Source organism: Pagrus major, chromosome 3 (genome assembly GCF_040436345.1).
Source record: "Pagrus major chromosome 3, Pma_NU_1.0".
NCBI lineage: Eukaryota > Metazoa > Chordata > Actinopteri > Spariformes > Sparidae > Pagrus > Pagrus major.
The window spans coordinates 18188748-18260836 of record NC_133217.1 but is presented as its reverse complement, the minus strand read 5'-3'; the positions used below and the strand labels follow the sequence as shown (position 1 = coordinate 18260836).

General features: G+C 40.5%; 1 protein-coding gene across 5 annotated transcripts; it reads left to right on the top strand.

The window, feature by feature from the left end:
• The first annotated feature begins 34354 nt into the window (after positions 1-34354).
• phactr4a (phosphatase and actin regulator 4a) lies at positions 34355-69103 on the top strand. 5 transcript variants are annotated; one of them, XM_073462916.1, is made up of 15 exons: positions 34355-34673; positions 39941-40055; positions 43605-43648; positions 54449-54610; positions 54702-54782; positions 54884-56062; positions 57825-58196; positions 62275-62845; positions 64805-65037; positions 65260-65422; positions 65675-65730; positions 66914-66975; positions 67099-67236; positions 67693-67769; positions 67943-69103. In XM_073462916.1, the coding sequence occupies exons 3-15, from the start codon at positions 43636-43638 to the stop codon at positions 67956-67958; spliced, it is 3123 nt and encodes a 1040-aa protein (XP_073319017.1). In that variant the 5' UTR covers positions 34355-34673; positions 39941-40055; positions 43605-43635; the 3' UTR covers positions 67959-69103. The 5 variants fall into 5 exon arrangements, with proteins under 5 accessions (XP_073319017.1, XP_073319019.1, XP_073319018.1 ...); XM_073462918.1 differs by having other exon boundaries at positions 39941-40059; XM_073462917.1 differs by lacking the exon at positions 34355-34673 and adding an exon at positions 38441-38484.
• Positions 69104-72089: the final 2986 nt, after the last annotated feature.

Sequence of the window (72089 nt, the reverse complement as noted above, 5' to 3'; positions counted from 1 at the left end):
CTACAGCTGCAACAAATCACTTGAAACTGTTGTGAATCACGCTTGCATCGTTGCAACATTGCGACTGGCTGATATTTTTCCCGGTTCAGCTGCTGTAAAGCACATGATTGGCTTTTGGGGGGAAAAGGGCGAGATATGTATCACACATCCGCCACCTCTGGAGTTAGGGACTTTTCTCTATTCAAAATGCCTCAAGTGGTCTGTCTCTTACTATAATGTCTGATGACGTTGGTATTATCAGCTTGATAATAAAATATTTAGTTAAGTGATATGCTGGAAGATGACAAAAAAGCACAGGAAAGAGGATAAACGTAACAGAACTGCTTTGGATTGTCCTACGCTTCCTCTCCGGTCTTGAGACAGCGTTTCTCTGACATTAAGGTCATCAAGTTTCTACTTTGATCACAAATGAGTCATTTTCTATTGCTCTCCCTTTTTCTCCTGAAATGTTTTCGATTCCAGTTTAGTTGCTATGATAATATTTAGTGTCTAGTTGCCATTTGAACACGATGTGAGGCCGCCTGTCTTGCGAGGCCATGCCTACTTCCACAGCAATGACTCAGCTAAAGTTCATGGGAATATCACAGTTCTTACTGTTGGGCTAAATACAGATTGATGTCTCCCTCTGAGAGAGCTTTGTCCTGTTTCATTTAAATAGTATAATGTATAATAATAATATTTTGTTTTTCTGCAATCTCTTCAGTTTGAAACAGTTTAATGCTGTTTTGGATCACACATGTATCTTTTATTATGATGAATATATGTTACTGGCTGTAATAAACCAATGAAACATCAGGGAAATATATGAAATATGAAAATACCTGGAGAGACTAGATATATGACATTTTAAGGCATTTTAAGACGTTTCCTCTTGTAAGAGCACAAAAACACAGGACTACCGACTCAAAATGTCCTGCAGATAAAAACAAATAATTACATTTCTAGAAACCCACTTTTAATTTTCAACGACTTTAAACATTCCTGAGCATATAGATTACTTTGTTTTGTGGACCTCACTGTTAAGCTTTTCTCTTAATGTCTTCTTTTTGACACCCAGTTTAAGGCTGTGTGGAGCCACACTGAACACTTCAGGTTCAAACACGTCCAACATCAGGGGGTCAAAATCTTCTGTTTAAATGACATTTTTATCTTTTAAATGACACATCAGTCACCTCATAATGTGTTTTGCTAAGTATATGACACTTTACACACAGTAGATTGTTGTTATCTGAGCAATGTGAGGAAAATAAGATGGGTAACATGCTGCACATTATGTGTAATAAAATATTCTAAACTCAAGGTTTACTTTTTTCCCGAGCTTTTGACCGTATGTCTTCAATCAGTCAATGGCACTTGCTCAGCTGTCATCACAAGGCTGAATAATATGGCATATATATGAAGATCACATGGCCATATATGGAGGATCATAACCCGTTTGCTGTGAGGGACATGGAGCTGACTCCTGTGGACAAAAGATGACCTTGGCTGCCTCATGCTATAATTTCAGCTAATTTTATTTTTAGTGTTAGATTCACATGAAAAATGACCGTTAACGTTACATATTACTTAGTCATCATACCGATGAAGAGATATGACTCGTGACTCAGAGCGTCTAGCAGCGATGTTCTTGTTTCCATTGGGTTAACTGGTTTGCATCAGAAGCTGACTGGTCACTGCAGACAGAGGTGGCAGACACCCTCCTCACTAATGTCAGTCATCATCTCACTAGTTTCAGTTTGTGTAACTGACATGCTGGCAGTGATGCTGCTATCAAAGCCTCTATCTACTTCCTCTATCTACTCATATTAGGGGAGTGACTGTGTGTGTATGTGTGTGTGTGAGTCACTCTTCATGCTGCTCTCTTACCTTAAACTCCATCAGCTGTTCCCAAGTTTTGCTTCCTGTTTTCTACACATTTTTTCTCCTCATAAGGGTAAAGGATGACGTGTCGGCTTCGTTCTCTGATGTGCAGTCACATTCCTGACGGTAGTAATGATTAAACAGAGCCCAGATGAGCTGGGGAGTCCTGCTGATGTCATGTAGAAAGTGTTGAAGTTTAATCGACCGTTTGCTAAACGCTACCCTTCTTACGCTGCAGTCACACCTGCTGGGAGAATGGAAAATAAATAGGAAAACCTGGCTAGCAGCCTGACGCTTTGGGATGGCGGCCGACTTGTCCTATAATCCCAGCGTGTCAGTTTATGATGAGTTGGGAGTCAGACTCAAAAATCAACTTCTCTTACATTGAGGACCTTTAATGTCCCCGACAACCTCTGTAGTCTCATTTAGCCACTTGTTAGCAACCACCTTTTTTGAGACACGTAGAGGCTGTGTAATTCAAACGCGGGGTATTTACTGACATGTTGTATGTCATAAAACAAAACATGAAAGTATCTCAAAGCTAGGGAACTCAATTCTGGAGAAAGACGGTTGGTTGTTAAGTCTCATTCCCAGCTTTGGGTTAGAGTTTTAGGCTGAATATCGACCCAGAGTGTGAGTATTGGACGACCTTGGAAAGAGACTCAACAATCAACTATCTTTCTCCAGAGCCTGGAGCCTAGCCTCCCCTACCTTTAAGCCTGTGTTAAACACACACCTCGATTAAGGCATATAACCAAAAACCTATTCAAATAACACATGGAACTGGAATCGTGTCATGACTTCTGAATTTTCCATTGCATAATGTCCTCAGAACACACCTTTATAACCTTTTTCATTAAATGCTTGTACCCGTTTGTGTGTTATTGTGTCACAGCCCGTACGTTTAACCTCATCCTAGAGGAATTTCAAAGGATGGGTTAGGTATTTTGCAATCATGGCTCCGCTATTTGTTTGTCATCGTGCCGCTTCACATTCCTCCGTCGCCCTCAGCAGCAGCAGCCGGAAGTGGGAAATAGATAAGGGCGCATTTTTTTCACTGCGGCTGCACAGTCACTGTGTTCCTGTGCTGCCTTGTCTGGAGAGAGCAGCAGTGGAAAGGGACGAGGGGAAGGGGAAATGAAGGGGAGGGGGCTCTGTCAGATTGAGCCCATTCCTCCAGTCTGCACCACTGCACAAATATTTGCTCTAGATGAGCTTCACTGTAATAAATAGTTGGTCAAATGCCAGTCTCTCTTCAGTGTGACATCCTTTGGTCATTCCTCCCCACCCATTAACCCCGACAAACTATGACCACACACACACATTCACAGATATGCAGTGTTTTTTCCGGTTTCTGTAGGTGTCTCTGTGCGTCTGCTGGGTTTCCACACTCAAAGCTCTTCAATGACCTAAACAATGGTACTCCTTCCTGTTTTTTGTTTTTTGTTCTGGCTGCCACTTTGATTGGATTACAACCATTTATGGTCGTGGAGCGTGTTGAACAAATTCATTCATTCGTTACAGTTGTGTAACTGAGCAGCCATATACAATTAAGAGAAACTCCTTTTCTCACAAAGATAATATCTTAATGAACTGACTTTTTCTGTATGTAACACCCACACACACCCACACACACACACGCACACAGCCTAGAGAATACCACCGTGTGTTTGCATGACACACTGTAACTGTTTAGACTGTGAGGGGGTGGCCAGGCTGTGGTCAAACCATGATGTCTGTTGTTGCCACTGGAAAGAGATAGGCAGTGTAAACTCACAGCCAGTGTGTCTGTGTGTGTTTCCATATACATGCATGATGGCATGTGTGGGGCTCGCAGAAAGCTGATGTGGCAGTCGGCTGCATATCTCTTTACAAAGGTCAAAGCATGTTCAAAATCTGGGATGTCGTTTGGCGGCGTGTGGGACGATCGTGCCATGACCTCACTTTCCTGCGGGGGGTGCTGACAGCTCTCCTTGACTTCATCATCATCATATCAGCCTGTGTGGCACACGCACACCCTCTGTCTGATTTTACTGCCGCTGCTCATCTCTTCGACGTGCCGCCTCCGGCCTCCTCCTGCATGCCTGACGCGCCTGGAAAAAAAAAAAGAAAGAAAGGAAAACACAAGGCTCGTCACGGCCTCACATGACCTCCAGTCTCAGTGACAATCATCTGCTGCCACTCCATTCTCACTGCTTAATTAAAGTGTTCTTATTATTCTTTTTGACTGCAGCGTGCTGTTTTAACAAGTCATTTTATCAACCAAGAGAGCCAGCTCTGTGATTTCACATTTACAATTCATGAGCTGTATAAACAAAGAAGAAGTGATAAACATGGTGTGATGCATTTGCAAGCAGATGAGGACATTTCTAAGAGGAATGAATTATTGATGATATAATACAATACTGTTGTAACTATATAAAACATGTCCTTATATTTTTATCAACATACTGTATGTTATCATATGTATTATTTGGACAACTGGGAAAACACCGATGGCTGGTGAAGGCCATGAGATGCAGCTGAGAGCACAAGATGAACTCAAGAAACAAGCAGTTAAGTTCAAGATGTCTTCATTTATAAACAGTATTCATCTGCCTATGAATGATTTAACATAGAAATAGTTTATTATATTTCTTTACACACATTTGTTTGTGTGTGTTTGTTCATATATGATAAATGAGGAGGAGACGTTGAATTATTTATCCAGGGTTTATACTGATATCTCTGACATGTTGTTTCAGCTTGCACCTAATGCATATCTATAATCACTTTTAAAATTTTACTCATCAGTGTTAAAGCTTGAATGGTCTTGACACTAATTACATTTAAAGATTAATGTGCCTGGATGGTAAGATCGGTTGTTGCAGCTCTGCTGGTTGTTCCAAAATCCAGGCTGGTAACTAAAGGTGATCGGGCCTGTTGGGACCTGTTGAAACCAGACACACTAAATCATTAGCATCTTTTAAAAATTCTCTAAATTTCATCAGGCATTTATGATTTTTTTAACAAGTTCTGGCTCTGGCTTCATTTGTGTTGTTTTTTATCTGCTGCTGTTATTATCATTATTGTTAATATTATAAATATTTAAAGTCCTGATGATCAGACTTTGGCACGTAATAATTAGCTGTTCCAGCAAAACATCACTTTCCATTAAACGCCCACTTCCAGACAGGCTGTACTTTGACAGTGAAAATGTAAATTCAAACTATTTTTTGATCAGATTCAAGAGAGAGAACTCTTGTGGTTAGATTTTACTCAGCAGTCTCAGCCTTGACTTAAGGTCTAAGGTCCAGCCCCACTGGAGAGTGGCACAGAGACATGGTGGGCTATATGTGGTTATAGCAGCTTGGTGATGTAGTGAAGTTTCACACTGCTAAATGTTTAAACTGCAGTAGCTGGAGAGCTTTCCGCTAACACATCTTTCTATTTCATGTGAAACATCAAATAAATCTGTCTGCAAAATGCTGCTTATTGAAATGCAGGTCAGCTCCTGTTCGCCTCATTTGTTCACAGTTTGTCTCAGGCAGTCTTTCTCTCACATATCCACACATCGCCAGATTGAAACACAAACTCATATACCCACCTGATTAAAGCAATTTAAATCCTCATTTCTGTTTCATTTCATTTTCACATAACCACGGTTGTTAGTGCACTCGGATTCCACTGTGAACTGTCTGGGAGTTTTGTTTTGGTTTGTTCATCTGATCTACCTAAATTCCAACCTTCTGAAAAATGACACGCCACAAACTATTTCCAGTTGGGTGTCAGGCTCAGTCAGTCAGTCATTCTTAGTTGAGGATGTTATGTCCAGTGATGATCTATCTGTTTTAAAGCCAAGTTTGCACTCCAGGGAGAAAAACTCTGCGCCAGTCGATCCATTACATTGTTCTGTCTTCCCATCTTGGCCTGCTGAGGGCGCTCACAGTACTGTTGCTTAGGTCACTGCTGGAATGCGAGGAGGGCAGGTGGAGTATGTGTGTGTTGTGTAACAACACTGTTCTGCATAGACAGGGGAGTACACAGAGGTGGGAGGGGCCACCATGTTATCACCCACGGGCTGGGTATAAGTAGACGTCCTGGCAGGGACTTGAACCCAAAGCACCTGTTGCTGCTCTCCAACCTCAAGTGGGAAAGACTCATCTGTACCTCTTGGAGTGTGTACACTGACCGCTGCTGCTTCTACACATCAGAACATCAGAAACAAGATGATCATGGCTTCTTTTATGTGCAAGACGCTGACTTTGTTCATCATCTGCATGGCTCTGCAGGAGGGTGAGTAACTTTTCTTTGGTTTCTTGGGATTTTAGGTTTTTATTGAAATAGTTGGAACAGATTTTGTACAAGTTTGTGAGTGAAATCCAGTTTTAAAAAAAATTTAAATTATAAAATTGCTTTCATAATATAATGCTTTTTGCTGCAATGAACTATCAGTGCATTTACCTGATTTGAATAAAAAATTTAAGCAGAGTTGCCCAAATTTTGATGCAAAATGGTCATATATGGAAGCCCAGAGAGGCACAAGAGAGAAGAAAACTGGTGATTTATCTGAATTTGTATCTCTCCTGTGTTTAAAACGTACTTAATAATTTAATAAAAGGTGAAAAAAGTTTTTATTTTTCCAGATTCCAGGTTCTTGCACAAAGTGTCATTCACTTTATCATGCAAAATAACTATCAATCAGGGACCCTACATATTTAAAGAGCATTTTACCTTACAAAAAATATGGCAGCATAAATAGTGATTCATATTATATATATATATAATCTTAATTTTTTTGTAATAACTCTGATCTGGCAGTCCAAATCAAACCTTATGGTGTGCCTACTTTGGCGACCCTGTGAAAGGATGAGCACCTGTGGGATGGATGGCTGTTTGGGTTTGAGGGTTACCAAAATTAGCAATTTTACAAAATAGTAAAAACCAAACAAATTAGCACATTAATGTCAGCTGCTCAACTAACTTGTGGGTATGATTCACACTCAACAATGTAATGCTTCTGACCTACTGCCATTCACAAAACAGAAAGCGCAATACAAGAGCTGGGTTCGGTCTTCTAGAGAATATTTTCCCCTGATAAGTAAACACTTCTTCGACAGCTCGCAGGATTGTTTGACTCGGATTAATTACCTTGACTAATAATATAATAAATATGTTCCTCCATTCAATCACAATCACTAATATTTAACCACAGCAGTGGGTGTTAGCCCGCCAAGAGTTTTCTTTATATTTACATGTGATAATCACTGACTGCACAGTCATACTGCAAAGGCTTAGTCTGCGTTTTTTAATCTCGGCATCCTTTGTGTTATTCTAGGTTGTGGACTCCCCTTATCAGAGCGGGCAGAGCTGCCAGCTCAGGCTCCACATCCTCACCGCGTCAGGACCAAACGCTGCTCCTGTAACAGCTGGGATGATAAAGAATGCATCTACTTCTGCCACCTGGATATTATCTGGGTCAACACTCCAAGGTGAGGCTGCAGAGTAACTCAGACATACACTCAGAAATTGTGTAAAAACCCTGTCTAACCCTAGACGGCACTCAGGGACGACCTCTAAGCAGATCTCAGTTTCCCACATGCTTTCACCAACACAAGTTTTGCTTTTCCTTTCCAGTAAACTCCTTCCTTACGGGCTGGGAAGTCCCCTGTCTCGCCGTCGCCGTTCAGCTGACCGTTGCGAGTGCCACAACCCAGCCGATAAAACCTGCTCCGGCTTCTGCCATAAAAGGTGAGCGCCGTCCTTCCTTCTTCCATCTACCCACCTCAAAACAAGACCTTCCCATCACGTAGTCCCGTAGACTCTAGATAGCATCAAAGTAGATTCTGTGTCTCCTTCCAGTGTCAGTCATGTACGACAAGCCTGAACAGTATGTTGATGCAGAGGACGAGTCAGAGAGTCTGAAGAGATTCAGTCTGTGATAATGAAACTGCAGTATAGGGGAAGTCGTCATCATGCAGAGGATGGCCCGCATGTCCTCAGTTGCCTTAAAAGAAATCGCTAAGGTTTATTAGCAGTGGTGCTATTTTTGGAAAGTTCAGATTTCTTCTGCTCAAAGGAATGTTTGTTGCGTCTTCGGGTTATGCGGTCAGGGAACTACCAGTATGAATTAATCACTATCTCTAGATGTTATCCTAGGTGGTGTTTTGTGAGGCGCGCCCTTGCATTCTTGCCCATAAGGCATCTGAAAATATATTAGTTTGGAATTCCAAGGAAATGACTTAGTCGTCCCTGAACTTTTGCTTCAAGTAGCTTAATAATACAAGGTGAAAGCCTCAGTTTGTGCATGTCTGATTGCCTCAGGCAGGGTTATGTGCTTGTTTTAATGCTGTTTTCTTTATCTGTCCACAGCTCAAAGAGTCCAAGGATGAATGTTGCGGGCCCATTGGAAGAAACTGCAAACACAAACAGCAACAAACTGCTGGCATCTTTCAGGTAAATGATGAGGACTTTAACGGTTGACCTATAAATCTACATTGTGCTGTGTTTGATGCTCATTTCTTAGACGTATGAAGCATCTCTCACCTGTTTCCTTATGCTTCTCCTGCAGATCTGTGGTCGAGTCCAACGTGGCGATCGCGAAAAAGATTCTGTCAACAAACAAGAACCCGGGTGGAGTCAACAGGTTCAGGAGCAGAACGAGGAGGTAGAGGACTGAGCGAAGGCCAGAAGTGGTTCAACCTCCATGAGTCTCCTCCAGCTGCCTTCAATGCCAGCACCAGGGTTTTGAAACGTAAAGTCTGACCCACTCTGGGGATGTGAAGGTGGAAAGATTCAAGACACAAGAGGCAGTGGATCAAGCAATTTGATAAATAAAGCAGAGCTTCGGAAGACTGGCAGCTCAACAAGACAGAAGCCCTGTGCAAGAGCAATGTTGGGTGGAGATGTTTGAAGAGGGTTAGGGTTAACCCTCTCTGAACGTTTATGAACTTAACAACAGTCTACACATGTCAAGGAAGGATTAATTAAAGCTAAGGACGTGGAAACTGATGTCCATCCGTCCGTCATTCTTTGGTTTCTATGGACACTGCACTCCTGTGACTCGTCTGAACGGACAGTTATGAATCCAAAACTCTATGACAAGATCTTAGGGATCATTACATATTGCAGAGTCACATGAGCTCTGTGTTTAGTGAGGAACTGTTTGTCAATGTTTACTCAAATGTCCTTGAAACTCTTCTGTAATTTCTGACCTTTGGTGTGGTTGAATTTCCTCTGTATCAGAGCTGGAATCTGCTGTCCTGCCTAATGTTTAGGGCAAATTAGCAAATAGCGTTTTCATTATCAGGCAGTACTTGAACATGGCAGCTCGTTCACTCTTGGCACTCACTGCCTCATTGAGAAATGAAGGTCGTCGCTTTGGGATTTATCTAACAAACAATCAGCTTTACACAAGATCCATTGTCAGCTCCCCTATGCACACATATACAGCAGACTTTCTGCTAGCATAACAACTACAGTGGGTCTATTGTGTTGGCTCCACTGTTTATTGCATAGCTCCTGTTTAATGTTTTGATTGAAGATAAGCCAGAAGGTTTCAATGGCGTGCAGCTTGCCAGAAAAATGCAACTATTGTTTTTGTCCCCTGACAAATGTTCACTTAATTCCTCTGTTATTAGCCGCTGGGAAATCATGACTCTCTACTTGTGTTATGCACTTCAGAAACTATTCATCATCAGCGGCCTGCACTCGGACACATGGAAACATAAACCTTCACTGTAACTCAGATATCTCTATGCTGTATATGATGGGTAGTTTCCCAGCTTAGTTTACTGTCCAATGCTGAATGAGAGCAATTATTGTAAAAAAAGACCAATTTATTTATTCTCTAACTTATTCAGATTTGTATTTATATTTGTTTTTACACTGAACTGTGTATGAGAAAATAAAAATGTAAGAAAATATTCTGTATGGTGATTTCATTATTTGACCTACAGTATTGCACACTGTTGCTGCGTCATTCACTGGGTCCTTCACCTGCAATTTGCACAATCCAGCAAACGCTTCCAATTATCTGAACTACTGATAGGACAGTTTACACTAACATTAAAAAAAGCATTTTTTGATAAAAATGTTAATTTACACTATTAGTTCATGGTTACTTTTCCACACACGCTAACAATTTAGTCACTTATGGAAGAAGTACATATAGCTGTCAAGTGAGACATTGATTGTCTTTAGAGGACTGGATTTTTAAAAAAGACCCAATAGTGACTTGACCCACAGCAACAGGTTTTCAGTGTGTAAATGATATCAAACCTTTTCCTGTTCTTTAATCTAATAAGACATTAAAAATGAGGGAAATTGGGTTTTCAAAGAGTCCATTGCAAGTCCTATTGCTCATATATACTTGCTGTCTATATTTATTTAATGTTGGTCAAGGTTTCATATGAAGGCTAATTAAATGTATTCATATGTTACTGTGGCAATAATCATGAATATCAGATGACAACCACAAAGCCTCACACTATTCTGGATTCACACCTAACCTGTTTGGTCCAGTTAAAACAACCACACCCTGACCACATGAAAGGTTGGGTCTCCTCCACCTCGCCCCTAGTGCGGCTTATTTGTGGTTTGAAAGCAAACTAGACCAACCGCAGGATTTTGTGACAGTGATATGTTATTTAGGCGTTATTCAAAAGCTAAATTGCTATTAATTAATCTACTGATTGACCAAAAGGTGTTTCATATCCAAAAGTTTCTGGGGGAGGTCACTGGGGAAGTTTGTAAGAACTAGCGCAAGTATTATAATAACTGATGCACTGGCGGCAGTTTCAGGGCTTTAGAAGCGTTACCTAAGTGGGCTAATAACCTAAATCTTCATGAATGAATAAGCTTTACCATTTGCACTAACAGTGAGAGGACTGGCATTCTGTTACCACGGCAAACACCTGTTCCGGTTTAGTGGCAGGACGTGCCGGAAGTCACGCCTGTAATTTGCACAAGGTGTCATGGGGGCTAGGGATAAGGTGGATAGGTAACGTGCATTATTTACAACATGGCGTCAAATTTCTACGTGAGCTTCTTGTGAAAGAACTGGAGCCCCTGGTGAGTTCTGAGTTTAGTCAGAGGCTGCAGCTGACCACACAGACACATCCATTGCTAGCTATCTTACAGCTAATGTACAGTTGGTACCTATAAAACCTGCACGATTGTGTGTCTGTCACCGGAACTTGACAGACATTTGACAGAGGCAAAAACTGTCCAAACAATGAGTTACTATTCATCCGTATGACTTTATGTTTACATCTTATGGTTCTTTGTAAGAAGTCAGTGTGAACAGGAACTGAACCAAATAAACCAAACAAAGCACTCTGCAACAATTTATCCGTGTGTCAACAAGACCTGAGGGTGCAGTCTTGTTTTTCTCTTCCTCCTCACGCTGCAAGCTGGTGCAAAGCTTCTTTGGACAGTTGTTTTATAATGGATTTTACAAATTATTTATTAAGTGACAAGTAACTCATGTTTTGGCTCATCCCTCCACATTCTTTGTCACTTAAAGTTTATAATATCACAACTGCTGAAAAAAATTGATTTTAATGTATTATTGGTCATTAGTCATTATCACTGGGCAGCTGTAGCTGAGGAGGTACAGCAGGTCATCCACTAACTGGAAGGTCAGTGGTTCGAGCCCAGGATCCACTGGCTGCATGTGTAAGTATCCTCGGGCAAGATATTGAATACCAAATCCCTCCTGATGAGCAGGTCAGCACCTTGCACAGCAGCCTCCACCATCAGTGTATGAATGTGGGTGTGAATGGGTGAATGTGACAAGTGTTGTTTTGGTTAAGAGTGGTCAGTAGACTGCAAAAGCGCATATAAATGCATGTCCACCCATTTACAATCACTGAATGAATGTTGCTGCTGAAACACACAACACTATACGATATAAAATGGGCTGATAGTGGTGATTTAGATGTATGTAGTTGAACTTGAGAATATATAAAGCATCTTGCTGAAACTTCTGTAAATGTGTAACTTCAAATGTGTTGTAACATATATGTATATATATATACATATATATATATATATATATATATATATATATATATATATATATATATATATATATATATATATATAAATATGTATATATGAAATGATACTTAAGTGTATGTATATACTGGACTCTATGGGTCACCCAGTTATCTGCTTGGCTGATTATCTAAATCAGTGTTCATTTGTTTTTAGCAAATTTCTGATAAAATAAATGAATTTAAAAATATGCAGCACACATTCTGCAAAGCAACTCAAAGCTTACATTATCAAATAAATGCAGTGGAGTAAAAATACAATATTTGTCTCTAAAATGTAGAGGAGTGGAAGTATATTAAAGCTTTAGTACTTTAGTAAAGTACCTTAATATTGTCATTAAGTTAAGTCCTTGCAACGTAGTTACACTCTATTACTGAACTTCTGTATGAAGTGAGATTCTATGCAGAACCATACGTCCAGCTTCGTCTATAGGTTTAACCATGTATGTTTAGAGAGGTTGGGGTAATATAAGACCACGGCCGCCTCCTGTATGTTGCTGTCAATCAAACACTTGAACCATCTTTAGCCTTCACTTCTGGGTGACTGTGCAGGAAAAATAAGGCAGGTTGGAGCTGAAGTTTAACGTTTAACTACAGCAGAGGTACACAGTGAACCTGCTGCAGGGCAGAGACAGCAACAAAAAAAAAAAAAAAAATGGAGTATGACTGCTGCTCATAATGAAACGTGCTGTGGTTATCTCCTCCCGGGGACGCTGTCTTCTTGTTGCTCCACACGCTGATGTTTTCTTTAGATAGGCTGGCCTGCGAGAAGGACGTGAGCTCAGAAAGTGTTTATTGGAGAGGATGTTGGGGACTTTTGGCCTCCAATTATCTACAGGACGTCCGAGGTCACAGGTCGAGTGTTTAAGGAATGACAGATAATGACAATAAGTCAGGCTTTAGCAGCATTCAAAGTCAATCACAGGTTAATGTGTTTTTCTTTTGTTCTGATGAGCAGTGGTATTGGTTTGTGTTGGAGTAGGTTTACATGTATTGCAAACTTAAAAAACAAACTAGCCCATGCAGTGATAGCACACACCTGTGCCTCCATTAGTTCATAGTAACTTCCTAGTTATTTACCCTGACGTCAGTGCGAACTCTCAGACCCCCAGCGTGGACTACAGAGCGTGAATAGCTGACTAAGTGTGTGGAATGAAAACAGGATGCTTTCTCTGCATTCCTCCTGAATTCCTTCAGTGCAGGAGAGAACCGGGAGAGGAAAAGAAACAAAGGAAAAACAGGAGCACGTCTGCTGTTTGCGCAGGGAACTGATACGGGCTGGATGGGGGCTTAGATTGCAACCTTAATCACTCTGTTGTCATAACAAGAGCTGCGCTGTTGTGCTTTAGTCCTTATTTGACGTTGTTATTCTGATTTATGTTCTCCCTGATATGCTGGTTGATGGTAAAGCATGACTGTGTGATCATAATTGTTTGTGAATGTCTCCCTGAGCTTGTTGTTTTTGCTTACACACTTTTAGGGTCAGCACATTGTAAACCTATGTTTCACTGCTTACTGTGCAATGTCAGTACTTCACTTGGGACAGTATGGAAATTACAAGGTAGAGATCACTTTTAGAGAGACGCCAGGGGAAAAGAAATATTCATAATCAGACAACCACACAGGCAGCATACAAAAGTAACATTTCATAATAACCATCATTAATAAATGGTAAATGTATAGGGAATAAAACTTTATTTAACAGTTTTGTTAACAAACAATGAAATGCTTTATAAACCACTATAAATAATCTATAAATAAACTATTCGGATGGCCGTTATAAAGTGGCAGCTGATGTTAAAAAAACTTTACAGTTGCTTAATAAGTGCTTTATGAATCATGTCATTGTTTGTTAACGGTGAAGGACAGACCAACACAATCGACTAATAACTAACAACTAACATCATGAAGCCTGCAATTTTGAAATTTCAAGATCTTCCCCAGCATTATTGATATTTTGTTCGGACCCTACCCTTGACTTAAAAACTGCAACTTCCTCCCTCCCATATCTGAAATTATAATTTTCAGATTGCACAAGTCATTGTGCCATCAATAACTAACCAGGACCAAAAGTCTACAGTCAAGCTAGTGGCTCTGTGAGGCTGCAGGCACAATGATGCTCTTAGCATAATGCTAACGTCATCTTGCTCATAAAGGCGCTGCGAACACGCTGATCATCAACATGACATGCTCCTAAAGAGGTTAGTGTAGCTGCTGCTGTAGCATCAGTTATATCAGAACTGGAGAGTTTATTTCATTAAAAGAAGAGCAAAGAACAACGTTAGAGAAAGATGTTTTCGCTCTTCTCTCGATTGAGTGAATTCCTGTTTTATTAAACTTTACAAGGGAATGCTAAAATATAAATATGGAGTGTTAAAAACAGTAAATTAGAGCAAGAAAAGACGGACCCTCTCCTTGCCTACTAATGATTTGTGTTCAGTCCCTTAGTGGAGTCATTTGGAGGTTTTAGAACTTGCATTCCTGCAAATAATACAAAAAACATATTATGATGAATGTTCTGATATTATTTGTACACTTTGAAACTGTGTCACACAGCAACTGTTTTTGTGTTTTCTCTCGCTGTTGTACAGTTCCAGTCCAAACTGGCTGCGATTACAGTAAAAGCCGGCGTTGGTACATTCCTCCTCTTCCTGGTTTTGTTTGCTGGGACCAGAGCGGCTCGGGTACAGACTGGGGACAGACTGGCCTATCAGCACCGCCGGCCCAAACTTGCCTGCTGATACCAAAACACGAAGTCTAGCCATAGCCAAACATCCAGGAGCACGAGGAAGGAAGCAGGCTCGGTCAGGGGAGACATGAGACGTTGTTTCTGCTGCATAAATGGATAACTTTTTCAGAGCATGTGTCATGACTTCACAGAAATAATTCACAGCCCAGAGGATAAACAGTTACAGAGCTGTTTTGAATAGCAGGCATTCCTGGATGCTTCCTCATTCAGTTCAGAGGTGAGCCTCATTAAGGAGCAGCAGTCTCATCAGTCAAAGACAAAGTGTTTAACACTGTGTATATTTAACACTACGTGGCCGATGTTTCCACTGGGAAATGACCCGTGTATCATTTCTCTTGCATAAATGGCCCCAGACAACCAGACATTCCTTCTCCTGCTTTAAACAGACATCTTTATTCTTTAATGCAACCTGCTGGCATGCCTGTACTGGATGGCATTCTTCACATTATGGTCCAGATTGTCATCATGTCTTCTTCTGTGTCTGAGCACACGTACACCAGATATAGTGATAGCTGCTGCCTCACATCGCGACAGAATAAACAATGTGTGCATTTCTGTAAACAGCCACTGTCCCCTGTGTGACACCGCAGATCCAAATCTTAATTTGCCATTCAGACAACTGATGATGTCCATCTGCAATCAGGCAAGTACGTATGTAGCAGGTGTATACGTGATGGATTGCGGCAGAGCGGGGACAAAGGGACAGTGTTAATAAGCACGTCCACTAGAACCAGATGGACAGATACTGTCTGGAAGACTGTTTGCATGAAGTTATCATGATTGCAGCATGTATAGATGATATCTGCAATCATAGCTGCATCCCAGCTATAGACTGTGTGCATTAAAGGCACCCTCAGGAGTTTGTTTGTGCTCTGGAGCAATGTTTCACTGAGAGGCTTCCTGTTTTGTCTGTATCTCATGTTTAACCAGCACACAGGGGAGCAGGTGAGGAGGGACAGTCAACACTCAGAGCACTGTAGTGCAAATATGTACAGTATGCAAATATTAAAACACAAACAGCACAACAGAAAACCATAGACAACACATTTAAACAAGTGCTATGTGGGTCAAAAGTTAGATGACTTTTTTCTTTCACAAACTTTATTTAACAAATGTCATAATCATCGAGGTAAATGTATAAAATGAAAGAAAACACTAAACATCATAAAATATAATTGTATAAAATTTAGATAAATGAAAATGTCCTCCATAAGAAGAAGTTTGCTCTCAGAAGTTCCTTCCAAAACATGTCTATAATCCTCTAACAATCTATCTTATTGTTTGTAAGAGCGAACATTTTCAGGACATCATGATCACTGATTGGAAACATAATTAGTTGCTAGATGTCAAAGATTGTCTGTGTCCACATGAAAACATAGATTTATACAGCCTTTTCCCCGACACGTGTTGGCTTGTCCTGCTTTGAATCAGTCCAGCACAGCACAGCGGGGATTTGCATCTCCTTTACAACAGGGCTACCTGCTTGAAAGTGTGTGTTTAGCTGATGACTTGAGTTGATAACTTTTTAAAAGCAGCAGGTTGTTCTGGGCTGTGACTAATAGTCAAAGGCGTGGCTGTAAACGGTGGATAAACACATTTTATTTCCTTAAAAAAGTCCCCCCTTTCATCTTGCTGTGAGGGGTTTTCCATCACACAGCCGAGCAGGAACAGGAAGCTGTGTACCTGGTGGAGGTGAGCTGTTTGCAGAGCGGCATCAAGAGCTTCTCGACTGCAGCTCCTCATCCAACATCACTGTGATTGTCAGTGAGACGAGGCTCCGCTACTTCAGTGATCTGGTGCAGCTGAAAGTGACCACGATGACACTACAGCTGCCCCGAGGGACAAAACACAACATTTTAGGAAAACACAACAAAATTTCAGTAAACACAATATACGTTTTAGACACCCCTAAAAAGAATAAACTTAGCATTGCACTAGCAAAATATCAGAAGAAGACTGTTGGGTAGCATTGATTGTGAACAATGGAGGTTTTAAAATATTTTTAAAATGTCTTGGAACCATTTCTGAGGAAGGAAATGCATCCAAGACATGTGTTAGACCTCACTGACACACACAGTGTGCTGCAGGGGAAACAGTACCCAACCCAGATGGCTTTGCACTGCTCTAAAACTGTCAGACTCATGACTCCTTGTCAAATGATACCGCCTACATTACCCACATTGCAATTGGCAAAATTTTGGTCGCCACTAGTGTGGCGTTGATGGACACTGTCCCACATTGTAATATACCCACGATGGAGGTAAAGCATAGACAGAGCTGGACAAAAAGTAAAACTTTTATTGTTCTTTCCTTTAATACTTGACTTTAGAAGGTGACAGAAAGCAATATTGAAAAGAAATAGAAATATCAGTCATGGTGAAATAAAGCGACTGGGTGTAATGACTATCCATGGCCTCAGATGAACACCCATTATATGCATGACTGAATGTCTGTGAGTTTTGGAAAGCTGAGACAGCTCACACTGATCGGTAGCTCCCTCAGGATTTATTACAAAATCAGCGAGGAGAAACTGTGACAGCTTTTGCTTTCCTTGGATAAAGTCAGAGAACACTTAAAATTCACTCTAAGAATAACCCTCGTTGCCACAACATCTGGTTACTAAAGTTGTTTTACACAAGTTGTCTTACACGTGCACAATTTTCGACGGAGCAAAGGTGAGTTGAGTTTCACATTATCCACTGTGTGAGTTTTTAATAGGGACCAAACTGCAAGAAGTGGATTAATGTTTAATGCTCTGCACCAGTGACATCATGCAGTTGTGTGGTATTCAAAACAAAAGGACATCGCTTGATCATGTATCAGTCATGCCATCTCTCATGTCATCTACACAGTCTCCAAAAAGGGAGATAGCTGTTTTGCATTTCACCCCTGCACATGCAAGTCATGCGATAAGAATGTCTCGGGCCATTCCTCTCCACACGGGGTGTCCACTCCTGTTTATCAAGTGCTTCCTCACCTATTAGGTGTGCCATGAATCTTGCGCACCCTCCCGTCACCTCCGGCTAGAAAAAGAGAGATTGGATCAATGTAATGCAGTGTATCCGTCCATTAATCATCCTGAAACAGGCAACAGGCCGTCAGAGCTTGTTTGATTTTCTGGACAACCGCAGCAACCACAGATCTTACCTCACACCTCATCTGACAAAAGCAGTGTTTGTTTGCGCAGGAGAAGAGATTAACCTTCTTACCATATCGCAGAAAATATGCGGTTTGTCATCTGATACTAAAGTACAGAGCGTCACTTTCTCAGAAATAGAAATGACAGTCAAAAATAGAAGTAACCTTCAAAGATGGTTTCACATCATGCAAGAAGCATATGTGAAGGTGTAACCAAGTACGGCTGGGATTTTCCACGTTTGTTATACCTGCTTTCAACCCAGTTATCTCCACTGTCTGTGAGGAATGTGGTTTAAAAGGTGATGAAGCTGGATGTCGGGCTTGAAACTGCTGTGAAAACAGTGACTTTACATTTTTTAACTACATGTCATGCAACATTTTTCCAATTATGTTGAGACCCAGTGAATGAATTAAATAACTTAGATTAAATTAATGCAGACTGATACATATACTGTATGTGTTTATTTGATTATTACCCATAAAGTCAAACGTACAGTATGTAGCTTCTGCTGCTTGTGGGCTCTCTAGTCACATCGGATTCTGGTCTGATCCCGAGTTGTTTACCAGCATGAAGAGAGCTCATAGATCACTTTTTAACTTTTGGGATTAAAAAGTGGATTTATATTAACCTCCCATTTATCAACCTGACTGCAGCAGCGATCCGTGCAGGTGACCTCCATTATGGGGTCTATGTACTGTAATGTTCACTGCTCACTGAAAATGGAGGGGAAATATGATGCACTTTATGACAAAATTAGAGAGGAGAGGGCAAAAAGAAGAGAGAGAACCAGAGTCTATGGTGAGTGCTGAATTCACTGAGAGTTGACCTGAACTGAAACACACAGACACACACATCCTTGGTGTTTGGGTGGATAAACACTGCGTGAGTATTGCAAAAAAACCACGAATGATCCTGCAGTGAGACCCACCTCACTGGTGGTGAAACCCCATAAATGACCACCCCTGCTGATGAACATCGATCTGACGAGTCTTGGAAGAGTTTAAAGTTTTATCAGTGTTCAGTGTAGTGTCTTTTGCCAACTTCCATCTTCTCCTGGAAGTAACGACGGACAACCAAATGAAACGTACCGTTACTTTCAGTAAACTTGTGGATTTCTGCAGGTTTCAACATTGTTTTGGGATAATGTAACCACACAACACAACAAAACATGTAACTAGTCATATTATGACATTTCAATGCAGAATTCCTACATATTGTATCTTTAAGGGGAACTTCTACATAAGCATGTGATTTTAAATTATCATTCAAGTATTCTACATAAAAGTAATTACTCTGTCACTTAATACTTTCAAACTTCTCTTCTGTGTCTGTTGCATATCCAAATTTAGTCAGGGATGTTCTGGCCAGAGGTGTCCTGGCCTACAATCTTGATCCCCAGATGTAAGGAAACATGTTTGTTTGGTACAGATCACATTAAATGTCACATCATCATGATTTTAACTGTTCTCTTGATTGGGAATGAAACGCTGTGGAGCAAAAATGCTCATTCCCACTAATCTTGAATCATATCACAGTCTTAACATCGTCAGAGCAATTGCAACATGACTTTTTTATCATATCATGCGGCTCTAGTTTCTACTGAAGGTATAACAGCTGGTCATTGTAGTAATAAACATTAACTCAAACAAGAGGAAACTCAAACAAGAGCACTTGTTACTATTTTCAGCAGAGGATCAATACACAGTCGGTGCTTTAGAGAGTATTTCCAGCAGCAGGAGTGTATGTGGGTATGTAGATAAACTACAGTGTGTGTGTCCATGGTAGTGACGGAGCATGTCACTCAGTCCGACAGTGTAGCTTAGTGCTGGCACAACCAACAATGGCACAGAGGAACAAGATCAGAGCCTTCTGTTGAAAGTTAGAGTGGGACTTGATGTATGGAGATTTAGAAAATCGTGCATTTGTGCCTTTTCATGAATTTTAATTATGCCTCTAATGACAATAAAAGATATATTTAAATGTGAATTATTATAGACTTTTTATGATGGCTCTGTTTCAGCAGGTCTTCCAGTCAACCATTACAATGAGCCACCATAGCAGCTCCCTGGAACAGGCTCACCTGACTGGAATGCAGCCACCGTTAGTGTTATTAGCTACACCTGTGCTTCCCCTGCTATGACATGTCAAACTGTCTGCAGTGAGAGTGCTCCCACAGGCACCAAAAACACATTCCAGGACCCAACTTCATCTTCTGAAAGGATATAAACAGCCCACGAGACATCAAATTTTGTTTTAATTCTTTATCACTGCTGACTAAGGAGGAAAATTATGTAAAACCGCACCAGAACATTATCATCACTATCAGACAATCTGACATTCCTTCACAACTTTCCAGCGAACTTCTGGTCACAGACAATTACATTTGCATGAACATATCTGGGAAGGAGACGTGAGCCGAGACAAAACATGAGGGCATGACATCATTTTTTACTTACAGTAAGTCTTCAGTTTTACTTTCAAATGCAGCCTGCTCAGGGCAACTGTCAAACTAAAACGAATTGCTGTACTGTAACTGCTTTTTGTGGCTTGGCTGATTCTTAAACCTAAAAAAAATAATAGAAGTTCAACATTTTTTAAATATACTTGGACTCAATCCCATTTCCAATTTTTTGCCCCTACCCCTAGTTTTCAGGTGCCTCCTTGCCCCTCAGAACAGAGTTATACAGGCTAAGTTAAAGGGGTATTGCTTGAAATCTCCCCCTTGAAATGGGACAACCCTTCAAGACCCTCATACACAATCAGTCGTCGTCAATGGCGTTTATGTAAGCAGATGCCACTGGACATTTCCAAAATGCCTTCTTCAGCTGTGGTGTGTTCTCTTGTGTTATTGTGGTAATCTATCACAACAATGCCGTTTGGCATCTACCTGATGGAGATGGAAAAGCCTGGACGCTCACAATTCCTTCACAACATTACGCTTTCAATCAAGTCATCAAATAAAAAAGAACACTGCTTCATTACCTGACCACTGGCAGTGCTTTATAGGCTAACATTAGCAACCTGTGCTCCTACCCTGCCAGTCTGCACTGATATTAGAGGTGCAGCAACTTTACTGCCGGACATTAGTTCGATTTTTGGGGCTTCATATACCATCAAAGGAGGTTAATGCAACATTAAAATGCATCAAAATGAGGGTAGTAGTAGCAATTGTTCTATGCTCGTTATAAAGAAAAGGAACATAATACAGTGAAACGACTCTTCTCATCTTACTCTCAAAAAGCAAATAAACACATTAAACAAAATACTGAAATATTGCTTTAATACTTCTTGGCTACTTCCGAGGTGCCTACGGGCTGAGCAATAAACCACCAAAGCACCAGGCATAGAGGTACTGCATTAATGTGAAGCAGGGTAGTCATTTTTTTGTATCAATAAAGGCTAAAACATCTTCCTCTGAGCAAAATCTTGGTCTTGCCCATTTCTCCTTAAGCCAGTGGTCACAGTGGTTTTTGTTGCAGAACATAAATCACCCTCGCCGATATCCCAACTCATTGAACCAAAACTAACACCTCAGCCTCAGGCCCTCTGCTCGTCTTGAAGCTAACATGCTGCGGCCCATTGAAGATCAAAGGACGGGACTGATTTGCATGGCAGTGACACCCTTCATTTGTGCCGCCTACTCAAAGTGTAGTAAATACAATTAAGCAGCTTATCTTCAAACACTAAAACTGCCTTCAGGTTGTATATGACCCTCAGCACGAGCGCAGCAAATGTCTCACACATTACTATCTAATCTTGTTTTAATGCGACCAGGATTCTTTCTTTTTTCCCTCAGCTTCCCCCCTGGATGGATTTTCCCCGCTTCAACATGTTGTTGATCTGAAAATGTGGGAGGTAAAACCATTACAATGACCTTGTTCACAAAGGAATGTAAATTCCGATGGGTAAATTCCATCTCAGTCCGAGACACTAACATGTCATCATTGTACATATGGGGGAAAACTGATCTAATGCCTTCTGAGAATGTTTATCCTCTTATAAACATTACAGACACTGGCTCGAACCGCGATCTTATCAATCTACGTGCTCACAAATTCCATAACTTCAGGCACCTTAGTTTTATTTTCTAGCCTAAATATATCTGACACTCTGCAGATCTTTGGCTAACTAATTATAGTCTGAGGAATCTCCCATCAAAACAAAGACCCATGCCTCAAACAACCTTCTTATCAAGTTTCCATGATGCCCCAGCTCCTCTGGGTGTGATCCCATCCTTAGCATTATCGGGCGGGGACGCCCAGGATGATGGCCTTTATTCATGATGACAGGACAGGAAAGGGGGTGGAGGTAAGACGGGTGGATCCAGCTGTGGATGACAATCACTGTGCCACACAATATGTTGCATTGTTGGGCCTGGTCATAACAAAAGGCAGTATGGCAAGATTAAACTACACGTCTTTGTGAAATATTGGGTCATGATTCTATTGATGCAATACGGAAGGATACAAACCACAAACGCATTTCAAATGGGATAGTCTGTCACATCACAGATGACGGTTGTATGACACATATCCCATCACTTCCCCCAAAAAGTCAGTGTGCTTTACCAAAGCCGAACCAGGAAACATATCACCCAATCGTGTAACTGATGCTACAACAATTCAAACATTAGACATTAAAATTGCAGTTGATCAGGTGCTCTGGTGGGATGAGCTGAGGAGGATGTCACAGCACTCAAAGCTGTAAAAAAGTTGGTGTTGTGAAAATGTGCAGTAGAAGTATAACCTGTCAGAACAGTTTCTGTCCCTTTTAAAGTGAAGTTCTGACTCTCTCCTCATTCATTTAGATAGGGGCCTGGTCGTGTTCGTCTGTAATAACTGCATGGGGGCGTTGCCAAAGATGGCTGCCGAGTGGCAAGACTTGCCTAAAAAGACTTCGACTGAACTACTTTAGCTGGTAAGCTAACAGCTAACTTACTAGCTGGCTAGGCTAGTACTAGTCAATCACAATAGCTTCTGGTGGTTGTCTATATTTTTTTCTCTGCCATTTTGTTTATTCCTCCCTGACATTTTATTCACCATTGTACACCATTTTGGTTCATCAATCAGCTAGCTTAGCTTTGTCGCTAATGGGACAGTAGGCTAAGGTTACCCATCTTATTTAAAAGACATGAACCGTTGACCTCTGTCTCATAACTGCTACAGTACGCTAATAAGCACTGACAAAACAATATGCTATTGGTCGAAACTTTGCAGGTCAAAGTTCACCAAAGTTGCAGATTTACTAAGCCCCTGTGAGTGAGTCCACTTATCACGTCAATTTTATTGGAATTAATTGGGATCGGGACCTTTTGACTGACGAAGCCAAATTGGCCTTGAATCATGTATTATTAGCTGGTGTCACGTGTCACTGAAAAGCTCAATGCTGATAATGCAATAAAAATAAATCTTAATCTTTTAAATTGACTGGGTTTTATTTGCAGAGGTTGTCTTAAGAGCTTCATTATCACAATGAGGTCATCGTCTTGCTTTGTCAAGGTTGTTGTTACAAGGAAGCTACTGTATTACAGAGGATAACATATCCTGCAGAATAATAATCTATGCAGCTGATGAAAAAATGTTTTTCTTGGACTTGCTGATTGGTCAGCCAAACACTGACAGCTTCTTAGCTACACCTACAGTAGACAATGCTTTATTACACAGCTAAAAGTTGAGGTTTTCTCATTATTTGGCTCAGAAGCAAAATATTTTGTGCGCGAACAGCAAGAAGCTGCACAAAGGCTAGTTTTTCAATGTCAATGTGACATTTGCAAATGGTGCATAAAGACTCAACATGAACATTTTTCTAAATAAATGATTGAAGCCATCAACTTAACGTCTTATTCATTCTCTGTATAAGAGATGAGAAGATTAATGTCACGCTTGTGTGTGTGTGTGTTTAGTACAGAGGTGGAGCCTGGAGTGATTAACCAAGCTTCGCTTAACAGCTAGCTTGGCGCTCTTAAGAAAATACACCTACTAACAATTAGTAAGTTACACCTTGTATCTTGTTTGTTTTTTTAGTATTAAAGATATTAATAAAATGTATAATTGCCAAGTTGAGAGACAGCTGCACTGGGATGAGGAACAGTTAACGCCTTGTAAAGCTGGACTTGTCATTGCCATTTGTGTTTAGGTATACATGTTAACTTCAGGAATGTTTTAACAAGGTAAATGTATTGTCATTTTTTTAAAAAGAGTATAAAAAACAAAATAATGATTGAGTCCTTGAGTCCTGCTACATCTATCTCAGACGATGGAGTGTTTTCTTTTTAGACATATTTCTGAACTATGGACGCAGCCAGACTAACTGTTTCCCCCCAGTTCTAATCTTTATGCCAAACTAGGCCAACTCTCAGCAAGGAAGTGAATACGTGTATATCCTGCAATGTCAAACAATTCCTTTTAAAGAGAAACAACAGAATAAAAGGACCAAATCTTACATAACATAAGGCTGTCATAATCAGGTCATTTTTACAACAATGAGCGCTGGGCTTTTATGTTCTTGTGACGCAGCGCTGTGCTTCTTTACTGCACTGTAACAATGGGATAAAAATTGGGTACAACCTAGAATAGATATGAACTCATGTGCATACTAAAGATATCTCTCCCAAATAATTGTATTTGAAATGATTCAGATTTACACATTTAGGCATTAGCCGGACCCTCTCTGACTGGGTGACTGTCAGTCAAGATTGTCAAGGAGGGTTGTAATGGACAGTGAATTAATCAGTTCAGCACCTTTTCTTACAAGGATATAAATCGTTTACACTAATAGCATTTATAGTGATTAGTCAGTACAGTGCTGGACTGGAAACATGATCAGGGAATCTGTCTGACCTTATCACTCTCACAAACCCAGACAGTGACAGGGGGACAAATAATGAGTCAAACATTTGGGTCAGTTACATCAACGTGCTGTAAATTATGTGAAGTCTGGTTCTTTAGAGGGTAACAGCATGATTCAGGTTTGTCTGCCATTGATGTGTCTATATGTAGCTAAAAGTTAGACTGACAATAGCTAACTTTTTTTGCTTTAACTTATCATTCTTAAGTGAATTGTACAGTGTAATGGCTGCAGAAAAAATGACACCTGCTAGCGGTCACCATGTTGCTAACTCTGTCTTTTGAACAAGAAATGCTAGGAGGGGCCATTTGTAAACCTCTCATTATTCAGCGCTAAGTCACTGTCTGCGGCTGCTTATCACATGAAAGGATCCGTGGTATTCTCCAACTGGCAATAAAGATGTGAACTTTTCCATATCTTTGTTGCCCTGTTGGGCATCACGGCAGTAACACCCACATGTTCTACACAGGGACCAAGCAAACACTATTACCTGACTGTTATGACTAGACAGTGTGCCACTGTACTGCTCCTCGTGACTGATGCTGTAATACATAAATCTTCTGTTCTCCCGTCTGGCCATCATTAAACTGTTTGTTCTGCAGTCACACCGCTGCTTCTCGTGTCTGCGAGTCCAAGAACAGACGATGTGTCATCGCCGACTGACAGAAACGATGTGACCTCTCTGTTAAATATGTTCAGTTAAGAATTTTGTACTTTTCCTAAACCCTTTTACAAGTTTTTTTTCTTTTTTTTAAAAAGCACTGTTCACTTTGTAATTTTCCGTATGAAATTCTGTCTGAGCTGAGCCTGAAAAACCTGGTTTAAAAGGTTTCACAATTGCTTTAATGGGCTTGTTTTACACAAGTGCATTTTCAACCGATCGAGTGACTTTCTCAGAAATTCACTTGTAACGTTGATCTGTGACGATGTTCTGTGGTCCTATCTCAGCGTTCCATCAGACAGTCCTTTTGTTTCCAAATGGTCCTGTCAGTCATCGCGTTCTCAGCCGCTGTAAAGCAACGATAACACATCTTCGCCTGTCTTCTAACAGCTAAGATCAAGACAATAGATAAAAACTGAGAACAACTGAGAAGTCATAGTTGCAAGTGTGAATTGTGTCATTCCTCTGATCCCCTTTGAGATTGTAACACTAGAAGTAAAGCTTATACCATGTCAGTTTTTCAGTCTCGCTGTCATTTCAAACTCACTCTTCTCCCCTTTTTTTGATGTCTTTTTCACCGACTTGGATAAGAATGCAAAGATCCCCCAGGAGAAAGGTTTGGTGCAGGGATGTTGCCTTATCTAACAACAGCACCCGCTTGTTTTTCTGTGGTGAGCAGTGTTTTATCCTCCAGACACCAGGTGCTCGATCTCAGACCCCACACCTCTGTGCTTCATCCCATGTGGGTCAGATTTGTTTATTCCATCAACAGGACAACGTGGCGTGGAATTGCAAATGATGTGTCGAAACCGGACATAATACCTTGTTTGTGTTCTGTCAGCCAAGTTTCTGTTTAACTCAGGCTAAAGGATCAGGCGTCACAGGATTGTGTTTTCAGTGAACATCTGCAACTCACGTATCCCTCTTTATATTTGTATAGATTGTTTATATTGTAGAAGCAGTTCATGTCCAATTTATTATCTCCTCTTTTATTTCCATATCACTGTATAATCCAAATCTATTGACTAATGGCTACGTATGTTTGAGAGACCCAGAGATGAGGCAGGAGTCCAAGGTTCAAAACACAGAGAGGCTTTCATTTCTTCATGGATTTCTTCTGGTTTGTGTGTATGTGGTTTAAGGTCTGCAAAGAGAAGAAAATTATTAACACAAGATCAAATATTTCAATAGAAATTGCACGCACTAATAAAAGTAAATCAAATATTAAATACGGAAGATCACTTACATAACATGGCTGAGCTTAAGAAAGAAAACAGAAGAATGCAGCATTTGTAATGGTAATCAGGGCTCTTTGAAGGGATTCATTGTTCTCTTTAGTTTTATAGGGTCAGAGGTCACTAGGTTTATCTGCGAAATTATAACTGGGTTAATGATAGGTTATCATTTGGATCAGATTAAACAATATAATTTCATTTTGCATGTGCAAACTAAGTTTACCACTGAATTACTTGTATTGTTAATGTCAATTATCTGCATTGTAAATCTTGCACAAGGTGACACCATATCCTTCTGAACTTTGAAATTACCCTCCGTAAAGTTGCCTTGCCTCGAATGCCAGTTAATGTTAAAAAAGTTATTGGCACAATAAAAATTTATAAAGAAAAAAAAAAACTAACTCCCACCAAAGTGCAGTTGAAAGAAACAGATCATTCATGAACTTAACATCACTTGTACAGCAGTATACAGTATGCAGCCTCTCCGGTGAAGTTATTGCACCGTTGGGGGCATGTCTGCTTTTTTCAAGCAAGAGTGCATCCACTCCAGTGCGCCGCTGCAACTAAAAAGTGATAATGTGTCAATGTTTTTTTTTTCCTGCCTTGTTTGCCTCCAAATGGTTCATAAAATCAGTTAATGCAGTTTTTAATAAAAGTACTGTTAAGAAAATACGTAACATCCAGCTCATCATCCAAACATTTCCCCCTGTGCCTGTTATGCTAATTTATATTGTATTATTATATACTGATGCAATAATGCAGAGGTTTTACTGCTGTAGTTGATCAAGGTGGAGGTAGTTTCTTGATATGAATGCATCATATCTTTTAGGCTCATCACATGTTGCTTATGTCAAATATTAAACTGCAGAGTTTAACATGTTAGAGTAGTCTGACAACTACAGAGTAACTGTAGTTGTCAGACAAATTTAAATTAAAAGTACGATGTAAAGTGGTCTGAAGTTCAAATACTCAAGTGAAACACAAACACCAGTTGTAGGAACAACTCAAGCTTTCTCTAAAATAGTTTCCACTTAACCTGCAACAACACTTCTTGGTCTTACGGCATTAAAGATACTGTATTTGACCTAACATCCTATTTAGAGTAACATTAAATGTATATTGTGGCCTACGATGTGCACTGAAATAATCAACACAACTGTAATTTGCTGTAATGGACAATGCCATTATAAGTCTTGTGGTGACGCTCTATGCTGACTGACAGGGAAGTGGTGTTCAGTGTCATCGCAAACTGTCGTAGATTAATGTTGTTATGCAGGTTCTAAAGGTCAGCAATGAGGGTTATAAGCATGAGTCACCCACAATCTGTTTTTCAGGATTACTTGGCTCTGGCTTATCTTATGTTTGAGTGAAACCGTGATACAGCGGTGTATAATCGCTCTTTGTGTCCACACTGATGAGCTTATTGTTTTCCTGTCTGTTTCCTGCAGGGTGGCGCAGGGAATGTGTGGGCCGCTCATGTATCAGGGCAGTGGTTTCACCCTCGCTACTAAATATAACCCACATTTGTGGTTTTCCTCTTTCACTTTTTTAACCTTTATAGAAGCGTTAGTTTTTATTCTTAAGAGAGAAACTGAGGTCATGGAAATGTTACTGAGGTAAAAGTATGTCAGGAAAATGTGCTAGAAGTATTAAATGTACTAAGTGCAGGAAATGTCACCTGAAGCTGATATACAATCATATTTTATTTAATAGTATATTATATAAAAAGACTTTAAGTTTAAAACAATCTTAAAATGAACTAACCAACTGATAAAATGTGAAGAAAGAACAGTGTTGACATTATGTCACAAATGTCTGTACTGTGTTGCAGAGAAATCTACTGGAGGTAGAACGCTAACTAGCCCTGGCCTGCTCTGTCTCATTATACCACTTTGTACCGCCAGAGGAGGTGTGATAAAACTCACCAAGTTCACAAGTAAGAAAATATTCCTGGCTTCACAAACTGTTTTAACATATATAAACATATACAATATGAATCCTGGTTCAAGGTTTATTTACGTGTAACTCTACAGCAACAGACTTGCAGAGTAAAATGCAAAGTGTAGTCCCATGATGTCTCATGTCAGAGTGCAGAGGATGAGTTGACAACGCTTCAATATAATATGTAATTACTGTAGCTGTCCCTGCTCACTTTCTAAGATCAAGGGCGTGGAAGTCGTGACTATCTTGTTAATATCTAATTTTAATGTTTGGATAATGTTTTATCCCCCACAACATGCTACAGTCCAGTAAGTCTGAAAGTCATAAATGTGTAATGACCCTTCAAATCAAAATGCCAAATAAGGAAACAAGATTTTTATCCCCGTAATTTTATTTTTGTCATTATCCACACAGCAGACCATATATTCAATACATCTATTGTTCCGGACCTGTTTGTCATGAGGGGTATGAGGGAGAAGCATCACTCAGCATACACAGGCAGAGAAACACATTCCTGACAGAGCTAACATGTTAAAGCACTGTCTGGCTTCTGTCTTTGGACTGTACAAACACATGCAGACATACAAATCATCATAGACATGCTGTATCTGAGTCAAGATTTTGTGATATCTATTCATCTGTAACATTCTGAAATCTGACAGGTAGCTGAGTGAGTTGAGCAGATATGAATAAGCACCTTTTCCCCTCTTATTCATCCATAGACTTTAGGGTCAGATCGCCCAAATTTGTCACAGGAAGTGAGCGCCTTAAAAAAGAGACACGACAAAAGCAGTAATATAATCCTGCTGACTAATTATAGATCTGAAGACGTGGGTGTAGCTAATCAAGCAGCATGTATTGTGCAGATTCTATTCACCGCGAAACAGTCAGACTATCTAGCATATTTATAGTGATCCCTCGCAGGGTTCAGAGACGCAGGTTTCCTCTGTTTGTTCACTGTTTCTAAGTTTAATATGAGGGTGTTCCATGCAAGATCACAATGCTGATTGGCAAATGATTTTTTTTGAAGAGGAAATGTTAAACGTGATGAAGCTGAATTTTTCTTTGTGGAAAAACACTAGAAAGATGTGTAAAGCTACTGTGTGTTCAAGAAGAACAGCATATTTCAGTGACTTTTTATCTGCTGCATGGGGAATGACACTGGAAGGTCAGCCAGTAGGAAGTATTGGGGACTGTGAACATAACTTTTTAATGATTAATTAATAAATCTTTGAAGTGAAGCTGTGTTCTTCACCACCTGGTTCCACATCTGTGAGTATCTGATTTCTTCAGAACAATGAAGTGAAAACACAAAGGCAGTTCACTCTCTGATCATCAGGCTGGTGTTTTCAGCCAAATGTGTGGTACTGGGTAACAAACTGGAATGTTGATTTTATGATTTTGATGGGTAAGGTGAAGTAAATATGGAAGAAAACCTGTATTTCTAAAGAACGAGTGCTTTACATCACAACATTATAAATTAAAATAATGTTCATGTTAAGTACCAGGCACAGAGTACCTACAACATAGCAAATACATATACTCGAATCATACAGACAACATAGGAAATCATGGGAAAGCCAGTCTAAAGAAGTGTTTTGGTTTTAACAGGTTTTCTTTTACAGTCCACAGACTCAGACGATCTGATGGGAGGGGGGAGATGGTTCCAGAGCCAGGACTGCAAAGAGCACTCTCCTTTGGTTTAAAGTGAGGCAAGTGGAATAATAACAAGTTGAAAAGGAGCTAGGGTTGTCTGATTAAGGTGAGTGAAAAGTGAGTTGCAGAAGTCAAGATGGGAAAATATGAACGTGTGAATGATACATTCTAAATTGGAAACTGATAATAGTGATCAGATTTTTTTGCAAAGGTCTGCTTTTAAATGCATTTGGGAGGATTCCTTGATCTTTAGCCAACTTAGAATATTCCTAAAAAGGAGGATAAGCCAGTTGTTGCTGAAAGGAAGAAAGCACACTAATGACTGAGCTTTAAAGAGTACAAACCAGTGTTTTGACAGGACTGTGCCTTCATCAGAGTCAAAATGAACAAAGCCGCAAGGCGAACACATGCAGTCAACCCAGAACAGATGCACAGTTGTCAATGGATAGTTGGTTTAGCAATGGTGAGACTCACCATAGCCAGTGGTCAAGTGCCACAGCCCATAAACTACCATCACATCAGAAACAACACAGATATACACTGATCAGCCTAAATGTTTAGACCACTAATAGGTGAGGTGAATAACATTCATCATCACTTTACTATGCCAAGTGTCTGCTGGGAAGCCTTGGGTCTTGCCATTCATGTGGATGCCACTTGACACGGACCCCAAACACCATTACAGACCAAGTATGCTAACACCAGCAGTGTTCCCCCTGGCAGGATAATATGCCCCGTGACACTACAAAAACTGCTCAGAAATGCCCAGAGGAACCGGACAAAGAGCTCAAGGCCCTTACCTGGCCTCCAAATGGTCAAGTATCAGTCTGACGTCCTGGAACCAGTCTGTTCCAAGGAGGCCTCACTGTGGATTTGGCTTGACTCTGACCCGTTGAGGCATGAATCCAATCAATCCAATTGGGATCAGGGAATGTTGGAGGCCTTGGGCTTTGGCAGTGTGGCAGGGTGCATTGTCCTCCTTGGGGGGCACTACCATCTGTATTGTGGTTGCCATGAGGGGGTGTACTTGGGTCAGTAATGGTGTTTGGGTGGGTGGTGCGTTTCCCAGCAGAAACTCTGCGCAGTAATGGCATGATTAATGTTCTTCAATTCACCTGGCAATGGATTAAATGTTGTGGCTGATTGGTGTATCTTAAGTTACAAAGCTCCAGAGAGAGTCATGTTTTTCATCCATCAGGTGTAGTCAATTAGAGGGAACATAATTTATTCAGGCCAACAGACTGTGTCCACTGGGTTAAGAGTATGAATCTAATTTGCCTCTCTGGAGAGCAGTGAGTTCACTGTGTCACCACCTCAGGGAGAGGGTGAGACTAATTTCTTTACCCTAGAACTTTAATGATAATGGTTTGCCGTAGCATGAAATAATCTATGTTTTGTGCGCTTTCGTGTGTTTCGATGTGTTGAACTTAAAAGCAGTTTGTTCAACATAAACCGGCAGAGCATGAGGACATCTCAGTTTGTAGATAACACGTGTGCTACTACAGTTTATGAATGGTTTTATGGTCTAGGGTTACATTTAAAGTGGAACATTGTGTAAGATATGTGGATTTGATATATTTTCATCTACCAACTGTGCAGAGATATAAACATATGTTCATGTAAATATGAAGGCATGCAGATTGATTTGGAGTTGTCTGTTTTGGTGTGGCTTTTGGTTTGTATTTCTTGATTCATTTTTAATGCAATTTTATTTGTTGTTTTTTGTCAGTAACAAACAAGAAAACTCTTATGTAGTGCCATACATAGTGTGATAAAACTACACTGAATAAGGGCACCTAATAAAAAGCAGTAACACCATCACAAATTTTTAGAAAACCATACGAGGCAGCAAGAAGAATCAATTCAGAGGGTTAAAAAGACAGGCTGTTAGAAGACATTTAGGAAAAGAAACAGAAGTGACAAGTGTAACTGAATATGTCACAGTGGCAGGCTCAGACCTTAACGGAGCTTAGTCAAACTAATAAGCAAGTCGAACCAAAAGAGAACACTTAATGTGTGATTAAAAGGTCCACTCTGGTTTATAGAGTACATCCATTAGCAGCATCTTAAAATCAGTGCTGACCCCGTTTGGAAACATGTGCACATTTGATATCAGATACAAAATGCATTGCTGGGGCATGATAAGGTCATTGCATTTGCTGCCAACTTAAATGCATGTATGTAACAATATAGCTCTATAAATGCTTTTAATAGGTTGCTGTCAACAGCTAAAACTCTACCACCTCCTCTTTCCCTTATGTATCAATGTCCCAGCACTTCAACAATAAGAGATCTGTCCCAATGTCATAAACCTCCACAGTCCTCGACCAGTGACCCAGCACAAACACTGTGGGATCAGATCATAAAAGGGGACTATAATTAAATACAGTAAGAGGGTGGAAACCCTGTCTGGGGCACTAAGACTAGACTGGGTCCACCAAAAGGTCACTGGCAGGCTCGCTTTTGTGTGACTTTTCCTTCGTACCTAACAATTCCACTCATGTAGAGATCTCTTCCACAGAAACAACAACTCCAGACTGGGAATGGCTGGAGCAGCTATTCTCACAGCAGGCAGCGCTGCATGCACGGTGTGTTTACTTCCTAATGCCAGCCAAACAAAGGGCACATAAATTCTATCAGAGTTACATGAATTGAACAACTTCAGTATCAGCTCTGGCATCGATGCCTTGTTCTTGGATACTGGAAACATTTAGAGGAGTGTCTGCAAAAATATATGAAAAATGGTTTCTTCCTCTATGTTTGACTTTGATTAAGAAATGTCAACTTAACAGATCAGTTAATAAAAAGCTCTGGTTATAATTAGTCCGGCGATTGTATAACTGATTTTGTTCAGATGATCCTTGTGTTGAGTTTCTGTTTGCAGACTTGTGGAGCAACTTTGTGTCCACATTCAGTGTCAGAGTCTTTACCAGGCCAGTAGATGGCAGGCCAATCTGTGCCTCTGATCTGCGCTGCAGGGTCTACAAAAACATGCACAGTGCTCATGCCATGTAGTTCAACAAACGACCAGAAGAGATCACAGTATTCAAACTTTTGGTTGCTCTACCTTCTACAGAAAAAACCTGTGTGACTACTCCTGTTTCAAAGAGAGCAGAGGTGAATCAGACCAATTTCAGCTGAGTAAGTATTTCACCTTTTACACATAGATAAAAAAATATTTGTGCAAGTACAGTGGAAGAAAAAAAGGGAAATATTTTAATTTCCTATGCACTGAAAACACAAGAATGTTTAAAAGTTGATCTCAACCTATCCAGCACATGTTTTACTGGATATATTCACTGTACAATACTAAAAGGAACTGATCCTACTTCATTAACTTTAAACCTCACTATGACAATGCTACTCACGTTTCAGTCCAAGTCTCCACAGAGGATGGGTTACATTGATATTTCTAATAGCCTACATCTGCACATTTCCCTTAATACTGTCACCGTCCCCAGAGGATTTGCTTCAATCGATTGCAATTACACTGGATACAACAGTTGCAGAATTTTTACGAAATTGTATTACACCAAATTCAACAAATATAGCCTCCACATTTCAAGATGTCTTGTGCAAGATCTATTTGATAGATAGATAGATAGATAGATAGATAGATAGATAGATAGATAGATAGATAGATAGATTATTTTGTGATGAATAATCAAGGATTCAATGGTTAAACATTATGTTAGTGAAATACAGAAGGGCATACTCATTAAGGCTCTCCTAAAAGACTTTTTCCAAAAATAAGAATTATAAAAAAAGAAATATAAATGTAGATAATAATAATCCTATATAATCTGATTGTTTAATCTTATAACCTAGCTAACAATTTTTTGCAAATTTAACAAAATATCTTTCTTTTGAAGTTATTATTTCAAATAGTTATAGGACAGGAGGGAGAGGACAAACCTGACTGTAACCTTGACGACTGTATACATCGTATACAATGTGTATATATATATATATATATATATATATATATGTATATATATATATATATATATATATATATATATATATATATATATATATATATATATATATATATATCTTGCCATGGTCACAATCTTCACCAAACCTAAACAAGAAATGTGATCAGCTCCAGCCTTCAGAGAGCTCAGCTGGTCACGTGGTCCCTGCGGCCTTTTCTCCAGGTGGGGGAGCAGAGCACAGCCACCCTACGAAGAAGTGCGCATGCGCAACTGCATTTAATCTTCCTACCGAGTTAACGTGAGACACCTTTTGACAGCAAAGTGTTCACAAAGAAGTTTTGCATGCACCGTTTAACGGCTCACTTGACATTAAGTGCAACGTTCAGGCGATGTTTGTACGCTTTACTCGTTTCGCCCGGTCTGGAAAAGTTACTTGTGTGACTTTATTTGGGTCAAAAGGTAGTTAGTGAAGCTAGTTCCGCCTTGCTTTCTCCCTGTGATGGACAGCCGCGACAAGTGTCAAAAGTAATCAGGAGTCAACGAGATACAGGATAAACACGTCTGCTGACTTTTGGATACACTTCCACACAAGTTACCGCTTTCTAGAAACGGTGAGTAGCCTTTGTGCGCCATAATATATTGATGTCTTTGAGCTGGAATGACGAGTGCGGGCTAATTTACGTTAGCTAACAAAGCTAATGCTACAGTACAGGGGACAGTAGCCACCTGTTGCTGGCTCTTACTTACTTTAGCTAGCAGCAGCCAAGGATTAGCATTATGTCAGTGCACTTTGTAATACGTTTCTATCTTTAGCTCACAACCCTAGTTTTGGCTGGTCATTAGAAATAAGTTAACAGGACGACCGAAAAAGAAGTCTAAAAGACTATTTAAACTGTTGGAGTACGTGACGTCTAACTTACCCTGTTAGCCTCTTTTATCCGCTACCTGTAGCTACCTGTCAGAGATTGGCTTGCTTACATGAACACGATATGTAACTTTAGCTAAGGCGATGCTAAATGGGTGAAAATACATTTTTACATACATACATTTGTGTTATTGTTTGCCATTCTAAATTTGCATTTGATTCGACACTGAGACTTCAGAAATTTACATGGCAGCTGTGGCATTATGTTACATTATAATCGCTGCAGGGAGACTTCAGGTGTGAACTATTTGGCTTCTGAGTGAAGCATTCCACCGCATTCCATTCACAGGCCCTTCTACTTGTTCCAACAAGCTCCCAGAGCTTGTAGTACTGACTGAAAGCAGTAATACGCCCTGTAGGACAACACAGACTCTGAGAAATAGGGACGACAAAAGGGAGCTGCAACGTATTGTATTTGTTCTAGATAGGCAGCATTGCAATCAGGTCAGTCATGTCATTGTGCTTTGTATACAGATAGTTGCGGATTGTTGCATCTGACAGGGATTACATCTCGTTTATGAGCTGAAAAGTTGTTGTCAAATTTCATATCCGTCTGAACACATCAAGGTTGGCAGTATTTTGGAATGAGATTGACAGATTGGTGTTGCAGGGATTGGCACTAATATTTTAGTGGATTTAAATGTTGGGAAATGGACGCCTACCCCGGCTCCTGACTGTAATCCTGTCCACAATAACACCGTCTTTGGCCCATATCCAACTGGTGTCTGGAGGTAATATTTATCTCAGCCAAAGACATATGTTCAATTTGGTACATTGGTACATGTCCAGGAATTCTTTCTTAACATTGTAGAAAGGGAATTATCACTATTTGTGTTATTTTCTCTTGTACTACTCACTGCACGTCAAGAAAAAAATATCTGGCACACATGATCTGGATCTGCGATGCAAGTAAAACATTTTTTAAACTTTTTCTAGTTAAATTTCAACAAACAGCATTGTGCAGTCTAGGCCGAGATATGCTCTGTGCTTAGTCAAATTTGAGAAAGGAAGCAAACTTTAAATTTGCTGATTTGGTAAAACAAGCTGTGGTTGCTAAAATAGACATAAATAGAAGACAGAGATGTTTTGTTGTTTGAGCATTTGAATATCGTGGGTCTTGGTGGGACTTATATAATCAGATGTGTGCCCCATTGTCAGCTAACTGTTGACAGTGGCTCATTGAGATCCATGCAGCTCACTCCCGAACAGACTCCAGCTTGGCTCTTCATTTAGTGATTGCCAAGTCTGCGGAATGGACGTGGTCCAATGGCTGATTGTACTCCGCTCAGCCCTGCAGAGCTTTATCCGATGAACTGGGAGTTCTTAATGAGCTAATGGGGAATTCACAGTGAACAAACAGGATTGTGTAAAATGTATCAATTACCACTACAGTGCAAACAGAGCTAGAGACTTTTTAAAAGAGTCATATCTTTTGAGCATGTCAATTTGACACAATCTTTTAATTCAGTTCAATTCAATTCAAAAAACTTTATTTGTCCCCGGGGGGCAATTCAAGGTAAGGCACGTGGAGCATTTGTACACAACACAACATTTAACAGATATACAGCACAACACAGAACAGTAAGCTAGTTAAAATAAAAAAAAATAAAAAATATATATATATAAAAGGTTATAAATAGAATAAGTAAGTATAAGCAGTTTTAACATTAAACAGCACTTTGGTTACATTAAAACTGAGTAAAATTTATATAAACAGGGTCTGTTTACATCTGGATTGCTAATATTGTAACAGTGATTATACGGTCCTGGATTGGTCTTATATTTGTGTGAATAAACACTGTGACAGAGGATGTTGTGAGCTTTTGCAGTCTTAGATCAGGTGCATTTTTATTTTGATGTCAAGCAGCAAGCACCTGGCAGTAAGCTATCTAATTAGCATGATACCAGGTGACACTGGTGATTTGCAAATACGTCTGTGGCTGCTCTGATTATGAGAGTGAACACCCTGGTTGAGTTATTAATGATTTGATTAAAGCATTGTTTAAAGACTTTAGCACAAAAAAAAGAGGTTGCAATTTTATTTTAAAGAGGAAATCTGAGGCATAAGATACTGATGACACACCATCTCCTCTGATTTTGATTGTCTCGGTTCCTGCATGACTACTGAGAGTTGACATCAATATGAAATAGTGAATGGAAGTCTTTTATATATAGCAGTTTGTGTAGGGATGGAGGACATGGCCAAAAAAGTAACATATATTAATTTCTTTTTTATTGGCCACGTCTGAGTGAATTGTAACGATATGTGAAAAATAAGACCTTCCCTGTCGCTCTCAGTTGTCCCTACAAGCCTGTGGACGATTTGTTTAAGTAGTTAAATGCTGCTGGACTGTGGATTTCTTTGATCCTAGTATGTGATTTAATTTCATGAATGGATGGATAGTTAAGTGGCTGGATTATTTGGAAGAGAGAACGTCACTAAGTACAGTATTAAGTAATGTAACGTTAACAGAATGGTTTCTTTTCCTGCCTGCCTGGTTGCCTTCAGTACTTAGAATTACTTTATGAAAAAAAAAACCCTCTAATGTAACGTTAGGAAGACGTAGGAAGAGCCACGTCAGGTAATTGGTCCAATCAGCATAAACATCCAGTTAGCTACATTACTCTGTTGGTTTGTTCATATTGCTCAAATCTGCTAGGCAGTGAAGTAATGTAAAGTAAGAAGACAGGCATTGGACTGCAAACATGCATAACACAGCTGTCAGCCTTTTGTTCAGTATCAGTTTGATTTAGTCTTCTCTGTTTATTGTTGTAATACTTGTATATTTGAAGTATTGCATTTTATTGACATTGTTGAAGAATTAATACTGAGATGTCAGTGTTAAGCTGTCCTTGGTCATTTAGTAAGTGTTAAAGAAATTACAAAAAGGCATACACTGATACTCATGTGAAAGTACTGAAATACTGTTGTTAGATCCTGTTACAAAACCTGAAAATCTGGCTACCATTTTGCCTACCGTTCTTAAAATTGTTCACATTGCTTGCTGTTGCTCAGTGCATGTGGGCTTGATTTACTAAGACAACATGGAAGCAGTGACCTGAAACCGGACATAAGGTAACTCAAAGGCCAGCCCATCTCCTCCTCAACCTTTGGATGCTCTGTAAAATAATAACAGACAAGACTGGGTGTGAACCTGTGTGAGTTCGCACGCGTTTGTACATGTTCACGTGGTGTCCTGAGGGCTTCAACATTACAATGACGGGACTGAGTCTACTGGCTCAGCTGCTTCAGTTTACTGGCTTGTATGCTCACAAAACAGCAGCGGTGCACATTAACTCACCTCTGTGTTTGCTTTGCTGCCAGCCGGAGCTCCTGCTGGCCCAGTGCACCGGGAGGATATTTGAGAACAGACTTGGGTTGCAGCGGTGCTGAACTTTATCTAGTGAATTATTTGTGAGTTCAAATGCGTATCAACTTCTCTTTCTCCACAGGCAGGTTGAAAACAATTAATAATGGATTAAGCCTTTATGAAATGGTAAGAAAATGAAGTAAATAGGACAACTTATGTTAATCAGCTCAGATTTAATGAATATTTTGTTTATTAGAGTGATTTATTCCATAGGTATCCAGACATAATGATGCAAATGGCAGTAATTGTGTTAAGCTTGCAGTAAGTCTTGCAAATGTTTCTGTTACACATTACTTTAGACTATACATGTGTTTATTTATTGGGAATAATATAAAAAATAAGTAATTTACAAGCTCAACAGGATCTGTGTTTATTGTATCAAAGTTTCTGGTTTCAGGTGAAACCAGTAAAGAAATGATTAGTGGCTGATGAGAGCATTAGATTAATGAATCTACTATTTAGACCTTGATAGGCAGCGCCCTTCAGCCTTGCTAACAAATTTGCCCAGCGGCCACCTGCATTATTTCAGCAAAACATTCCCCTGCAGCTCAAAAAGCATTTTTACCCATAGAGCTGGTTTTAAAACTGTTGACAGCACACCGTTAACTACAAACAAGGTCAATTATGACTCTCTATTAGGAAATTTTGATCCACGGAAGAGTTATATTTGTTTTCCTCGAGCCAAATAAAGTGAGTTTTAAAGGTATCACAATCACAATTTAAAGTCTATGGACTGAGCAGGAAGTCATGGGCAGGGCCAGGGGTAGAAACTCTCATTGAAGGAAACTTTCAAGTGCTCCTTGGACTGAACCGACCCCATGTTTGCATTCGGTATCTAGTTCTTTTATAAATCTATAGTAGGTTTGACCTGTAGAGTAATCTGCCATCATGTCATTGAATGAAATTACACTGCAATGTAATTTTTTTTTTATTGCACCTGGAACTGAGTTTCCTCAATTATGTCATATTATGGATTCAACTGCATTTTAACAAAAATGTCCTTTGTTATTTAAAATGTCAGTTTTTTTTAAATGTTAGTCATTGTACTGACTTAATGGAAGTAGGCACTGATCTGAATCATCTACCCTGATTATTCCTGTTGACAACCTGAATGTGATATGTAGCAGTAACATGTACACTAGAGTAGTGGAAATAAGCCTTTTAAATTGACCGTTTGAGGTGGTGTACAGTACAGACATGTAGCCCTGCCTGCAGCTGTTGAGCATGTGCTCTGTGTACATTATAGGCCAAGACTTGTCAAACCAGTTGGACTAAACCAAAGCTGATCAGGCAGAGGGGTGTCCACTGTAAGAAGCTGCTTTAAAAAGTCAAAGCAGAGTTGCTTCGTTAGTTGCATGTGAGGTAACAATCTAACAACTTGGTCGTATTTAAGTCAGTGGCGATGACTGTCTTGGAAAAAGGATCTAGAACATAAGAAAATGGCACCCACTAAAAACTAATCTGATAAACTGAGCTTACTCAGCATGTTTTGAGCGTTTTGAAAAAGGTCACTGAGCACTGAGAAGGAAGTTGACTTTGTGTCTGCCTATTTTATGTACTCGTCTGTTTGTATATCTTACAGGAGTGCTGCAATCAGTGCTGCTAAGTCGTCCTGCTGGAACCAGGAGTCACAGCCTAACTGCAAGGACAGGGTTTCTGTGGAAGAGTTCATCGATGATCAATGATCTTCAATAGAAGTAGGTTGGTGAAAAAAGCAACTAATATTGGCTTATTGTCCTTTTTTTTCATCATGTAGTCACATTTGAGAATTGAATTCACAGTAAACACTATGCTTTATCACAATGCCACAAGAACTTGGCCTAGTCCACCTGATAAGGAGGTCAAATACTTGCCTGCCATGCTACACTCTCCCTTTTATTCTGCACTGCACACATTGTGCAGCCTGTTCAGTCACACAGGCAGGGCTTCAACTGTTTGCTGTCAAAGAACTTTTGGCATTCCAAAGTGCAGCCTGATACTGCTGTTTGGACTTCCCCTGTCAGCGTCATGATGCAGCTGCACCCATTGATTTAGACCAATTAGGTGCAGGGCCATCGTTTGAATCACTATTGTGAAGCTCTGTGGGAGAGACAACACAACTTATCTTTGTTTGTCAATGTCAGCTGCTTATCTGTACTTGAAACCGATCCTCACACCGATCATTCCTCCTTCCCAGCTGCTCTGTCGTAAAACTACAGGAAATTGTAAAGTTGTTACTGAATAGTGTTGGGACTTTGCTATTACTTCCTTGAAAGTAACCTAATTCCCTGCTTTGCATCATCTCTGTTTCCCGTTTCGAACTGTTGTGAAACGTTCAAACGTCAGATATGACAATACTGCTCTCAAGTGGGTGTCATTTTACGGCTACTAGCCTCCACTTCAGACGACGCGAGCATGATGATAAAGAAACGTGCTTATCTGTTTGTGTCAGTTCTGTCCCTACACACTCTATATCCTCTGGCTGGTGACTCCATATCCTTGAGGAAAGCCTTGTGTAATGTTAAACAGTTTATTGGACACACTCAATTTGCATGTTTATATGCCTGTCTCCACTTCAGACACACAAAACATTGAGCCTATTTTGCTATTCATTGGATTATTGTGTTGATTTGATTTGGTGCAAGTTAATATGAAGCTGGTTTAATTTATCAGTTGTGTTGTCAGTCCCTCGGTGCTTAAGCACAAACAAATCTTTCTTTGTTGTTTCTTTACAAATTGAGTTCAAAGTGGCTGAAAGAGGCTGACCTGCCGCTTTTGCAGTTAAAGCTATTAAAGGAATTCCTCTGTAACTGCTGTTATTCTGTCGCATGTTGAGGTCCTTTGCATCACTTACTAGTAGTTCTTGATTTAAATTGCATGAAATAGAAACACCCTAAGCATCCTAGTGTCTTCAATCACAAGGGTCTGATTTTGGTTATTCAGAGCTGATTTTGTATTTTAGAAGTTATTTTATATCTTCTGTAATATTAGGTGCCTGTACAGTACATCATGGATATACCCAAATACAAAAAAATACTCAGGATTTAACTTCCTGTAGCTTTAACATGCAAAAAAAGCCTGCACAAAGACCACTTGATTGCTGTATCGCTGCTCGAGATAACCAGGACGATCGTTGAGTGTTCAGTGTGCTTTTGATTCTTTTTCATTGTATATCCTTAGCTCCGGTGGGATAGAATATATTCCCATATTCCTTCACACTGCAGTCCATTTTGTGCTTCATGCTGATGAGATGTGTATTTTTAAATGTGATTGTGTAATTGCTTGGTAATTTCTTAATCAGGACATCTGCTTTCATGTCTCTTTAGAGGAAATTCTGAATTAAAGTAGTTGATTTGCCTTTTAATCAGCAGGATTTCCAGTTGGAGTGTGGGCTAATTAATGCACTATTTTGTCTTCGCTCACAGAACAGCGCCTTTGTTCAGCTTCAATCTGCCCCCTGTTAGCTGCAGAGAGCACCCAATCTATTGAAGTGCCCTGAGAGTCTTTCATTGATTTACTGAGTAATAATGGACATCTGGTGTTTTCACTGATTGGAATAACTTTTGCAAGTTCCTGTTAAGTTAAACTCCAACATCAGCAGCTTAACAATGCCATAGTCCCCAAACGCTTTTTTAATAGGAAAGTAACGAACACTAACAACTGCAGTGAGGTGCTGAAAACTGGAAATTTGCATTTTTCCTTTAATCTGATGAGATTTTGGCCCTCAGGCCTTCTTCAAGATCAACAATCAATCTCTGTTACAGGCAATGATACTTTATATGGACCACACCCTAATGACACATGTGATTGTGATCAGACAATCAACACTACTTCATACCACATGCAAAGATTCAAATAGCTTCCAAAATGTCAAAAAATACATGAATTCTGGTAGATGACTAACGGATATGAAGAAAATATTCTTAATGAACATCATAAACACCTTTTATCCAAATATCTACTAAATATAAATGGTATTAAAATTAAATCACATTATTTTACTGAAACCACTTCACTTAAAGGTTTCTAATAGATGTGCAGAAAATGTTAAATATCAGCTTTAACTGAATATCGTCAACACCTTTTATCTACATATCCAACCAGAACGGCACTAAGTAGAGCGCATTCCTCCGCCAAGGCCCAACATACTCCTTTAATTCAATCAAAACAATTTAAATTTTTAAATTTTTAATTTAAGATCACCAGATTTGTAACAGCCAACCACTAGGACAAAAAAGAAAATGCAGATGGAATCATAATCTCCGTTGTTTTGTGGAAGAATAATAGATTTTTATTAGTTTCCACATCAAATTGTACTCACTCATTGATGCCAGCCACCTAAATACACATTTATTTCATCAAGATTCATGAATTATTACCTGAGAAATGAATGAAAATTTAAAAAAAGAAAAGGAAAAAAAAAAGCCCTATTGCACACTGTTAAGGAAAGTGAGACAAAATTCCTGAATCTGCAACAAAAGTTAATGGGGTCTATTCTGGGCCAAGACCCATCCTCCATCTAAGTTTTGTGAAAATCCATTTAGTAGTTTTTGTGATCCTGCTGACAAACCAACCAACAAACAAAACATAAACTCCTTGGCGGAGGTTATAAGTAGGTACCCATAACAGAAAAAACCTTCAAGTCATAATGTATCCAGTCAGTGAGGTGCTCGAGTTCTTAAACAGTAAATTCAGGTGTCTCCTGGAATGTAAAACATTCAATTTAGCTCCTCTTGGGAGAAGTAGTACCTTCTCAATTCCAATATATCTTAGAGAGGAAATGGGATGATTGAATTCAACAAAATGCGTTGCCACTGAATAATTCATGTTTTTGCATCTAATAGGGCTTCTGTGATCAGCAGTATGAATTTTCATTGCTCTACTCATCTTTCCAACATATGATTTACTACAAGGGCAAGTGATAAGATAAATAGCTTAATCCTTAATAGGGATCTCTTCACCTGTGTGAGGATGTTTGAAGGTGTTATAGTGACAATGACTACAACAATGCAGTCAGAGTTAGGTGCTAGTTGTAGTTTGAGCCTGTGATTGTGTGTCAGATAAATATGAGTGTACCAGACCGTCTCTCAGGTTTTTACCTCTATAATAAAGCATGACAAGTCCCACAGCCCCCCAACTTTTACTTCTGATGAAATTATGTTTCACAGCTATATCTTTTAATGAAGTAATCTGTTGTATTCTGCTGTTATACTGAAGAAGGCTATCAAATGCATTTCATACTGAATCCCTTTGTTTATCTATTTCAGGAGCTGCTGACTGCTGAGTTTTTACACTGTAATGGAAAATCCTGGTAAGAGAAATTCTTCAAGTAAGAATTTATCATTTGTAGTTTTGATATTTAACGTTTTTCATTTTTATACCTTTGTACAAAACTTGTGAAACCTTTAGATAATGCTGTACAACTTGAAGTTGAAACATACCATTTGATTTAAAGGCTTTACTTTAGTATATATGTTGGCTGTAGTGAGACTCAGGTGATCTCAGCCATAGTATCATGATGACAGAAAGTGGTGAGTCACTAACCAAAGTGTTAGGTTATGAAGTTGTCCATTAAGGGGTTGCCCCTGTGACGCATGGTGCTGTTGACACTGCAGCTATCTGATTGGTCCTCACCCAGAGGACACACCTGTAGGTTATCAGAGCTGGTTTCTCTCACTGCCTCTCATGGCCTTGTGTCTGTTTCACCACTGAACTCGATCATTGACGACCGCAACATACCCACGTATCACGTGTCCCAAAGGATCTTTGTTCAGAGGCTCAACTATTGTAGTGTATTTCTAACATCCGTGGGAAAATACCTGAGATGGCTGTTCAGTCTCAATATATTTGTGAGTAAACCTCTCTCAACCTTTCTGTGTGTTTTTGGGTGTTGAATGTTGTATTTACATTTGAACCTTTTTTGACTTGAAATTAATGTTTGAGACAGTATTGAAGTCAAATGATCATTATGGCTTTGGTCCATTCAACTGCCAAGACAGGACATGGGCATGGCTCCATGATCACTTTATAGTCAACGGGGCCACGGCAGGAACAGATTAGTGAGGTTTGATCTACTCATCCCTGCCTGGCCATTTGGCCAAGCAGTAAAAATAAACCAGACTTCCTCATCTGCTCTCCTCTGAAGGTGATGCGTTTCTGACATGGAGGAAAGGCTGTTGAGCCACTGTGCTTCACATGTCCTTGTATTTTGATCCAAAAGAGCAAAGTCTCCCAGCATGCTGTCTCGTGTTACATTATGTTAGTATCTGTGTGTTTTGGAGTTGTCTTGATGACAATGTGTGATAGTATTTTTGTGAGTCATCATGTTGATGTTTTTGTTCTCATGTTAAGAGTAGTTTGTTTAAAGCCTAAAAAAACGTGTTTGTCTCCATCTGCTGATGCTGTTTGGAAAGAAAGAAAAGGATTTCAGTGCCATGATGAGTCATAAGTTAGAAGATGTCCTAGGTTGTGATCCTTGTCTGTTTACCAATGACTTCCAGGATTGTTGTCCTAATTACCAAAAGGCTGATTGTGGTCTTGCATTCCACACATTCCTCAGTCAGAGTTGCTCTTCTGTGCTGTCGCTTTAATTGGACTGTAGAGGGAGCAATAGTTTTCTCTCTCACTTCGCACTAAGTGTACTTTTCGATCTTCTTAACAGCAATTCCTAACAGCAGTTAAAGGATTAATGATTAACCATTAATCCTTTAATTGCTGTTAGGAATTTAACTTGTTAAAGATAAACTGACAGTCAGACATGGGCACAAATACATCAAATTTCAAATACTTGCTTATCAAATGCATCAAAATAGAATACAAAGTACTGGTATGAGAAAATGTATTAATTAAAATAAAATGTGTAATTTAAAAAATACAAAAAGACAAACTGATGATATTTTATTTTAGCCATTTAGTAGCCTCTATATGGATTTTGTTGGTTAAATAGCAACAGAGGAGAGTTCCACAATTAAAATGAAGTAATTATTTTGTGTTATTAGTTAATTGTTAAGTCACCTGGTATGTACTTTAATGTAGCAACAGTTTTTTAATGGATAAACGTCAAACATAATTAATCAATTATTAATGAATAACTCATATCAGTTGTAAAGACAGCCATCCATCAATTAAAGAAATTGCTTGAAATTTTGCATCCCTATTACATTCTACTGCGATTTATGGAAAGCTATAAGTGTTATCTCCCTGTCCCTCCATCTGTAGATAAAAAATGAACTGTTATGAACTGGTTATTACATTAAACTGTAGACTTGGATCCCTTTCTATAAACCAAATTCTGTTTGCTGAGCTGTTAGTAAAGATGGTTTACATCCTTAGTCCTACTTTCCACTTTTATCTCTAACATGCATGGAGTAGCTCCTCTAACTCCCACACACTGATTACATATAAGCTAATCACACAGTGCTCTGATAGGAATGTTTGGACACAGACTGCCTGGCTGCCCTGTTTCTGTCCTGCATGAGGATGTACAGTTTGCGAGATTAAGGCCTCTGGAGAAAGTTGTGACCTGTCTGCTCAGGTGCAAGCACGATTTTCCAGTAAGTAATGATTTTGTCTAATTTTAAAGACACAATTCCAATTTGTTTTTATTTCTAAAACTAATGCCAATTAAGTTGTAATAAAACTGTTGTACCCTGAGGGAGATGTAGTCAAAGAACTGTCATGTGTAGCTGTCAAACAGACTAATATTTAATTAAAGTATTATTTGTGTATACTATACAGTGCATTTCATAGTTTAAAAGGACAATCCCTGGTGAGTCATTGGACACCTCAGCTGTGTCACTTCCTCTACTCTGGTTATGAGCTCCACCTTGGCCTGGCTCACCTCAACTTCTCGAATTACTTCACCCAGCTGAGCCCGCCCCGCGCCCTTCAGGGAGTAGTGTTTGTCAGCCTGTGAAATGTTGCTAGCGGGGGGGCCCACTGCATTGCAAATCCCTCAAGGCTTGATGGCTGGACCAGCCAAACCTCAAAGCTCGCCTGCTGTTGAACTTTGCCCCTAAAAAATCTGCTCTTAGGAATGAAAGGCATCTAAGACTGCTGGATTACCTTATTGGCGTACCTCATTTATGAAGTCAGAGCACCAAGATGGGAGGGACCTAAGACCTTAGCGAGTGAGTGTGTTTGTGTTTTAAAGCGAAAGAAGGAGGGAGGAAAAGAGGGAGAGACCGAATCACACAGGCTGAAGGGAGGGGGAAGGCAAGTCTACAGAGACGAGAGACTGAACGCTACAAGTGAGCAGTCAAGACAGTCTTAAGTTACTGGAGCTCCATGTCTGTTTGGAGAGGAGTGAGGTGACTTTAGGTTTTGCTCTCCTGCCGCGGTCCTCTGGAGAGGCAGGGCCCGGCAGGCCAGCGGGGACAGGAGCCGTAGCATGGGACACAGTGCTAGCAGTGAGACAGTGGCCCAGCAACCAGCCCAACACAACACGGGTGAGTCCGAGACAGAGGCTCAGAAATGGTTGCTGTGAACATTCTGACTGATTTTAAATGAGCAAACAACATGTTTGCATTTGTGTAGAAGGCCAGCAAGAGGATACAGTGTTATTTTACATATGAGCAGGTGTTTTGAAAGACGAGAAGAAATAACAAGGTGGCAGGCACAGACAGGTGAAGAAGAATGCATGCAGATGGAATGTGGTGATTGTGAAATGTACAACCCACACAGACTTCTCTCTGTCTGCACGCAGCGCTCCATGTCTCTGTGGAAGCGCTTCTGAAAAACAAGATTTGGGGGTACAAGGCACCAACTGACACCATCTCTCCCCGTGTGGATCTGTTTTTCTTTAAACTTAAACAACTTGGCTTCTCAAGTTTTCATCCACAGGTGCTAATGGCCCTGACTCTCTGGTTATGCTAATAGCAGTCAAACTTTGAGAACCTGTTTTAGCTGTCAAAAGGAGGGTCCTCTCTCAAGTTCTGTTTGCACATATACAGTTCCTCTTGATAATACAGCTCGCAGATGTTGGAATCCTGCTTCTATGTAAAACAGGCCACCCCCTGTCTGTCACTTCTTCTCTGCATTATGTTTAAGCAATGAGCTGTAGCTCATGGCCTGCTGTTGGTTGAAAAGAAACAATGGTCTGTTTTTTGTTCCATAGATTTCATTATAAGGTTCTGTTCTTGCCTAAATAAAACAAGTAACGCAAGAACATCCTCTTCTTTCCGTATTTGCTCTCCATGCAAAATGTATTTTGTCTCTGGTGTGCTACTGTGTGTAGCTGGTGTCACCATATCCTGTGATTGACATGAGTCATATGGACAACTTGTCCAGAGGACTGGATATTGCATTAGTGCTGGATGGTTGGTGCAGGTTTAATGCTTGTTATTAGCCCTTTGCATTTACAGGAGCCTATGTTGTTACTCGTCTCTTAGGTTCTGTTGAAACAAGCTCTCCTGTTCAGAGTCAGTTTAGAAATGCTTACCTGAGGCCTGGGTGTCAGCCTTTACTATGAACATTGTATGATTTATTGCTTTTTTCTTCTTCTTGGCTTCTTTCACCCCATCTGTTAGGGATCGGTGCCTTTAATTCTCTGATTCTCTTGCTGTCTCAGATGGACACACACCACTGTAACACAAGGTCACCACATCACGCTTTGCTTCTGTCACAGCCAAGCCACATCAGTATTTTCCCAGTTTGCTGCCACCACACCCCTCCCAGTTTAACACCCACTGGTGTCAGTGTTATGTGTCAGGAATAGCTGTGAGTGCCAGTGGACTGCACAGAGTTCACTGACCTCTGTATGCCTGCATTTCAGCATGGGATTTCACACGTACATGCAACAGTCTGCCTTATACAATGGGTAGACAAACTGACTTTGTTTATTAACTAAAATTGTATAAAACATTGCAATGGTGGGTCATCTAAGGTTGAATGCTAGTCATCAAGCCAGGATTGGTACCAGTACCCAACAGTAGCTCACCCTTTTTTCAGTACTCTTTCTGTTGAATCAGAAATGGAATTTCAGTTGTAAAAAGGTATTTAGTTTAGATATTTAGAACATTTAACACACTGAACAAAACAAAATGCCCATTTTCCTGCTTCTATCCCTACAACCTCCAGCCTATCAGTCTTTCACCAGGGCAGAGACAGCGGCGGAGTGTTGGCTAAGGCTTTAAAAAAACTCTCATCTAACATCAAATAAGACCAAAAAAAGCCCAGTTATCTACAATATCCTGTCAGGCTGCACGAGGCATTACAAATATTGCACCGAGTGTTGTCTGCGTCAAGTTTTTGAAAAGTATAACCACACATTCAGACCCTTTCAGATCCCCATTCCCCTCACTCACTGTGACTCTATTACTTTATACTTTAAGTTACTCTCTCACCCAGATGCGTGCTCAAGTATTAAAATTTGGCATTTGGAAATTTGATTTAATGTGAATCCCTGCATGATAGTACTGACGTAATTTGGTCGGCACCCTTAAGGTGCGTTCACACCGGACTTTTTATTTTTGTCGCTGTCGCTCGTGTCGCTCCAAAAAAATCGCTCTGTCGCTCAGCTGCAGTCGCTCGTCGGCACAATTCAACAGATCACTCTGATGACGTCATTCAAGCGATTCCAGTGAATTTCACGTCGCTCGGAGGCGCTCATTTCTTCCCGTTTGTATTGGTCCAGCATGGCTGACAGTTTGACGAGCTGTTGGCGAGAATCGGAGGCAGGATTGCCCGGTTGGACACCAACTACAGGCGCTCCATCCCAGCTGAGGAGCGCCTGTAGTTGGTGTCCGGCGAGTGGCTGTGTGTGCGTGTGTGTGTGTGTGTGTCAACGTAAAGCCGGCTTTGCACTTCCGGACCGGTGGAGTTGTATTACGACCATGGTTTTAGTAGTTGTCATAGTTACACATAGATTACGGCAGCCTATTAGCGCTGAGCGACAAGCGACTGACGGGCCAGAGACTTGGGATTTCTCATCTCGAGCGACAGAGCGATTGAGCGCTTTTTCGCTCCGTCGCTCGGTCGCTGTCGCTCGGAGCCCCAGCGATATTTCGCCTGAGCGATTAATCGCTCAGTCGCTCGTTTGCATTGACTTAATATGTAAACTTGTCGCCAGCAACAAAAATAAAAGGTCCGGTGTGAACGCACCTTTACCCAGGTATTCCACTGATTGCATGTGCGTTGCGGAACGGCTCAACCGTCTGGAGTGGCCGGACCAAGGAGTTCCCGCGGTAATTACAGAATCGCGTGTGATCGCAATTATACATGTATGTGTTCATAAACACAACAACAAACAGACAAAAGGTTAGTGTTGCCAATGGAAGGATTAGAAGAAGGGTGGATATGCTTGGATTTCGAAAAAAAGAAGAAGCCTTGCTTATCTGCTGCGGAATGGTCCGGACTGCAGGAGCTGCAACAGTAGATACGCAATGCAGTGGAGCCAGTGGAAGTACACACATAGACTACAGTGAAAACTATACAGCTCCGCTGCCGTGGCGGATCGGAGACGGACTGAACACAGATCTGGTGGAATTTGGGCGTTAGTTGTACTGAGTTTGGCACCCAACCCTCAGCCAGCACTTAGATATCTGTGTTTTGGCAACTTATCTATGACTAAACTGAGGGTGTATCACTCAGTAAAACTGAAAAATGATTTAATATATCTGGCAAACATGTGCGTTAATGAGTTGAGACTGTTAAACCAAACAGACCAACTGCATCGACACAGAATAACAGTGATGACACATTAAAGGTTGTGAACAGGGATACACACAGAGAATAGAATGTCAAAAATATTTCTTATTGACATAAATCAGACTTGAATTTTTTTTGTTAATGTGCTTCCAGTGGAGTTAAATCAAACTAAATATCAAGATAAGGGGCCTATTTAAAAGCAGGTCAAGGCTTAAGAGTACACATCTTTCTGTCCTGCCATGTGATACATGATACAGTGTAGCATTACAAGAGTTTGGACATTTTCTCATGTCATGTTTGTACCACAGGTAGTAACTAATCCACTTCTGGACATTTGTGGTGCTCTCTAGCAATGAAACCATTGCTGCTGAAGAGTAAAACTGAACATGTTTATGCTGACATTCAAACTACAGATGTTTAAAATCATGGTCAGCAGCTGCCCCCGCAGACAGATAAAGGTAATCCATGAAGCTGGAGCGATAAATCTGTCAGGTTGATCTATCAGCCCGTATCAGCTTATTGCACATATATTGATATCAGTGTTTATATCAGCCTATCAGTAACAACAAATTGCTGTACAGTCATGCCAAACTAGGTTCGAGATCATTTAGAAATGTATTGGCCTTTCACAGGAGGGCCTGCTCCTCAGGTCAAGACTCCTCTGTCCACTTACATCTGAAGGAGAAAAATCATTCCTTTGAGGACAACAATGTAAACACCTTGGCCAGAGAAGACAGATGGTTTGAAAGAGGAGTAAAGGAATCCATCTATGTCAAACTGGAATGACCATCTTTAAACAGAGGAGGTGGCCTAGGACATTACTTACCACCCACCCAGAGTTTAAAAGCCTGCCAACTCGTCCCATATATTGTTATTAGATTTTCTAAGCTCCCAAATATCTAAATCGGTATTGGCCTCAAAAATCAAGTATGTGTCGGGCTATAATGTCACAGGCTTTAGAACAATCTGCCAGTTTGGGACGTGTCAATCTGGCCAAAAATTAACATCATAATCTGTATAATCGCAGTCACAATCGACAATCTAGATTGCTATATTTTTTCTCAATTTTGAATTGCCCTGTAGACTGTGGCCAGACTTGAAATAGCCTAGGAGTTTCTCCATCTGCACCAATAAAACATTACATTGCATAAAAAGGAGTTCTTTTTTCACCCATGTTCCTCATCCACCTTTCCAGGAGCTATAACTTGCATTGCATTATTTACAATACGTCACTCAAGAAAGAGCCATGTGAAGTAATTTGTCCAATGAGATGGCATACATTACATTATTAAAACGTGATAAGACATATAAAATAGTAAAAAGTGACATTTCTGCCAGGAAACAATCAGATTAGCTCAGACAGCAAGGGATCAGTGGCAACACTGGTCTTTAGCCAAGGGCATAAATGAGATGGGACTAAACACGGAGGGCACTTAAAACAAAGCCCAACATAACCCAATTTTTTATCGATGGGCTGTAGCCCACAAATGACTTTTTAATCAAGTTTTAAAAACTAAAATAGGCTGCCCTAAATCTCTAGACAACAGACTAATCTTAAGTCTTACTAATCTTTTATTTAAGAACATCAGCATATCTTGGTGGTTAGGTATGATTTGTAACTCACTGTTCATCAAATTAAGCTGATAAGGTTTGTCAGAGCAGAAATGAATTGTAAAAGAAGCATTAGGTACAATTAGCTAGTTGGATGATGAGCAGCAGGACAAGAGCACACAACAGTGTGGGGGAGCTCACTCTGTCCTGTCTGACAAATGGAAAACCACTTGTGTTGTGTGCACAGCATGTGGTCGTATTGTGGTTACACACTGAACACACAGCACATCTATCTCAAACTGGATGTCTTGAGATCTGCACTGTCAGCTCTTACATTCCAGATTGATCGAATTCTAGTAGGTGATTAATGGATCATGAATTAATCATTAACACCTCCATTCAATTTAAAAAATGTAATGTTTTCTAAAGGAGCCTGATATCCTGAGTGTTTCTCTTTGGCTCATGATACTGGCTACATTTATCCTTGACCTTGAAAAACTCATCCTCAGGACATGAGGTTTTACAGTGATTGTAAAATGTAACAATTCACTTTTAATCCCACACTGGAATATGCGTGACATACGTGTAGCAGAGAGTGTTTGGTAAGGGAGGTTACCCCCTCCTCTGTTGGATATTGTTCAGCTTAAATCAGGCTATTTGGCTTCACTGGAAGGAAACCAGGGATCCATCTTCTCTTGTTTTGCATAGTTTTTCATGTTTTGCCTCTACCAACACAATTTACCACCACTGTTTATGTTTGCCACCATTCTGGGTTTTGCATCTTATTAACCTCAACCTACACTTTTTTTCGATCAATGCGGTAGTGTAAGATGACTGCTTTTATGCTGTAATTATGTGGTGTCAACTCATGGCTGATATTTAATTATAATGTTTGCATTTAAAAAGAAAGTAATCTAGTTACAATAATGATAATAATGATAATAATGATAAGAATAATAACAGTTTACCTTTCCACTACAGTAACATCACTAGTGCAGTCACCAATTTGAAAGTAAGTTTACATATAAATGATTTTGAGCTGCCAAACACATATTCACTTTTTATATAAGAGTAGTACAACCTTGAGTTTGCAAATATGCAAATCTATTGCACACATTCCTTTTTCATCATAACAGTTTGGGAGACTCCCCGTCACGCATGCCACCATCACACTACGCTATATTACTCAGTGTTACTGCTCTAATGAGAAAATGAGCTCAGCTGTCTTCCATTTGTACATTATCTTTAGAAGAAGTAGTTAAGCCTTCCCACCTGCCTGCATTTAAACCACAGTCCTTGTTCATGGCTCTGTGCTCTCGGTTGTGTAACTGCTGCCATACGACTCATCACCTAAGAATTATAATAGTGGTTTCACGCCCAGTTACTGTATTGCTGCCTTGGGTTTTTTCCAACTTGGGTATTTTGAGTCATGTATTGTCAAAATTGTTTGCCTACTGATATTGGTGAGGTGAAGTGTCTGCACAGAGCCCAAAGGATACTTTAAGACAACACCCACCCCAGCCACAGTCTGTTTACCCCGCTGTCATCTAGCAAAATATATAGAGGAATCTGCTGCTGTACCACCAGGCTACAGAGCAGCTTCTTTCTGCTGTGAGACTTTTGTTGTAGGTCGACAAATTAATAAACCTTGAACCTTTAATTTCTTCTAGTTTAATCTTGTTTGTCCTCCTCGTAATTTTTGGTCGCATTTTTCTGGTTTAAAACACTATCTAAACTTGTGTTGTTCATGGTGAACCTGACAAATAGAGGATGTTACATGATCCTTTACCCATCACTGTTGAAATTCACATTAATTAGCACTACCCTGTAAATAATACCAAAAGAGGTTGTGCCCATATTTTACTGTCTGGCTCTAATGTGACAGTTGAGACTGCTAAGCAGACAGTAAGAGTGGAATTTCGACCGGCCTCATTTTCAGGTTTGGTCCTCTATTATGACAGATAATGAAGCAGGAGCTTAGAGCTGGAGCCCTACCCTAAACATGAACTGATCAGGAATCTAACCTTGCCATCGTTGCAACCAGAACCAGACTATTTTGTTTTTTTGTTTTATATCTAAGATCATTATAGGTTGATATTGGCCTTTATATCAGCCAGTCATGATGGCATTTTATCTGGCTGATGAGTTATATGTAATACTTTTTGTTTATAACCTGTAATTCAAACATGCTCAATTGGTGTCTATAAAAGGCCCTTAAAGGAGTTATTTTTTAATTATTTTTTCTATTATGGCAGTCAATGTTCAAGAAGATTTTGTCAATAACTTTTTGGTGAAACACAAGACTCCTGAACTGTAGTGTTTGCTTTAGTCACTGGCCACTAGCAGTTGTCATCCGGATATGGGGATTTAGTAAGACTGAAGATTAAATTCCGTTATGCCCAATTTGAAATACAGGCTTACCCACAACTATGATAAGTCCCAGCTATGTAATATTGACAACACCACATATTCTTTAGGCTTTTTACAGTTACATTCACATAAGCACAATGAAGTATTCTGTAAAAAAAAGAAAAGATGTCCATATCAAATGTGTGAGTGGGGCATCAAATGCTGAAGTGGGCTATTTAAATTTTGCTCAGCCACAGCTTAAACGTGTAAGTGAGTTCAAAGAGTGTTTATTGGTTACTTAATGAGTTGTAAGTGTTAAGTTGGAGATTGCTTTGCCCTTCTGTGAGTATAGGGACCAACACCTAACTTGTAAAGTAAGGCCTGAAATAAGTGAAATTCAACTTAAATGACAGTGTACTGAAACCCAGTGCTGCTAGAATAAAATTCTGAACACAGCTACACTGCCAGCAGTTTTTATTCTCGGCAGTATTGGCCTCAATCAAAAAGTAGTCTATAGTCAAGCTTTGAGTGACCTTTTGTTTGCCGCTATGTCACGTTCATGCAGATGATGAAGTCGACAGCACAACACAGGGTGAAGAAGGGAACTCTGGTGGGGGAACACCTCCATCCAAACGCAAAGGCAAGTTCTCCAAAATGGGAAGAATCTTCAAGCCCTGGAAATGGAGAAAGAAGAAGCCAAGTGAAAAGTTTGCTGAAACATCGATAGGTATGATTGGTACTAGGGCTTATTATTTTCACATACAATGTGTGCATTACATTATGCTTGATTGATATTAATGTATTTTTCCTTTTATCAGCCTTGGAAAGAAAGATTTCTGTTCGAAAAAGTCGGCAAGAGCTGATTGCAAGAGGAGTTTTAAAGGATATCCCAGAGAATGGTAAGTCGATCTTGTTTTGTTAATAAGGATTCTATGGATAAATTGGCTCCATCTTTGATGACACTTACCTGTATTTTACTGCTTGTGTCTTCATGAAACAGACAGCAATGATGTAAACCACTCCAAAGGTCAACCAGTGAAAAATGGACACCCTGTGCCAATGGACGTGGATAGGGTGTCTGAAGCAGGAGTGCGAGTGTCTCGAGGGGAATCTGACATCAAGGTGAATTCCCTGAGGCCGCCCCAAGCAGATGACCGTCGAAGCAGAGCACCGTCCGACGCCTCCCGAAGTAATCGGGCACCTTTGGATGTGGACTCTCATGCACGGCTTTCTGTGGACGTAGACAGAAGAAGCCGTCTGCCATCAGATGTTGATAAGAGAAGCGGTTCCTTACCCCGGGGACCTCCACAAGATGATAGATACCGCAGAGAAGAAAGGAGAGATGGCAAAGATGACAGGGATGAAAGAGGAAGGAAAAACAAGGAAGACATGGAAGGGAGACACGGGGGAGTTGACCGGAGGGAAGACAGAGACTTAAGAGAAAGGCGCGAATGGAGAGATGATAGAGAGAGGAGAGATGAAAGAACAGAGAGAGACGTTAGGGAAAGGAGAGATCGCGATGACAGGGAACGAAGAGAACGAGACGATAGGGAACGTAGAGATCGTGACGATAGGGAACGTAAAGATCGTGACGATAGGGAACGTAGTAATCGTGACGATAAGGAAAGGAGGGATCGGGATGAGAGGGAGCGCAGAGATCGTGATGAAAGGGAAAGGAGAGATCGGGATGAGAGAGAAAGAAGAGACAGGGATGAGAGGGAACGTAGGGATCGTGACGAGAGGGAAAGGAGGGACAGGGCAGATGATGGGGATCGGCGGACTGAGAGGAGAGACAACAGAGATGAGAGAGAAAGAGAGGACAGGGAGAGGAAAGACATTCGAGGAGAAAGAGATGATGGGGATAGGAGAGATGAACGAGACAGAAGAGAAGACCGAGAGAGGAGAGATGATAAGGACATAAGGGCCAAGAGAAATGAAAGAGAGCGAAGAGACGAGCGGGAAAAGAGGGAGGAGAAGGAGAGGAGAGAAAAACCAGAGCCTCAGCGCTCTGGGGATGACTCGCGGCCTATAGTCAGGCCTGTCTCTGAGATGGACTTGCGGCCTCCTCTACAGAAGAGCTCCTCAGAGGACAACAAGAAGGCTCGTCCTGCCTCAGAAGCTGACAAAAGGAGTACCCTACCCAGATACATGCCAGCTGCAGAGTTCAGAGAACGCTCAGGTAAGATCTTACTATCTGTTTTCTTTACTTTTCAACCTGCTAGTTGGTGAAATTCAGTGGTGCATTAACATTTAAGAAACTGCTATGGAAAAAGTTGATGGTTCTGTTGTAATTTCTCGGAATCGCAGCTTTACCAAAGACAGGAGTCCTGTTATCTTGGCACACTTTTTGACAGTTAATTCTGACAACAGGATAAAAACTGAATGAGGCACTCATGCTTGGCCCTATTTTTTACAGCTCTTATCATGCAAAGAGAACCATTTCTGCTGGAGAGCAGCTCTCCTAAATATTTGTGTTTCTGTTGGTCTTGGTAAAGTCTGAAAGGGTCTGTAAAGTTTGCCAAAATGTATTGAAAAGTCTTTTCTGAAGCTTATACAATATAAAGGTTCCAGCTTTTTGACTTTAAGTGGATATCTTCTGGTGTTACTGTCCTCTTAGTACAAAAGTCCCTCTCTGTGTTGCTGCAACTCAGGAAGGAAACATTGTCTATTGAAATATGCAAAGAATGTTGTTCTTAACATTGAACGATACCCACTTGATTTTATGAACTCAGACTGCTGAAGCCCCATGTTACCGAGGACAGTGGAATTTGTTCCATTCTCTTTCATTGGAGGCATTTCAGGAGATCTTTAAATGACCAGGAAAAGAGGAGTGATTACACCAAACAAATGCTGTTTTAAATGTGCATATATGACTGTTAGCATTGTTTTCAGACAGACTTGGAAAAAATGTGAACCTACCCATACTTGCAGTTGCTTCAGTTACATAATAAATGTATAACATGGCATAACAATGTGCCAGTCAAACATTTGTTGTACTGATGGTGCTGAGGCTATTTCACAATGTCAGAGTGAATCAGGTCTGCATTCCAATCAGGGAACGAGAACTGAACCATATGCTAAACCTGTCTCACGACGGCAGTGTTTTCAAATCATAAGTGCAGTAATATCAGGATCAAAAGCAGTCAATCTGTACAATGTGCAATGCAGGAGACATTTTTACTTAGTTAAGTGTGTGTTATTAAACTGAGTGGCATTCAGAACATTGATTTGACCTGTTTTTTGCCAAAGGCTTCTTTGGCCAGCTTTGAATATATTGAATACACCATACTTCATTAACAAAAAATAGACGTTATGTCTTTAATTGTACACTGCATTATTCACCAGTGTCAGTAGATAAAACCTTGTGTCCTGTACTTGTGCTGACATGTAGACATCCTGTCTCTTGGTACCTGCACACCATTTTCCTAGTAAACAGTCAGTCATTGAACATGTTGCTATGATGAAATGCTAACGTGTGCACACCAAAGTCTCCTGATGGCGCTGTGAAGGCATTTTGGGTAAATGATTAAACTGTTATTCTGACAGGGTTTATGAAGCTAACAGGCTCAACCTGAAGGCCTCAACGAACTGGAACAGTAAATATCAAGCTTTGATACATGGATTCAGGTGAACATGAAAAGGGGGGAGAACAAATCATTAGGACCCCTGTGCGCTTCTTTGATCTCTCTTCATGTATGCTGTGTGTGAACTTCAGTTCATCTGATTCATGTTACCGCTCATCCATTAATAACTGAAGAGCCTTGTTCAGAGGTGCCCTCTGGGTAAGCTCTGAAACATCTGCTTATTTTGCAAGGTTCACCAACTCCTCAGCATTTCCTTCAGTGTTACTGTATGTGATGATGACCCTTTGTGTTTCCCTTGTTGTTGTCACTTCTCCTTTAATGTTTGTGTTTGCATGTATGCCCCCCCCCCCTCTGTAGAGTCCGCTGGTGTCCGCTTCGCCCCTGACCCTCGTCCAGCAAAAGACTCCCAGCAGGAACCTCCACCACCCAAACAGGCTCTGCTTCCCCCTAAATTTCTCACTGCTCCCTCCACTGATTCCGCCAGGAGTCCAACCCCCTCCTCTTCCTCATCATCCTCCTCCTCTTCCTCCTCCTCCTCCTCTGCTGCTTTACCTGTGGCCAAGCCGCCGAGGACAGTCTCCCTAATAGTTGATGACCCACCTCGACCCTCCCCCGCTGCTCCTCCCTCAGCTGACTCTGATGCACCGCCCCCTGTCCCTCCCCACGCCAAGCAGCCTCCTGTCCCTCCACCCAAACCCACCAACCGCAACAGCAACCCTGCACTGCTTGGTGAGTTTGTTGCCGTCTGCTTCTTCAGTTTTATAGAACACATAAAACAAGCCTCTCTCTATAAACATCTGCTTTGGTCTTTGTGTATCTGCCTTTATACTTTCAGTCACACGACCTCCAAAAAGAACTTTGCAGGATTTCATTAAAGCCCAAGGAAACTTTTTATGGGGTCTTTGGGAAACAGTGGTATTACATTGCATCACAAATGCTGGATTTAAGCAGTCACCTCAACAGAGGGCCACAGACAACGTTGCCATTCTAGTCAACCCAAAATATACTTGCACTTTGTCCTAGATGTTTAATAAATGTATTAGTGGTGTGTTTCATGTACTTGTGGGAAGCTCTGATGCTGAAACTTGAGTTAACAGCCCTGTTCCAACAGCAGTGTTTTAAGTTCAAACAGTTGTAGCTTCGTTTGAATGTAGTGGTGGAGTTAAGTCAGTGACAACATAGCGACAAGATGGACCTTAAAATTTACACCTTACACAAGCAGGTGTAAAGTAATTCCTTATGAAACAGGAGAGACTAACGATGGAGCCAAACAAGGTTTTTCTTCAATATTGACACAGGGAGTACATTACCTGTGACAGATATCTGTTTACATTTATGATTGCACTGACATGCACACTCCTTATTGTGCTGTACAGGTCCCATTATTAGGAATAGAAGAGGGCACAAGTGATATTTTATACAGCAGATATTTTATTGACACCACTTGTCTGTAAGAGTAACTTGTAACTGTTAAGGCGTTGACTTCTGCAGAATATTTAAGTTTTCCAGAGAATTTTGACAGTTGTATTTTTTCTGTGCAGCCCTCTTTACCGCAGTAAAAACAAAAGTGATGGATAAATAATATACATAATGGTTAAATTATTAAAGTAACAGACGTTGCTTCTGCCATATTTCAATTATTTAAAAAGAAAACCAAGATCACATTTTAAGTATTTAAAATTACACCTATGAGAAGTTAGACAAACAAGCTAATGTATATACTCTATTTTGACAAGTAAGCAGTAACAGTTCTTTTTGTTCGCTCTTTAAAGTAATATTTAGCATTCTACCATAGTGTGATGACATGTTTTCAGGTTTTCTTTAATGCACCTGGATTGCAACTCAGTAGCTCATAATTAACTGAGTGGCACTCAGTAGAGCACATACCTCCACCAAGGCCCAACGGTGCCCTTTAATTCAATCCTCTTTAAATCTAATCCAATGTCAAATAAAACGCATATTATTATATTATATTAGCTACATCCAGATTTTTTTGGGCTCTGCATCAAATTGTACTCACTGAGAAATTAACAAAAGTGTCGTAAAATGGCCTCACAATGTTGAAGAAAGTGGAAAAAAATAATAATCCTGCATCAGTCCCTTTATCTAGATCCACACCAAAAGGTAATCTGCAATGGATGAAACCTCTCTGTCACAATGTTTTCATTATGGTCAACTTAGCTGCAGCATAAGTAGAGATGGTGCAAATGAACGATGTGCTTAATTCAGTAAGAAACTAAGTAGTTACTAGTTTAACTTTAGTTTGAGTACAACAAGCTGCAGGTGCATAACAGTTGTGGATCTCTGACCATCCGATCAGGGAAGTCACTTTTTCCGCCTGAAATATTCTTGAAGATGAAAGTCGTTCTCATTCAACAGAAAAGCTTTTGAGAGGTGTCAGCTAAGACTGGGATTTACACGGTATGAAGGGTGTGCAGGGTGTTGGCCCACACCTACAGATGCAAATGTTACTTTTTTTGTTTGTTGTGGTGTGACTGTTGTGATTTTTAGCAAGTGAAAGGGTGAGGAAGACACTGTAGGTGGTGGAGCAAGATATTCTTTGGATGTGTAGCATGTAAAAAAAAAAAAAGGTACCTTTTATCTAGTACATTTTGAGTCCTTGCCCAAATCTAACTGTCAGTCTCACAGTGAAGCTGCAGCCCGTTGCTGCGTAGGTGTTTTCCAATATGTTGCTAGTGTGCACTTTCAGTGTGCACAGCCACCAGTCTCTGAGGAGAGGACACGCACAGGCTTGTCTTTGCACCAATACTGCCGTGCCAGCACTTCTCTGGAGGTTAGATAGAAACTGATTGGCTTTTAGTATTCCATATCCTTTGTCCCAGCATGCCACAGCTGCTCTTGTTTACAGCCCATCCCAGTACTGTCTCTTTGATACAGTGTCTGTAGCAGGGACACATTCCACCACCATTTGATGGGCAAGGTTTCAATGCATATGTTACTACATTTCATTTCACACTCGGTATACAGTTGTTTGTCCGTACAGAGTAGCTTAACTTATTCATTTCAGTCTGAGATGACATTGGTCTTTGACATAGGAGAGTGTCCGTTTCAGTGTGTTGGACTGTTGAAAACTTGCAATTGCGCACATATGCCTGGTGAATGCAATCCCTGTAGAATACATCTACTGTTTTTTTTCCCCCTCTTTCCAGTGTGTTCAATTGAAGTGTTTTTCTTTTTTTTTTTTTTTTTTTATTGAAGTATGTTATAAAATCCAGTTTTTATGATGAATCAATCACAGTAATTAAATCAGTATATCAGTCGGACTGATGTATTGGTCTTTTGAGGATGATATTAGTGTTTATATTTGGTTTGGTTTGTTTAAAAAATTCCGATAATGATACTTTGGCCAACATTAATTTCTTTTTGGTCACACTTTCTAATAACCATCAATAATAACCGGTAAATCTATAGTTAATTAAACTTTAGTTGATAGTTAACAACATGGAATGCTTAATAAACAATTTATTAAGCAATTGTTTATTGTGAAGTTGCAATAATGTTTATGATACTTTGTAAATGGTTAATGAATACTGTGTAGTACTTAATAAATTGTTTATAAAGGATTCCATTTTGTTAACAGTGAAATAACTATTGACTAAAGTTTAGTTAACTTTACCATTTATTAATGATGGTTATTATTAAGTGTTACCATTGTTTTGTTTTTTTTTAACCCTTGCAAAACTACATTTTGATCTGGATCCCTTATATTTGTTTACTGACACACAGCAGGATCTTTTACAGTGTAAAAGTCAACTTTTCAGTGCTCCCTGGTGGAGAATTTAAATCACTTCTAGACTAGTTTAGCATTTCTGTAAAGCAAATTTCTTGCTAGCTGATCTGTTGGTCCAGCTGTTACTGTGACAGACAAGTTGAAACATGGAAAAATGGGGTTTCTCTGTGCTTATTTCCCTGAAAGAGAACTCTTAATACGAAATTATGTGTCAATGGGAAATGCCACCCTGCAGTGTAAACAGGATTACTTACAAAAGTGAAACTCAACTTGTGCTGAGAAACTGAGTTATTTTTCCACAGAAGTTGTTTAACTTCCAGGGAAGGATGCATACTGCTTCTTGACGGTGTAAAACCAAGACAAACTTTATTCGAAACCACCCTCTTGTATTTCTCTCCCAGCTTGGAATGTAAACCCAGCCCTATCCCTGACATCTCCACTCATTTTTGCCAGCCTCCTCATTGAACAGGGGCTCTAAGGTCAGGCAGCCTTGTTACTGGACCAGCTGGAGACGCCAGAGCGAGCTCGGCCTGTATCTTTCTCTACCTGTGTATCTGCGGCACAGGGCTGCCCAGACCTGCTCAGGTACCCAGCAGGACGCCAGTCCCGCCAGTCCATCTTAACAGAGCCTGCAGAGTTGGCATTTTGATTCTCCACCCTCATGAAATATGGAATATCTCGCCTCCATTTTAACTCAAACTGCATTTTGCATGTGTATCGCAGCCACTGGAGCTGTTTCTGCTCAACTAACGTCCAGGAAAACATTGCATGGACATGTAATGTGCTGGAATGCATTGGATGTGTTTGTTGATTCCAGTGGATGTTTCTTATGGACTGTTGATACAGTTGTGTGTTAATATTTATGTCTCACCCTCCACTGACTCAGCAACCAGCTCAGCAGTAACAGGAACGTCATCTAAACTCTTACTGACTTATATGCTTGTTTTTGTTAATGAAACTAACTTCACCTAAAGACTGGCTTTGCATCTTCATGTTCTGGCTGCAGATCATCATTCTGTATGACATGTATTGATTACAGTTGTTTATTTTTAACAGCGGAGCTTTCACAGCCTGGCAGCGGTGTCATCATAGTGCCAGCACCCACCAAGCGCTCTCCACCTACCCCACCAAAGAGGATGACCCCTGTCACCAAGCGTCATTCTGTGGACCCTTCTCCTCCCAGTCAGGTCCCAGAGTCTCCCACCACTGACTCAGCTTCTGCCCCTGCACTGATGCCCCCTGCTGTACTCAAAGGAGACAACAGTGAGGACAAGACAGCACCTCCTCAGACCTCCACTGAGTCTCCGCCTTTGCCACCGTCCCACATTCCTCCATCTCCTCCCAGGGTTCAGTCGCTGCAGCCGCCCAGCACCTCCTCCTCTGGACCCGTGCCCACCATGCAAGCTGATCCCCCAAGCCCGACCACCGAGCCGCCCAGCCAACTCCCAGCCATCCCCCTGCACATTCTCATCCAGAGAGCCCTGGCCAGCCCCGGCCCCGCTCAGCCCAACCCAGATGGCTCCCAGAGGGCACACTCGCTGCTGTTTGAGTCTCCTCCAGATTTCCTGATCGAGGATGTGGGAAACTCAAGGCACTCTCTCCCCATCACCATCGAACCTCTCAGGCTGTAAGTGGCCCACATACTGTTCACCACATGCTAACAGAAGAAAACATCATAGATTTGAAAGCTGAGAATAAAGCAAAGCAGTTTGTTTTCTTTAGTTTAACCTGTAGTACAGGGGTTTCCTTTGTGGAATTTTTGTTTTGTTTAAATCAGTCAGGTCTTACTGAGACTAAATGACTTGTTACTTGTAGTCACATGCACTCACCAAGCTATTGACAGATGCCATTTCTGTAGCCTGAGACACTGGCAAGTCAGAGTTTTTTGAAGAATGTGAGAGTGCAAGCAAATCATTACTCCAGTCACACGATTAGTCAATCAATTATCTGATCGGACAAAAAAGACATTTGAAGAAGTCCCTTTGTGTTCTGGTAAATCGCAATAGGCTTTTTTCACAATTGCTGTAGATCAAACGGATAATTGAAAAATCAAGACACTAATTTACAAATGATTCCATAAAAGAGAGATCTGTAAGTTGTGCCTTAAAGCCAAGCACTTAGCTCGTTGGCTGAGACAAACAGCCCATCCTCCCTCTACTAGCAGCAGGCTACCTGCAGGCAGTGAATCACCTCAGCAGAGGGAGGAGAACAGAGGACAGGATGAATGACTCACTGATGTCTGTGTTCTTCATTCATTCAGTACTGTGATGTCAGGACAATTATTTCACTGACATTTCAGATTTGTTTCCAGTGAGATATTACTGAGTGTATACAGTGACTTTGCTGTTGTAAACCATGATTGAGTCATGATTGAGTCTATAAACAGCATTTAGATATATTTGAAATATCAACAAATTCTAATGCTATAATGAATTAATTTTTTTTAAATAACTTTAAAAGGCAATTTATTTATTTTTTTTGTATAAAGAGATACGATTTAGATTTTAGATTTTTGGCCATAATATGAGCTGAAAACATTTTGGCATTGGTGGTACTCCAAAACTTTGTTTGTGGGTGGTCTAATATCACAGTTCCCTTCAAAGCATACTAAGACCCAAGCAAAGACTGTTATTTTCTACTGTCCATGCAAACAAGTTGAGTAATGTATAAAGCTTCATCTATATAGCCAAAGTTCAAGAGCCTGCGCAGAGTAATAACGTAGTAATGAGTCACAGGACCACACATTAGACGTTATTCGACAAACAACAGGGAACCATGTTTAAGAGACTACTTTAAAGCTGACTTTAATCTAAAATTTAATAAGAGACGAGCAACATCAACAGAGAACGATTTAGAAGGGAACAAATGGAAGAAAGCTTGGGTGGGCCAAGTCATAAAGAGATCCAATACCTGTATGACTCGGTGCTGTGGGAGCTGAGCCAAACCAAAATAAGGTGTACACTTTCAGATTATTAATACGCCGCTCCAGACATCTGCCGTGTAAATCTGTCATAAAGATTACACATCGTCGGGGAGGCAGAAATAGAGCAGTCCCAGTTCCAGCTCCGTTTGGACTGCAGGTTTTTCTTCTCCCCTTATTTCATTCATTAGATTAAATCAAAAAAATATTTGAATTTAATTTACAAGACACTACATAAAACTCAACACTGTCATTGACAATGAATATTGATGTCATTGGATCATCTATATTCTCATATTCACTCTCATATTTCAAGTAAATATTTTTATTTCAAAAAAGACATAAAGACTCTGTTTCCTGGGTTTCTTCTGTTGCTCTAAAGCTACCAGCAAGAGAGCAACACTCTACCTTCAGACAAATAAGAATCATGTAGAACTGTGCCTTGTTTATCGCTTCAGCAAACAGTTGAGCTTTATTCTCTCATCTGGCAAAAGAGTTGCGAATTGCCTCTGACTGTACAGAACCACTATCTCCCTGATTACTAACTCATATCGGCACCTCAGGGCAAATTGTGGTTCCAAGAAGCCTAAGAGTATTATGGTTATTTCTCACACTTGGTCAAAACAGAAAAAAGCTGAGCTTTCTCACAACTGTACCTTTTTACAGGCCAGAAGACGATGACTTTGACATGGAAGAGGAACTGCGTAAGCTTCATCCTCCGAGGCTTCCTCGCCAGGTGGAGCTGGAGCCCCGCAGCAGGAGAGCTATGGTTGGAGACCCCAGAGTGAGCGTCATCCATGAGGGCGGAGGCCCCGGGGACAGTGAGGAAGAGTCCGATTCTGACGGCCCCATCCTGTACAGAGATGACGACGATGATGACGATGAAGACGGCCCTCCAAGTAATTTGGCCTTCATCATACCACTACACTACACTCACATGCGAGCAACATTTTATACAAGTGCCCTGTTTAAAAAACGGCTCTAGACTGCACATTAAGCTCAGACTGAATTTTTTTTTCATATAAAGCACTTCTTTGTTTACAACACCTGTTCTTTGTGATGTCTGTATTTTGTTTATATGTCACTGCTCACTGATTATTTATGTGCCATATGATTACCAGGTGGGCTGGCGAGCCGTGTGAAGAGGAAGGACACGTTAGCCCTGAAGCTGGAGAGACAAGAGAGAGAGGAGCGCAACGCTCAGGAGAACCATGAAGACATGAGTTGGCATAACAGGGACCAGTGGGAGCAAGTGAGAAACAGGATCGGTACCACACTGAACAGGTGAACAACTCACAATTGAATGTGACAAATCAGTGTCACTGATTTCCATCCATCTATCCTGCACAGTTTGGCTGATTGCCTACATTGTTTATGGTGTAATTTATCTTGTCTGAGAGGCTCTCCTTCCACTTCAGGGATAAAACCCACACATTTCTTTAGTTTGTCATGGAACTGGTCATATAAACTGTGCCTTTTAAAATTATCTTTATCAGCTTGAAAAAACGAGTAGTCAACAGTGTTTTGTGTCTTCAGGCGGCTGAGTCAGAGGCCGTCAGCGGAGGAGCTGGAGCAGAGGAACATCCTTCAAGGTAAGACTCTCCCTCCATCCCTCACTTCTGCATTCAGGTGTTTATTTGCATTCGATTCCTCAGCCCCACAAGGTCAAAAGGCACCTTTTTCATTTTTCTCATCTTTGCTTCAATCAATAGTCTGCATTAATCATTCGTTCAGGCTAATGTGTTTTTTTTCCCTCTTGCCTCCGGCATGTGGATGGCCACTAAACACACAGCAGTTTGTACGACATTAGTGATTTGACTTTATCAAGATATTGTTCCTGATTTGAATAATAGGGCAACTCCAGGAGCCATGTACATAAATCATAACCACTTAAAATAAAGTGGTATTTATAGAGGAAAATGTGCGCCATGCATCCTTCAGAGCACACTTGCATGTGGTCATGTGATATGATAATGGAGAGATGAAGTAAATAAGGTCAGGGACTGAATTAAATATCCAATATTGTTATATGCTGTTAGTCAAGTAGGTATGCAGTCTAGACACCAGTTTCGTGTATCCCTGCTTCACATTCATATTTTTAACTATTGGTGTCAACTAGATAATGTTTTCATGCTCTAAATTTAAAAAAACACATTATTTTTCTCATACTGTCCGTTGCTGCAGCACCTCTATTCAGCCTCTGTCTAAACACTGCATTTTAGCGCCTGTCTCTTTCAGGCCGCCCTCCAGAAAAGCACAAGTATGCTCTGATTGGTCAACTCTCACAGGCCTGAGCAGACACCACCCTCAGTGTGTCCGCCTCTACTCTGCTGATGTTTTTGCATCCACAGCCAGGCAGGGGAAATCCCACTTCCTATGACGTGGGACCTTTTAAAACAGCTTAAACAAATCAATATTAGAGTGTACAAGCAGACTTAGTATAGTGAAAATCAGCCCACTGTGGTGAAACATCAGCGCAGCATCACCATGATTGCAAGTTGGATCCCAGAAGCAAGTATTAACATAATACTTCTGAGGATCTGTCAACACGTTTTGATCCAGGCTTCATACCACCACGCTGCATCTCGCTTGTCCTCAAATGACTCGGCCAAGACGATGCCTCTCACCGGTGCTAAAACAATGCAGCGCCTTGTGTAGAGCAAGACGGCGATTTAAGATTCCCGTTACCGCAGCGTGCCGACGGCAGCTCGGGTGAAATCCACCTGAGTGGTCACAGTGTTTCCCCCTCTCATGGAATGTCTTTTCTCCCTGCAGCCAAGAACGAAACGGATCGGCGATTAGAGAGATGCGAGATCAAACGCAGGCTCACCAGAAAGGTCAGGATGCAACCAAATAACTGTATCATACACCTGCCAGTTATTATTCGGAACTAGAAAGTAACCCCCCATGACACTTCAGACAGATCTCACTTAACATGCTGCTGTTTGTTCCTCTATCAGCTGTCGCAGAGACCCACAGTGGCTGAGCTACAGGCGAGGAAGATCCTGCGCTTCCATGAGTACGTCGAGTCGACCCACGCCCAAGACTACGACCGGAGAGCAGATAAACCCTGGACCAAGCTCACTCCTGCTGACAAGGTAAGACTCATCCCTTACCTACACACACACACAAACGCACACTTGACACCTCTCTTTATACTAACAGGGCTCCTGAGGCTTAGAGCGTCTTAGCAAGAGGAGAGCCTAAGCCCTGTGAGTTTTTTAACAGCAATGTCTTCTACTTTGGTCAACTCTCTGGGAGGATTTGCATTCCAAGCAGATTCAGTATTGAAGAGGAATCCCAGGAATGCTATACAGCTGGTGCTTAGTTTTACCAAGTGAATTACCTGGTCCAGTGAAGCTCACAAAATATGTAGGAACAGAGAATGTATGTTGGAAGTGACATGATTTTAGTCAACATGTTTCATTTGTACTAAAAGTAATGTTTTTTTTAGCAGAAATAATGCAGCTTTGATCACTCTCTTGCTGTCTTCTTTTGTGCCTTGCTATAAATGTATAAAGCTGAAGTGCCGTCTCTTTCATGTCTCCTCTCAGGCTGCCATCCGTAAAGAGCTCAACGAATTCAAGAGTTCAGAGATGGAGGTTCACGAGGAAAGCAGGATCTATACCCGGTCAGGCTCGTGTAAAATTCTCATCAATAATTCACCTCCACTGTTCTCCTCCAAGTTTTTTCAGCTGCATCTTCAATACTTTATTAGTTCTATTTTTGAAGATTGTTTTTTTACCTTGATGTGATGAAAAAGCTAGAAATAACCTCTTGACCTTCTCCCTCTCTTTCCCTCAGGTTCCATCGGCCTTAGCTGTCCATGGCGAGCAGTAAAGCACTTAGACTGGGAGCAGTGAGGAGGAACAGTTCCCTCTTCTCACTATGAACTGAACATGTGGCGTTTTTACTGACTGCCTGCTAACCTGCTTCAGCTGGACGCACCGCTGTCGCTGACAACTGGAACCGAAGCGAGAGAAGCCACAAATCAGTTAAACCTCGGGTGGTGCTCAGACATACTCCAGGTCTTAGACTGTGGAATTCAGGACGGGAGGAGTTTGTTGGTGCGTTCATGTTGGAGGCACCCAGTGCCAACACTAAAAGAGCGAGAACTCAGAAAGAGTTATATTGAACTGACAGGATAACTGTTGGAGGGTTATCACACTGTGTTCGTGTGGGGAAACCACTCACATGCCTTTACCTGCCTTCACATGACATGTTCTCTTCTTTACAGAACAGCAAGACTATGCACATAAAGACACTGTAACACTGACGATGGTACAACTAAACTAATCTGGACTTATATGTTAGGTACCACAAAAGGTGCCATACAGCACCAGCCTTACTCCTCACATGATCTCACACACTTACGTAATTTAAGATTCAGACAAAATGTGAAAGACTAGTGCGTTTCTTATTTAAAACTCAGTCGTAGCTCATTTAGAATCAACAGTTTGAGCTCCGAGCTGCTGATTCCAACCTAATATTTGAAAGAGTGCGTATTACTGTATTTTGTTGATCATTTAAATGATTCTCATGGAGCACATATTATATTATTTTCTAATAAGGCACCTTATGTTCCTTAATTGGGTGTGTAGAAATTGAAATGGTTGGAGCCTATAATTCTATGTTTATAACTGAATTATTCAAGCAGGAGAATGTACATATTTTTATTTTCCTGGCTGTTTTATGGTACTTTATATATGCGAGTCCATAGTTGGCTGCAATTGTATAAATCAATGATGTAGATTTGATTGACTTTATATTGTACATCCACAGTACTGCTGACATGTTTTAATTGTAAAGTATTTCTCAAATGTTATTTCCAAGTAGTAATGACACAAACTATTTCTTTTTTTCCCTTTTTTTTTGATACAGAGATCTTTAACATGTTTTTGCAAACCTCACTGTATAAATGAACAATCCACTCAGAAATTAAAATAACCTGTGATTTCCCTTTCAGTACTGTGTGATTATTCTAGTCTCTAACAGCAAGTCTGCCCACTCTTCATCATTTCTATCCTGCTGTCTGCTGGAGACAAAGAAATATCTGAAGTGAATGATCACTTTGATCTCTAAAATGGATATGTTGAAGTATATAGCCCCTTAGAATGACCAGATGAGGGCAGTGTTATATAAAATGTGCGGATTGATTTACAACCCGGTCACCAGTGATACAAAGTCCAATAATGTGGTTTAAGACAAAGAAAACCTTTATTAGAATCATGTCTTCCCTTCACAGATGAATGTGTTTAACAGAAGACGTGGAGCTGACATTTCTTTGAACAAACCTAGCTTTTGTCCCTTTTCACCTCCTCTGTGACGCTAATTAGCAGGAAATAGACACAGAGTCAGCTCTCCTCCAATTAGTGTTCACACACAAACTGAATGTCAAATGATTACAAAAAAGGAAGTGATTAGAAAGAATCACCTTTGTTCTTGTGTCTTCGTGTAGAACAAAAAGACTGCAGTGGATCTGGTATGACAGCATGCTCTAAGACACAAACGCACATAATTCATCATTTTTTAATGACTAATAATCATTAACTATTCTTCTGCAGCCATGCAACATTGCTTGTAAACTTTTCAGAACATAAATAATAAACTCCTCAAAACTAATTTTTACTATTTGTTATTTTTGATATATTTCCACATAACCTAATTTATGTTTCTCTCTTACACACATCGGTTAGACAAACTGACACAGATGATCACAATCGCTGTCCTGTGGTGTGCCCTGCATGCAGCAGTCCACTGTTCTGCTGTTTGTGATAGCGCTGTCATACTTGCACTGCTGCTTCACTTAGTATGAAAATCTAATCTTCAACAGCTGAACATGAACCGTAGAGTGCCATCATTTCACTGCGATGGAAAACTGATTTAAAGACAACATAAGCACCTGCTCCCTTTGAGAGAGCATACTGGTTGATGTGTTTGAAAATTATGTTCGGTGCTGTTCTCATTTTCAAATTGTTGGAAAATTGCTTTTTCATGTTCAATTTGTCCCCAAAAGAGTACGGTGACATGTACATGCAATAGGCCAGTGGAGCAGTCTCACTAATCTCTTCTGAATATTGTCCACTTTGAAGCAGGACAAGTCTTTGAGAATGAAATGTTGAAATCCATTATCATTTCCATCTTCATCTTATTGTTACAAAATTGCATTTTCATTTAAATGTAAATGGAACAAACTCAATCTGGCAGAGTGGTGCACAGAGCACAACCTGCTGCTCAATGATAACAAAAGTAAAGAGCTGATTTTTGAACAAAGAAGGCAAAGACACACCACTGTCTACATCAGTGGAGCTGAGGTGGAGCAGGTGAACAGTTTTATGTTCCTGGGAATCAACATCACAAAGATCTTGACATGTACATCACACATCTCCACCCTGGTAAAAGAAAAGACAAGGTTGTACTTCCTGAGGAAACTCGGGAAGGCAAAATTCCCTTGCCATGTTCTTGTGAACTTTTTCAGAGGAGCTATATAGAAAGCATTCTGAAACTGGCATTGTCCCTGCGCAGCCCAGGACAGGAAGGCTGTACAGTGGGTGATTAAAACCAGCCAGAATATCACTGGTACCATCTACAGGCCAGCAGTGACATCAGTGAAGTGAGATTTCTGTACAGAGCCCAAAGGATGCTAAAGGACAACACACCCAGCCAGTCTGTTCACCCTGCTGCTGTCTGGCAAAAGATACAGAAGTATCCACGCTGTATCACCGTCTTCATCAGCAATCTTTTTGATATCTAGAATGAACTTGGAGTGCATCATTTAAAATGTGATCTAACAGTGCACAAGCAGGTGTCTTTTAATACATTAAGAATTAAAAGATCTATATAGATCATATGTAGACGCGCCACATGCTATTGGTCACTTAAAAAAAAGGAATCCCACAATTACTGAGGCTGAGAAGTGCTGGCGTGATAAATCATTTAATCTTTAGCTGCACTGACTCTCACTGTCAGTCATAATGTCAAACCAGCAGCGATGATTGAATACAACTTCATGAGGCCTGATTTGATTACCCATCAGCAGCAGCAGCAGCAGCAGCAGCAGCAGCTGTCATTTCCATCCATTACACATCCTCCATTTGAATCACTTGACTTCATTTTGAAGGCTGCAGCTTGAATGTCTGACGAGATGGAGTCACCAGGGTTTTAAAATGAGTGACTAGATGTCTCTGTGGGCCCGATTTTAAGCAAACCGTACCAGTCATCCTGTGGGCTAGATGAGGTGCCTGCAGGCCATCACAGACTGATGTAAATTAATCCTATAATAACATGAAGTGTGAGCACATAAATCCTCATAAACAGCTTGTCAGAAGATCTCAACTCTAAATTGGTCAGCCAGTTATCACACTGTCAAACTGTTTGCACTGTGGAACATGTGTGGGGCTAATTAGAGCTGCTGACATCTTGGCCAGTAGCCTTAATGCAGCGAGAGAAGAAGAGCAGGTGTTTACTTTAGTTTCGTAGCCGTGCTAGTGGCATGGGATGGATATGTTGGCAGGTTAGTTGGTCAGTCCACCACTTTGGTCCAGACAGAAATATCCCAACAACTATTGGATGGGTTGCCATGACATTTTGCACAGACCTTCAGAGCCTCCAGAGGATGAATCATAACAGTCATGGGACTCAAATCATTTGGTCCAAGTAAGCATTTCCCAAGTCATTTTTCTTGGGCAAGTCAAGTCGAGTCTTTAGTTAAAGCAAGTCCCTTTCTCAATCTAAAAAACTTCCCTCCCAATCAATTTTAAACAGTGAGTTGATAGACTAAAAAAAATTAAATTTGAACTGTACACATAAAATAAACATTGACAAATCCTTACAATCTTCAAGTCCAAGTCGAATCTCAAGTCATTTATTTTCTGTCAAGTTATAAGTCCTCAAAACAGTGATTCGAGTCACCACCTGACTTTTTATGGAGCACCACCAGCACGTCAAAGTT

Coding starts and splice junctions, on each gene's coding strand:
- phactr4a (XM_073462914.1), top strand. CDS start 44,162: ATGGCTGTTCAGTCTCAATATATTT. Junction 54,783..54,883: donor AAAGGATATCCCAGAGAATG/GTAAGTCGATCT, acceptor TTCATGAAACAG/ACAGCAATGATGTAAACCAC. Junction 67,237..67,692: donor AGCTCACTCCTGCTGACAAG/GTAAGACTCATC, acceptor GTCTCCTCTCAG/GCTGCCATCCGTAAAGAGCT.